This window comes from Loxodonta africana, chromosome 15 (assembly GCF_030014295.1).
Source record: "Loxodonta africana isolate mLoxAfr1 chromosome 15, mLoxAfr1.hap2, whole genome shotgun sequence".
In the NCBI taxonomy this organism is placed as follows: Eukaryota; Metazoa; Chordata; class Mammalia; order Proboscidea; family Elephantidae; genus Loxodonta; species Loxodonta africana.
Window position 1 is genome coordinate 25364110 of NC_087356.1, and position 61556 is coordinate 25425665.

At 39.7% G+C, this 61556-nt stretch overlaps 1 long non-coding RNA gene across 1 annotated transcript; it reads left to right on the forward strand.

The window, feature by feature from the left end:
• Positions 1-33907: 33907 nt before the first annotated feature.
• On the forward strand, positions 33908-46035 carry LOC135227777 (uncharacterized). Its single transcript, XR_010317948.1, has 3 exons — positions 33908-34474; positions 36899-36955; positions 38671-46035. It is a non-coding gene; the product is annotated as an uncharacterized LOC135227777 (long non-coding RNA).
• The last annotated feature ends 15521 nt before the right edge of the window (positions 46036-61556 follow it).

Here is a 61556-nt window from a genome sequence, read left to right on the forward strand (position 1 = left end):
AGAAGCCGATCATACTGAAGGAAGAGGTCCAAGCTGCCCTGAGGGCATGGCAAAAAACAAGGCTCCAGGAATTGAAGGAATACCAATTATTTCAACAAATGGATGCAGTGCTGGAAATGCTCACTAATCTATGCCAATAAATTTGGAACACAGCTACCTGGCCAACTAACTGGAAGAGATTCATATTTGTGCCCATTCCAAAGAAAGATCGGTCAACAGAATGCAGAAATTATTGAATAGTATTATTACTATCACACGCAAGTAGAATTTTGCTGAAGATCATTCAAAATTGGCTGCAGCAGTTCATTGACAGGGAACTACCAGAAATTCAAGCCAGATTCAGAAGAGGATATGGAACCAAGGATATCATTGCTGATGTCAGATGGATCCTGGCTGAAAGCAGAGAATACCAGAAAGATGTTTACCTGTGTTTTACTGACTATGCAAAGGCATTCAGATGTGTGGATCCTACAAATTATGGATAACATTGTGAAGAATGGGAATTCCAGAGCACTTAATTATGCTCATGAGGAACCTGAACATAGATCAAGGGGCAGTCATTTGAACAGAACGAGGGGATATTGTGTGGTTTAAAGTCAGGAAAGGTGTGCGTCAGGGTTGTATCCTTTCACCGTATTTATTCAGCCAGTTTGTTGAGCAAGTAATCTGAGAAGCTGGACTATATGAAGAAGTACAGGGCATCAGGATTGGAGGAAGACTCACTGACAACCTGCATTGTATAGATGATGTAACCTTGCTTGCTGAAAGTGAAGAGGAATTGAAGCACTTTCTGATGATCAAAGCCTACAGCCTTCACTATGGATTACATCTCAACAAACAGAAAACAAAAATCCTCATGACTGGACCAATAAGCAGCATCACGATAAACGAAAAAATGATGGAAGTTGTCAAGGATTTCATTTTACTTGATTCACAATCGACACCCGTGGAAGCAGCCGTCAAGAAATCATATCATGCATTGCGTTGGGCAAATCTGCTGCAAAAGACCTCTTTAAAGGGCTAAAAAGCAAAGATGTCACTTTGAAGACTACAGTGCACCTGACCCAAGCTATGGTGTTTTAAATTGCCTCATATGCTTGCAAAAGCTGGACAATGAATAAGGGAGACTGAAGAAGAATTGACACCTTTGAATTATGGTGTTGGTGAAGAATGTTGAATATACTATGGACTGCCAAAAGATTGAACAAATCTGTTTTGGAAGAAGTATACCCAGAATGCTCCTTCGAGGCAAGGATGGGGAGATTTTGTCTTACACACCTTGGACATGTTATCAGGAGAGATCAGTCCCTGGAGAAGGATATCAGGCTTGGTAAAGGAGAGGATCAGTGAAAAGGAGGAAGACCCTTAGCTAGATGGATTGACATAATGGCTGCAACGACTGGCTCAAGCATACCGATTATGAAGATGGAGCAAGCCTGGGAAGAGTTTTGTTCCATTGTACATAGGGTCTCTGTGAGTTGCAACTGACTCGACAGCATGTAAGAACAACAATAACGTCGGGGTGAGATAGTATCTCATTGCAGTTTTGATTTGCATCTCTCTAATTGCTAATGGTTGTAAGCATTTCTTCACGTTTGTTAGCAGCCTGAATATCTTAGTTGGTGACGTGTCTGTTCATATCTTTGCCCAATTTTTAATTGGATTGTCTTTTTTTTGTTGAGGTGTTAAAGTTTTCTATAAACTTTAGAGATTAGACACTTGGCGGATATGTTACAGCCACAATTTTTTTCCCAATCTGTAGGTTCTCTTTTTACTCTTTTGGAGAAGCATTTTATTGAGCACAGCATTTAATTTTTAAGTTTTTTATCTAGTTCATCTTCTGTGTGTGCATTTTTAGTTATGCTTGGCAGTCTATTTGTGCCATATATTAGGGTCCCTAATTTTTCCTCCATGATCTTTATAGTTTTAGGATTTATATTTAGGTGTTTGATCCATTTGGAATTAGTTTTTATGTATGGTATGAGGTATGGATTCTGTTTCATTTTTCTACAGATAGATATCCAACTTTGCCAGCAACATTTGTTGAAGAGACTGTTTCTTCCTCATTCAATAACCTTTGGTCCTTTATTGAAAATCAGCTTTCCACAGGCCGATGGATTTACCTCTGGGTTCTTAATTTTGTTCCATTGGTCTATGTGTAGGTTGTTGTACAGTACCAGGCTGTTTAAACTACTGTGGCTGTATAGTAGGTACTGAGATCGGGTAACGTGAGGCCCCCTACTTTGTTCTTTTTTAATAAAGCTTTACTTATTTGAGGCCTCTTTCTCTTCCATGTAAAGTTAGCAACTAGTTTTTCCATCTCGGTGAAGAATGCTGTTGGGTTTTGGATCGGGATTGCATTATATCTATATACCGCTTTGAGTTGTAATGACATTTTTACAACCTTAAGTCTTCTTATCCAAGAGTATGTCATGTTCTTCCATTTATATAGCTCTCTTTCAGTTTCTTGCAGTAGTGTTTTGTAGTTTTCTTTGTATAACTCTTTTACTTCCCTGGTTAGATTTATTCCTAAGTATTTTATCTTTTGGGGGCTATTGTAAATGATATTGCTTCCCTGATTTCCTTTTCACAGTTCTCTGTGTTGATGTAGAGGAATCCAACTGATTTTTGTGGCTCTGTTTAGAAACTGTTATCACTTGAATTTTACTTCACGTACAGAGAAGGTTTTTCTTTGGCTTTTTTCACGATTTTTTACACTGTCTCTAGTTCCCAGAAGTTTAATTATGTCTTGGCATAAATTTCTTTGGTTTATCTTGTTTGGGGTTCACCCTATATCTCTTGTCAAATTTGGGGGGTTTTCAGCCTTTATTTCAAGCACTTTTTCAGTCCCACTTTTTTTCTCTTCTCCTTCCAGGACTCCTATGACAAAAATATCAGATTTTTGTTACAGTCACTCAGGTCTCTGAGGCTCTGTTCATTTTTTTTCCCCCAGCCTATTTTCTCTCTGTTGTTCATATTGGCTAATTTCTGTTGGTCTGTCTTTCAGTTCATTGATTCTTTCCTCTATCCCCCCATTCTGCTGTTAAGTACATCCACTGAGCTTTTTATTTGGGTTAGTATATTTTTAGTTGTAAAATTTCCATTTAGTTTATTTGTGTCTTCGATTTCTTTGCTGAGACTTCCTATTTTTTCAAATATCTTTCAAATGCATTCATAATTGTGTGTTGAGGCATTTTTATCATGTTAAAATATTTGCCAGGTAATCCTAAAATATTTGTCATATACTTGAGGTAGGAAGCTCCCTGTTACTGCTGGGCAGGAGTGGAAGTTTTGATTCCCCACATGGTCTCCAGTGTCATTGTGGTGGGGATGGCTAGGTGATGGTGAAAGTCTTGACTCTTCTGACAACACTCCAGTGGGGAAGGGAAAGAGTACTTTGTCGCTGCTGGGTTGGGGTGAAAGTCCAGGCTCACCACGAGGTTTCCACTGACACTGGGGTAAGGCTTATTACCAGCTTACCAGCTGGCAGGGATCCAAGTTCAGCTCCCTACTTGGCCTTCTCTGATACCACCTCAGCAGGCAAGGTGGGGTAACCTCATTGCAGTTTCATGAGGGTGAAAGCCTGGGCTCTCCACCTGACCGTTACTGGTGTGGTTGTTGGTGGAGCCACAATTTTTCTGTGGTGTTTGTCTGAGGTAGAGTGGTTATTGTCAAAAAGTTTTCTGTATTGCTACCCTTTTCCTTGTCCTTTGGCTAGAGCAAGAAGGCTTTTATTGTGGCTTATCTTTACCTGTACCTGTTGGAATTTCCAAGTTACCAGCTTCTTCAGATCCAAATCTAGGTTATATAAATCAAAAAGAAACTCAGGAAATTCACTACTATGTCATTCCTTGGGTCCAAGGTACCTAACCAGTCTACCCTCTTCTCTTAACTTTTCAGAGTCTTTTAATGTTTGCTTTATGTAAAATGTCCAGTTTTTAGCTGTACTTATTGGGAGGAATAAAGAAAAGTACATCTACTGCATTTTCCCAGCAGAAGTCAAGCAAGAATTTTAAATCTTTAAATTTAGTTTATTTGTCCGTATCACACATGGAAAGAAGCCCTGGTGGCACAGTGGTTAAACATTTGGCTGCCAACTGAAAGATGCGTGGTTTGAACCCACCTGATACTCCATGGAAGAAAGATGTGGCAGCCTGCTTCCATAAAGATTACAGCCTCGGAAACCCTATGGGGCAGTTTTACTCTGTGTTAAAGTGTTTCTATGAGTTGGAATCGACTCCATGGCAATGGGTGGGTCAAACATGGTAGTGAAACAGTTAGACTTATTATTTATATAAACTGTTCTAGGGGCTATGTGAGAGGTGAATTTGAGTATGACCCAAATGGAATCTTATAGAAAGCTATAGGCAGAGATGAAAAGAGTTAAGGGTAGAATGGATGAAGAGGACAGATGAATTCTAGGAATACTTAGGAGATAAAATTGACAGAACTTAGTGATTATTTGAATGTGGGGGATGAAGGAGAGGAAGGAGTTTGTGGTGGGTATGTTATAAGATTGGTAACACAGAAAGGGGAACAGATCTAGGAATGGGGAGAGGAAAGAAAGATGTGTTCAGTTTTAGACAGGCTGAGTTTGAGATACCTATCAATCACCTAAGTGGAGATGCCCATCAAACAGTTATATACATCAGTGTGAAGAAGAACAGGGGCGATATCAGGGCTGGTTGTTTGAAGTCCTCAGTACATTATGGTATAAAAGCCATGAGAGAGGGAGAGAACATGGGTAAGAATATAGAGAGATGAGCAGTGCATCAAGAAGGAGACTCTGAAAAAGAACAGTTAGAAGCAGGTGGAGAGGAAGGTTGTCTTGGAAACAATGGAAGAAGAAACTTTTAAGAAAGAAGTGATTAGCACATCAAATTCTGCAGAAAAGGTCACAGTGAGACAGGATTACAGAGCACCTTGATATAGCCTTCCAGAAGCCTGGTAATTTTTCCAGGTAAGTTGCAGGGTAGTGCCAAGGCAGTAGCTTGATTGTAGACAAGTAAGTGGGAGGAAAGTAGAGAGAGCAAGTGTAGACTTGCTTCGTGCAGCTTGGCTGTACAGGGAAGGAGAAAGCTAGAAAGAAGCTAGATCCTCTTTTTGGGAGGTGAGGAGGTGAGAGAGACTGCCACGTGCTTACAGGATGAAGGGAAAGAGCCAGTAGAAAGAGGGGGTTTGAAGATATAGGAGATAGAGGAACTGACTGGTGGGCTAAGGTCCCTGAGGGAAGGGGCAAACAACCAATCAGGAATGTAGGGGGAAGTGTTGGCTTTGAGCCCAAGTCCAGACCCCTGGCCCTCTGAGTCTGGAGAGATAGAGGTAAAGATAGGAGAGGATGTGACTAAGTCTGTAGGTGGGGAGCAGGAAAGGGAAGTAGTTTACAGGCGCCCACCCCAATTATCTTGATAAAGTGGGAGGTAAGTTCTCTGCTGAAATAATAGTTAAGGGGTTGGATTGGGAGCTTGGAGACAGTGCCAAGGACTTGAAATCATCTCTAAAGGGAAAGAGAGAAGGAGCTGACCACAGACAAGGTAAAATGTCTCCAGTTGGATCTGAGGTCTCATCTCAGGAGCGCCTGCACGTGGAATCTGTAGTGGCAGCCACACTGTTAAGAACTAAGGTGACTTTCCAACTGAACTCACAGGTCAGTCTTAGTCATATTTTAATTTGTGACATGTGGGCCAACACAGATATAAATCTTTGGTAAAAGAAAGAAATGAATGAAGCATCTCAGTGGTGGCCTTTCAATGCAGAGAAAAAAGATAGATGTGAAATTTAGTCTGTAAAACACTGATTTGGAAATACCACTGGTAACAGGCTTATATGGCTGGTGTTGTATAATTATTGTGAAAGAAAGGAATTCTATGAATTGCCTATTTTTCACTGTTTGGGCACAGGACCAACTGAGGTCAGGTACTAATAAGCAGCCCTACCGCCAGCCTTATTCATCTAATCATCTCTCATGCTTCCAAGACAATACTCCTCTTTATGCCACATGGAGGCCTGGCCTCTGTGATTGTAGGAACTCCCGCCAACTCAGCACTTGGCTCAGTGACCCGAGGGTTCACAGAGCACATCATCAGAGACAGCTAGTGACATGGACACATCCGCTGTCTTGCTCTCCACACGATGACTATTGAAAACCCTAGGCTGGGGGCTTACTGCAGAACCCCATTCCATCTGCACGGAGCCCCAGGGAGGGCAGGGCTGACGTCAGGGTGGTGAGGTGAAGGGCCCAGTCCTAGAGAAGGCAGGCTGTGTTCGAGGACATGACAGTTACTGTGGAGAGAAGATGTATGGCCCTCTTTCTGCCCAAGCATGGCTGAAGCTGAAAAAGCAATGAAGATAAGCCTTCTAAGGAGCTCATGCGTTATTCAGGAAGACACTGAGATGGCAGAGAAAGGAGGAAACAAACTGCATATGTTCAAGCTGCAGGGTCCGTTGTGCAACCAAATTTTATTTAGATGAAGGCTTGAGCCTGGTTAAATAAACCTAGGACTAAGAGGAGCCCAGGGTGGTTTGTCTATTCCCAGACAGCGTGAAGAGTCTGGTATTGGACATAAGCTTGTCTATATCGTTTCTTCTCTCCACTAAAGAAGGAATAGGACCAGGAAAGGTATTTATTTAACATCCACTGTGGACCATGTGTCCCTCGGTGGTGCACATGGTTAAGGGCTTGGCTACTTAGTAAACCAAAAGGTTGGCTATTCAAATCCATCCAGAGGTGCCTTGGAAGAAAGCCCTGGCAATCCACTTCCAAGAAATAAGCCATTGAAAACCCTATGGAGCGCAGTTCTACTCTGACACACATGGGGTTGCCATGAGTTGCAATTAACACATCAACAACTGATTTGGTTGTTTTGGATGGTGGACCACGCACCTGAATAATCCTTCCCTAATCTTCACAATAACCTTGTGAAACAAATATAAGCATTCCCATTTCACAGAATAGGAAAGTGGAGAGTTAAGGAAGTTAAAGAACCTACCTGTGACCACACAAATATAAGCTGGGGAGCTGGGATTCAGACCCAGTGTTTTGTGTCATGGAAGCCTATTAATTTTCTTCCATTATATATTTAAAAAAAAAAAAAAAAACATAAAATAATCTGCTTTGTTTTCTTTCTGTACAAGGTGCCCATTTAGACATAAGAATTTTCAGCCCGGGACTAAATGACCTCACAGGACAAGTGGGCCTGGGGTGAAGGGGGGAGGGACAGTCCTTACTTTTATAGGTTTTGGAAATGAGTACTTCTTAATGTCTTTGAACTTGGTGGTGCTCACCGCCTATAGCATCCATTTTTGCACTTGTTCCAGTCTTGACTCAGATGGTAAACACTTTGCAACTTATCTCCTTACTAAGACTTCAAATCCTGGGAGGCTGGGCCACAGTCACTCTATTGTTCATATAACAGGGAGTTGAGGTGTTTGTCTTTTCTGAATCGAAAGTCGGGACACATGGTCTGATCAAAGCCATTTTCTGATTTATAAATATCCATGTATAAAAGGAATGACAATTAAAACCCACTTATTTGCACATTGAGTAAGTGGTTTTTATGGCTGGGTTCGTACTTATGAGACATCCTGGCTAAGTCTACAGTGATAGTGAGAGTGAGAGGATTTGACACTGCCTTGCTAAATGAGACTGCTTTTAATTGAACCACACACCTGCCTGGCACACAGGAATGCCCTGGACAACTTTCCAGTGAACTTCCTGCCTCTGCTGCAGTGGGAAAATAGAAGTCTAAAAGCAGGTTCTATTAATAACCATGAGCGAATTACATGTTAGAATTTTTTATTCACTTCTCAGGAAGAGAGCCTCTTTGAAGCATTGAATCTCTTTCCTCAATCTCCAGGGCCTGATGCTGGTACCATTGGTGCATCGTCTCCAGGTACGTCTCTTTAAGACACCAGAGTGACCTCTCCCTTACAATCTGTTTCTAACCCTGAGCAAAGACTTCGTGCTGCTGACCAGGCCCAGCAACCACTTGCCTTGTCAGGCTTCTGCTACTTGGGTCTGTTCACAGCCTTGGTGCTCCCCTATCAGCTCCCTCTCTGCCATAGTCCAGTCCCCTCTGCCAGCTAAACTTTCACACCCGTCCTGCCCACACCACTCTGCAATTTCTTCCGATTCTTTCTCCCAGGGAGAATGCTCTTCTAGCCCTTTCCCGTAATGGGAATAACCCGTTACAATATTGACTCATTGTAACTCACTGCCCCACATCCTCATGCCCTCAGGCTATTCACAGCACATTCCTTCCACATCCTGCCTTGACTATCTCTTGGGAGAGCTGAGCCCTGGGAGCTGGAGGGGTGTAGCATGAGAGGTTGAAAACTTCATGGATAAGACTCGCTTTAAACATGGCACCTGGAAAGATCTGTATTAATGGCTGAATGAGGCATCTAGGAGTCCTGATGGCACAATAGTTAAGCACTCAGCTGCTGACCAAAAAGTTGGAGCTTTAAACCCACCTAGCAGCTCTGAGGGAGAAGGACCTGGTGAACTGCTCCCGTAAAGATTATAGCCTAGAAAACCATATCAGGCAGTTCTAGTCTGTAACACATGGGGTTGCTGTGAGTGAAAACTTGACTAGATGGCACCTAACAAGAACAGTAAGGCATCTAGGTGGGTGGACCCGAGGACAGTTTCACAGAGGCCTGTGATCTCCATATGGCGCGGGGAGGTAAGCAAAAGAGCCAGCTGACCCAAAGAGGCCCTGTACTTGGAACAAGGAGGATAAAGGTATCATGAACCTGACAATTGATGGCCTCACCTCAGTAGCAGATGCAGCTGGTAAGCAGATGGAGGGGTGAGACAATGCCAAGACCTTGCGAACAAGCTGCCCTTCAGCAGAAGCCAGTGACAATAAAAGATGGAGGAGGACGCTCTCAAGGTCATGTCATCTGCAAATAGAGATAGTTTTACGTCTTCCGTTTCAATCTGGATGCCTTTTCTTTCTTTCTGTTGCCTAATTGACGTTGGTAGGACATCCAGTACAACTTTGAATAGAAACGGTGAGTGTGAACATCCTTATATTTTTCCTAATCTTATCAGGAAAGTTTTCAGTCTTTCGCCTTACGTATGATGTTAGCTGTGAAATTTGTTTTGTTTTAACAGCTTTATTGAGATTCACACACCGTACAATTCACCCACTTAAAGTGTACAATTCAATGATTTTTACTATGTTCATAGTTGGGAACCATCACCACAATTACTTTTAAAACATTTCATCACTCCCAAAGGAAACCCCAAACCCATTTATAGTCACTCTCTGTTCTTCCCCAACCTCCCTCCGCTCCAGCCCTCAGCCCTGGTTGTTGTTAGGTGCTGTCAATTCAATTCCAACTCATAGCAACCCCATGTGGCAGAATAGAACTGTACCATAGGGTTTTCTTGGCTATAATCTTTATAGAAGCAGATCGCCAGGCCTTTCTCTCATGAAGCCACTAGGTGGGTTAGAAAATCAAACTTTTGGTTAGTATTTGAGTGTTGAAATGTTGTACCACCAGGGGCCTTCTACCCCAGCCTCCGTAAATGCTAATCTATTTTCTGTCTCTGTACCATACCAGTTGCCACACAGTTAATTCCAATTTATGAAATGCCAAGTTTCAAGCGACGCTGTTGGTTGGCAAATAATGGGTCCTAAATTCATGTGTAGGTATCACCTTGTTCATTTATGACAATCAGACTTGAAAAATACTCCCAACTCATGATTCCTTTTCTCCCAACCCACTTTGAAACATCATGCTCCTGAAAATTAATCCAGATAGTAACTAAGTTATGCTGGGCCAGGTTTCCAACATCTCTTTAACCCTAAATGGTTTCATTCTCATTCAACTTTTGCCCAGTAACTTGATAAACTCCCTCTCTCTAACTACTCATTTTCTCTCTCACACTCTTTGTGAATTTTTTATAGATGCTTTTTATCAGGTTAAGGAGTTTCTGTTCTAGTCCTAGTTTGTTGAATATTTTTATCATGAAAAGGTGTTGGATTTTATCAAATGCTTTTTTGTGTGTCTATTGAAGTGCTCATGTGATTTTTTCCTTTATTTTATTAATATGATGTACTACATTGATTTTTTTTTTTTGCATGTTAAGTCATTCCTAGCTTCAATTTCTAGGATAAATCCCACTTAGTCATGATGTATAACCCTTTCACATGCTGCTAAATTCGTTTTACTAGTATTCTGTTAAGGAATTTTACACCTATATTCACAAGGGATATTAGTCTATAGTTATCTTTTCTAGTGATGCCTTTGCCTGATTTTGGTATTGGAGTAAACCAGCCTGATAGAATGGGTTAGGAGTGTTAGCTCCTCTTCTATTTTTTTGGAAAATATTGTGAAGGAGCAGTGTTCTTTTTAAACATTTTGTAGAATTCACCGGTAAAACCATCTCGTCCTGGGCTTTTGTTTATGGGAAGAGTTTTGATGACTGGTTCAGTAGACCTACTTGTTATAGGTCTATACAGATTTCCTTTTTTTTTTAATTGAGTCAGTTTTGGTAGTTTGTGTCTTCCTAGAAATTTGTTCATCTCATCTAGGTTATCTACTTTGTTGGTGTACAGTTGCTCACAGTATTCTTTTATTAAAAAAAAAAAAATTTTTTTTTTTTATAATCCTTTTTATTTCTGTAAACCATGGTGATGCCCTCTCTTTCATTCCTGATTTTAGTAATTTTAGGCTTCTCTTTTTTTCTTGGCCAGTCTAGCTAAAGTTTTACGAATTTTGTTAATCTCAAAGAATCAACTTTTGGTTTCATTGATTTTTACTACTGTTTTTCTATGCTCTATTTCATTTATTTCCCTCTAATCATTATTATTTCCTTCTTGATTTGGGTTGAGTTTGGTCTTTTTTGTTTGTTTTTCCTATTATCTTTTTTTTTTAATTGTGCTTTAAGTGCAAGTTTACAGTTCAAGTTAGTTTCTCATACAAAAATTTATACACACACTATTAAGTGACCCTAATTGCTCTCCCTGTAATATGACCGCACACTCCTCCTTTCTACCCTGGATTTCCTGTGTCCATTCAACCAGCTCCTGTCCCTTCTTGCCTTCTCATCTCACCTCCGGATAGGAGCTGCCCATTTAGTCTCGTGTACCTACTGGAGCTAAGTAGCACTATCTTCACGAGTATCATTTTATGTCCAGTCCAATCTTGGTCTGAAGAGTCAGCTTCAGGAATGGTTTCAGTTCTGGGCTAACACAGAGTCCAGGGGCAGTGTCTTCCAGGGTCCCTCTAGTCTCAGTCAGGCCATTAAGTCTGGCCTTTTTACTAGAATTTGAGTTCTGCACCCCACTTTTCTCTGATCTATCAGGCACTGTCTGTCGTGTTCCCTGTCAGGGGGGTAATTGGTGGTAGTCAGGCACCATCTAGTTCTTCTGGTCTCAGGCTGATGGAGTGTCTGGTTTATGTGGCCCTTTCTGTCTCTTGGGCTAATATTTTCCTTGTGTCTTTGGTGTTCTTCATTCTCCTTTGCTCCAGGTGAGGTGGGATCAATTGATGTATCTTAGATGGCTGCTCCATAGCTTCTAAGACTCCAGACACCACACACCAAAATGGGATGTAGGACATTTTCTTAATAACCTTTGTTATACCAATTGACCTAGGTGTCCCTTGAAACCATGATCCCAAGACCCCCACCCCTGTTCCTCTGTCCCTCAAAGTGTTTGGTTGTATTCAGGAAACTTCTTAGATTTTGGGTTAGTCCAGTTGTGCTGACTTCCCCTGTATAGTGCGTTGTCCTTCCCTTCACCTAAGATAATTCTTATCTACTATCTAATTAGTGAATGCTCCTCTCCCTCCCTCCCCACCCTTGTAACCATCAAAGAATGTTTTCTTCTGTGTTTAAACCATTTCTTGTGTTCTTATAATAGTGGTCTCATATAATATTTGTCCTTTTGCAACTGACTAATTTGTTTTTCCTATTTTCTTAAAATGGAATGTTAGGTTATTGATTTGAGATTTTTCTTCCTTTTTATGTATGCGTTTAGTGCTATAACTTTCTGAGCACTGCTTTACTGCATCTCATAAGTTTTAGTATTTTGTATTTTTGTTTTCATTTATTTCAAAGTATTTTCTAATTTCCCTTGACTCATTGATTATTTAGGAATGTACTGCTTAATTTCTACATATTTGTAATTTTTCCAAATTTCCTTCCCTTATTGATTTTTAATTTAATTCTATTGTGATCAGATAACATACTTTGTATTATTTCAATCCTTTTAAATTTACTGAGACTTGTTTTATGGTCTAAAATATGTCCACTTTGGAGAATGGAACGTTTTGTGCTTGAAAAGAATGTGTATTCTGCTATTCTATGTGGAATGTTAAATAGCTGTTTGTTATATTTCCTTGATTATCTATGATCTACTTGTTCTATCCATTACTGAAAGTAGAGTATTGCAGTCTTCAACTTTATTACTGAATGAGCTATTTCTCCATTCAATTCTATTAGTTTTGATTCATGTATTTTTTTTCTCTTTTGTTAGGCTCCTATATGTTTATGTTCATATATGTTATGTGTTAAATGTTATGTATTCTTGATGGATTGACCTTTTTATCATTATAAAATGTCCTTTGTCAAGTAACAATTTTTGTCTTAAAGTATATTTTTTCAGCCACCATAGCTCTCTTTTGGTTACTGTTTGCATGGTATACCTTCTTCCTTCTTTTTACTTTCAACCTATTTATGTTCATTTAACCTAAGGTAAATCTCTTGTAGACAGCCTGAACCTGAATCATGTTTTTAATCCATTCTACCAATCTCTGCCATTTAATTGGAGTTTAATCTATTTACATTTAATTACTGATAAGGTAGGATTTATGTCTGTCAGTTTGCAATTTTTTTCTGTATATCTTAAGTCATTTTTCTTCTTCTATTCCTCCATTATTGTTCTGTACCTGTCTTCTTTTGTATTAGATAAATGTTTTCTAATATACTCTTTTAATTCTCTTGTTGTTTCTTTGACTATATTTTTTGAGCCCTTTTCTTATGTTTCCTGGGAATTACATTTAACATCTTAATTTATAACAATGTAGTTAAGATAAATAATAACTGAATTTCAATAGTATACAAAGTCTTTGCTCCTATATAGCTCTGTTTCCTCTTCTCTTTTGTGCTGTTATTATCACAAATTACATCTTTAGATCTTTTGTGTCTATCAACATAGATTTATAATTATTGCTTTATGCATTAATCTTTCAAAACAGATAGGGAAAGTAGAGTTAAAAACAAAAAATACATTATACTGTCTTTTATATGTACTTATTTAGTTATTTTTACTAGTGCTCTTTATTTTTTCATGTTGGTTTGAGTTGCTATATAGTGTCCTTTATTTCAGCCTGAAGAACTTCCTTTAGTATTTCTTGTAAAGCAGGTGTGCTAGTGACAAATTATCTCAGCTTTTGCTTATCTGGGAATGTTTTCATTTTTCTTCATTTTTGAAAGGTAGTTTTGCTAGATATGGAATTCTTTGTTGACAGATTTTTTTTTTTTTTTTAATTTCAGCTTTGAATATGTCAGCCCACTGCCTTCTGGCCTCAATGACTGCTGACAAGAAATCAGCTGTTAATCTTACTGAGGACTCCTTATATGTGATGAGTCAATTCTCTCTTGCTGCTTTCAAGATTCTCTCTTTTTCTCTTCACAGTTTGATTATAATGTTTCTAGGTGTGAATCTCTTTGAGTTTGTTTTACTTGGAATTCATGGAGCTTCTTGAATCCATAGATTAATGTTTTTCATCAAATTTGGCAAGTTTTCAGCCATTATTTCTTCAATATTCTGTTTGTCCTTTTCATGCTTTCCTCCCCTTCTGGGACTCCCATTATGCATATATTGGTATGCTTGATGGTGTCCCACAGGTCTCTGAGGCTCTATTTTTCTTCATTCTCTGTTTTTTCTGATCCTCAGACTATTACTTCACTGACCTACCTTCAAGTTCACTTCTTCTTTCTTCTGCCTGCTCAAGTCTACTGTTGAACATTTTTAGTGGATTTTTATTTTCAGTGATTGTACTTTTCAACTCCAGAATTTCTTTTTGGTTCCTTTTTCTGATTTCTATCCCTTTATTGGTATTCTCTATTTGGTTAGATATCATTCTCATGGTTTTCTTTAGTTTTCTGTACATTATTTCCTTTAGCTTTTTGAGTCTATTTAGAACAGTTGGTTTAAAGTTGTTGTCTAGTAACTCTGATGTCTGGGCTTCTTCATGGACAGTTTCTATGGATTGGTTTTGTTCCTGTTTATGGGCCATACTTTCTTATTTATTTGCATGTCTCATAATTATTTGTCAAAAACTGGAAATTTTAGGAGGTGGGGCCAAGATGGTGGAGTAGTCAGACACTTCCTGTGGTTTGTGTTACAACAAAGACCCAAAAAACAAGTGAATCGATTATATATTTATATTTTTTGGAGACCTAAACATCAAAGGCAAAGTTGAAGAATCAGACTGAATGGCAGGGGGAGGGAGAGATAGTCCAGAGGCATCGAGGAGTAGCCAGACCTGACCCAGTGGGAACCGCCTCCCTGCAGGCCAGACCCACTGGCACGAGAGTGGTGAGGCAAGCAGTGGCTTTCAGGATGCATTTTCCACATCAGGACAGGCTGAGTGGTGGAGAATCCACTCACGCCTCCAGAATTGGTGAAAAGTGGCATACAATCAGCAAAAGGTAAGTACTTGCATCTAATCTACCTGTGGAGCAAAAAACACTCCTTTGGGGAAAACTGTCTCCCATTTACCTCACTCCTCCCTGCTCTGCACCAGGTCCCGAGTCAGCTTCAGTGATAGTCACTTTCCCTGGGCTGGAAGTAGGACCTGTGCCATTCTACTGGCCTTGGAGAAGGAATAAGTTAACAAACGGAAAAAATAATCTGCCAGCTCCACTATGCTGGGAACTCAGGGCAGAAACATCTCCTTTGCCTAGGCACAGGCATAAAGGGTCCACAGATCTTGAATGCCTTTCTCCCCTGAATAGACCTGTGTAGGCCCATTTGAACAGCACAGGCACATGTTAGCACAGTACAGGAGGTTATATACCATAAGTTTAATTTCAACTGTTTCAGTAATATGGTGGAGAAGTAGGTTCCTGACATTTGACACTGCTCTGCCTATTAAGAATGGTACTCACCTACCCACATCAGGGGCCTGAGGGCTGTTGGCTCCGCCCATGACATATAGTTACCTGCAACAGGGGTTCAAGGATAAGTGGTGCCTCCCAGTTCTTACAACTAACAGCACTGGGTGCCCGTAGTCCAACCACAAAACCCACCCATCTATGTGCTACAGGGAACAGGGACACACTTTCCTCCCAGACACTCTCTGGAGCAGTTGTCAGCCCCTGCCTTGCTCAGCACATAATCCCCTATTGCAGCCAGGTACCTGTGCCTACACCAATCATCTCTGCTCATCTAAGATTGTAAGTGAGAGCCTGCACCACACACTTGGTGACCAACTACCTGGACACCTGAGCTAAATCCATACAAGAAAAGTAAACAGACTCCTGTGCTCATATACCTAGTGACAGATCTAACCACCTGGTGACAGGACATTAGAGCTTCAAAGGTGCCAATAATCAAAGCAGTTCACACAAGCAGCCTATTTGGGCATGTCAGAACAAAACAAAATAAAGCAAAAAGCTAGGACACAGTAAGCAAACATAAAATAAATGAATACAATATCTTATTGATGGCTCAGGGACAACAGTCAATATCAAATCACATAAATAGACAGAACACGATGGCTTCAGCAAGCTCCCAAATCAAAGAATCGAGAAATCTTCTGGATGAAGAGAATTTTCTGGAATTACCAGAGATAGAATACAAAAGATTAATATACAGAACTCTTCAAGAGATCAGGAAGGAGATCAGGCAAAACACAGAACAAGCCAAGCAACAAACAGACAAAGCATTAGAAGGAATTAAGAAGATTAGAGAAGAGCATAATGACAAATTTAATACATTGCAAGAACCCACAGAGAGACAGCAAACTGAAATCCAGAGGATTAACAATAAAATTTCAGAATCAGACAACTCAACAGAAAGTCACAGGAGCCAAATTAAGGACATGGAAGTGAGAATTAGTGAGATTGAAGATAAAGCACTTGGTACCAACATATTTGAGGAAAAATCAGATAAAATAATTTTTAAAAAATGAAGACACCCTAAGAATTATGTGAGACTCTATCAAGAGGAATAACCTACGAGTGATTGGAGTACCAAAACAGGGAAGGATAACAGAAAATACAGAGAGAATTGTTGAAGATTTGTTGGGAGAAAACTTCCCTGATAACATGAAAGATGAGAAGATATCTATCCAAGATACTCGTCATCAAACCCCACACAAGATAGACCCCAAAATAAAGTAATCAATGCATATTATAATCAAACCTGCAAAACCAAAGATAAAGAGAGAATTTTAAGAGATGCTAGGGATAAAGAAAAATTCACCTACAAAGGAGAGTCAATAAGACTAAGCTTGGAATACTCAGCAGAAACCATGACATACGGAAAGCCTTGAAGGAAAAAAATCGCCAACAAAGAATTATATATCCAGCAAAACTGTCTCTCAAATATGAAGGAGAAATTAGGACATTTCCAGATAAGCAGTAGTTTAGGGAATTTGCAAAAACCAAACCAAAATTACAAGAAGTACTAAACGGAGTCCTCTACTTAGAAAATCAGTAACAACCCAAGACTAGAACACGGGACAGAGCAACTGCATATTAACCCAGATAGGGAAAGCACAAAAATAAATCAAAGCTAAAACACTCAAAATTGGGAAACAGAGATGTCATTATGTAAAAGATGACAACATTAAATCAAAAAAAGAGGGACTAAAAAATGTAGTCATAGATCTTTCATATGAAGAGTAAGTCAAAGCAATATCAAGAAATAAAAGTTCGGTTTAAATTTAGAAAAATAGGGGTAAATATTAAAGTAATTACAAAGGAAACTAACAATCCTACACATCAAAATAAAAAACAAGAAAAACATAAAGACTCAGAAAATACAAAAGCAACAACAATGAAAAAGAGTAAAAAAAAAATATGTAAAGAAAAATGACTCAGGCAGAAAATTAAGTGGAACAAAGAAACTGTCAACAACACACACACACACACAAAAAGACATCAGTATGACACCACTAAACTCATACCTGTCAATAATTATGCTGACGGTAAATGGACAAAATGCACCAATAAAGAGGGAGAGTGGCAGAATAGAATAAAAAAAGATCCATCTATACGCTGCCTACAAGAGACATACCTTAGACTTAAAGACACAAACAAACTAAAACTCAAAGGATGGAAGAAAATATATCAAGCAAACAGCAATCAAAAAACAGCAGAAGTGGCAATATTAACCTCTGACAAAATAGACTTTAAAGTAAAATCTACCACAAAGGATAAGGAAGGAAACTATGTAATGATTAAAGGGTCAGCAGGACGACGTAACCTCAGTAAATATTTACCCACCCAACAGCAGGGCTCCGAAGTACATTAAAGAAAAAAAAAAAAAAAACTCCAACAGCAATGAAGAGGGATAGACAGCTTCACAATAACAGTAGGAGACTTCAACACAACACTTTCAGTGAAGGACAGAACATCCAGAAAGAAGCTCAACAAAGACATGGAAGATCTAAATGCCACAAGCAATCAATTTGACTTCATAGACATATACAGAACACTTCACCCAACAGCAGCCAAGTATGCTTTCTTTTCCAATACAGATGGAACATTCTCCCAAATAGACCAATATTAGGACAGACAGCAAGCCTTACCAGAATCCAAAACATTGAAATATTACAATGCATCTTTTTGGACCATAAAGCCATAAAAGTAGAAATCAGTAACAGAAAAAGCAAGGAAAAAAAATCAAACACGTGGAAGCCGAGCAACACCTTGCTCAAAAACTACTGAGTTATAGAAGAAATTAAGGACGGAATAAAGAAATTCATAGAATCAAATGAGAATGAAAACACATTCTACCAGAACCTTTGGGACACAGCAAAAGCAGTGCTCAGAAGTCAATTTATAGCAACAAATGCACACATCCAAAAAGAAGAAAGGGCCAAAATCAAAACATTATCCCTACAACTTGAACAAATAGAGAGCAGCAAGAGAAGCCCTCAGGCACCAGAAAAAGAAGAGAGCAAATAATAAAAATTAGAGCAGAATTTAAGGAAATAAAGAATAGAAAAACAATTTAGAAAGAGTTAACAAGATCAAAAGATGGATCTTTGAAAAGATCAACAAAATCAATAAACCACTGGCCAAACTGACACAAGAAAAACAAGAGAGGAAGCCAATAACCTGAATGAGAAATGAGATGGGTGATATCACAACAGACCCAACTGAAATTAAAAGAATCATAACAGAATATTATGAAAAATTGTACTGTAACAAATTTGAAAACCTAGAGGAAATGGACAAATTTCTAGAAACACACTACCTACCTAAACTAAAACAGAGATAGAACAACTAAATAAACCTATAAAAAAGAAGAAATTGAAAAGATCATTTAAAAAAAAACCAACAAACAAAAGCCCTAGCCCTGACAGCTTCACATGACAGTTCTACCAAACTTTCAGAGAAGAGTTAATACTGCTACTACTAAAGGTATTTCAGAGCATAGAAAAGGATGGAATGCTCCCCAAATCATTCTATAAACCCAGCACAACCCTGATATCAAAACCAGGTAAAGATACCACAACAAAAGAAAATTACAGCCCAGTATCCCTCATGAACTTTGACACAAAAATCCTCAAAAAAATTCTAGCCAATAGAATTCAACATCATATCAAAAAAATATAATTCATCATGGGATTCACACCAGGTATGCAGGGATGGTTCAACATTAGAAAAACAATCAGTGTAATCCATCACATAAATAAAAGACAAGAACCACATGATCTTATCAATTGATATAGAAAAGCCAGTTGACAAAGTCCAACACTCATTTGTGATAAAAACTCTCAGCAAAATAGGAATAGAAGGAGGGGCGGAGCCAAGATGGCGGACTAGGCAGACACTACCTCGGATCCCTCTTACAACAAAGACATGGAAAAACAAGTGAATCGATCACATACATAACAATCTACGAACCCTGAACAACAAACACAGATTTAGAGATGGAGAACGAACTAATACGGGGAAGCAGCGATTGTTTCCAGAGCCTGGAGCCAGCGTACCAGTCAGGTACGGCACAAGCACAGAGAGCTGCTCCACCCCCCTGAACTAACCCCGGGAGGGAGACCAGCCGGTTCCGCGGGCGGCGTGGGACGCAGCCGGTAGGAGAAGTCCCCGGGAGGCAGTGACTGGTCTTGGAGCAGGAAGAGCAGCGTCCCAGCTGGGGAACCGTCTCGCCGGGATTTGGACTGGACGCAGGTACGGCATAAACACGGAGAGCTGCTCCACCCCCCTGAACTAACCCCGGGAAGGGGCCCAGCCGGGTCACGCAGGCGGCGTGGGACGCAGCCGATAGGAGAAGTCCCTGGGAGGCAGCGACCGGTATTGGAGCAGGGAGAACAGCGTCCCAGCCGGGACACTCGGTCACGGCACAAGCACGGGGAGCTGCTCCACCCATCTGAACTAACCCCGGGAGGAGGCCCAACTGGTTCGCGGAGGCAGCACGGCCACGCGGCTGGAGGGACGAGAAGTCCCCGGGAGGCAGCGACTGATTTTGGAGTCGAGAGTGCACCGTCCCAATAGGGGAGCCTTGATGCTGGGCGTGGGGCTGGAAGCGGAGGATCTGACCGTGACTCCAGCGGGCCAGACCCCCCGGGGGCAATCTCCACACAGCCAGCACACATAGGCGACGCGCCCGTGGGAATCTCAGATATAATAGTCATTCCAAGCAAGACAAGCAACTCTGGCTATATTCTGAGGTGCTACTCTCCTATCTCTCTGTTCCCTCCCCCACCCTCCCCAGGCGGCTTCGTTAACATCAGAATAGCCTGAGCCAGAGGGAGAACTCTGATAGGGATCTGACTGCATTTTATTTTTTAGCGGATTTTCTGGAAAAACTAGTTTCCCAGTGATGGCTCGGAGACAACAATCCATATCAAACCACTTAAAGAAGCAGACTATGACAGCTTCTCCAACCCCCCAAACAAAAGAATCAAAATCTTTCCCAAATGAAGATACAATCCTGGAATTATCAGATACAGAATATAAAAAACTAATTTACAGAATGCTTAAAGATATCACAAATGAAATTAGGATAACTGCAGAAAAAGCCAAGGAACACACCGATAAAACTGTTGAAGAACTCAAAAAAATTATTCAAGAACATAGTGGAAAAATGAATAAGTTGCAAGAATCCATAGAGAGACAACATGTAGAAATCCAAAAGATTAACAATAAAATTACAGAGTTAGACAACACGATAGGAAGTCAGAGGAGCAGACTCGAGCAATTAGAATGCAGACTGGGACATCTGGAGGACCAGGGAATCGACACCAACATAGCTGAAAAAAAATCAGATAAAAGAATTTAAAAAAATGAAGAAACCCTAAGAATTATGTGGGACTCTATCAAGAAGGATAACCTGCGGGTGATGGGAGTCCCAGAACAGGGAGGGGAGACAGAAAACACAGAGAAAATAGTTGAAGAACTCCTGACAGAAAACTTCCCTGACATCATGAAAGACGAAAAGATATCTATCCAAGATGCTCATCGAACCCCATTTAAGATTGATCCAAAAAGAAAAACACCAAGACATATTATCATCAAACTCACCAAAACCAAAGATAAACAGAAAATTTTAAAAGCAGCCAGGGAGAAAAGAAAGGTTTCCTTCAAGGGATAATCAATAAGAATAAGTTCAGACTACTCAGCAGAAACCATGCAGGCAAGAAGGGAATGGGATGACATATACAGAACACTGAAGGAGAAAAACTGCCAGCCAAGGATCATATATCCAGCAAAACTCTCTCTGAAATATAAAGGTGAAATTAAGATATTTACAGACAAACACAAGTTTAGAGAATTTACAAAAACCAAACCAAAGCTACAAGAAATACTAAAGGGTATTGTGTGGTCAGAGAACCAATAATATCAGATATCAGCACAACACAAGGTCACAAAACAGAACGTCCTGATATCAACTCAAATAGGGAAATCACAAAAACAAACAAATTAAGATTAATTAAAAAAAAAATACACATAACAGGGAATCATGGAAGTCAATAGGTAAAAGATCACAATAGTCAAAAAGAGGGACTAAATACAGGAGGCATTGAACTGCCATATGGAGAGTGATACAAGGCGATATAGAACAATACAAGTTAGGTTCTTACTTAGAAAAATAGGGGTAAATAATAAGGTAACCACAAAAAGGTATAACAACTCTATAACTCAAGATAAAAGCCAAGAAAAACGTAACGACTCAACTAACATAAAGTCAAACACTATGAAAATGAGGATCTCACAATTTACTAAGAAAAACGCCTCAGCACAAAAAAGTATGTGGAAAAATGAAATTGTCAACAACACACATAAAAAGGCATCAAAATGACAGCACTAAAAACTTATTTATCTATAATTACCCTGAATGTAAATGGACTAAATGCACCAATAAAGAAACAGAGAGTCACAGACTGGATAAAGAAACACGATCCATCTATATGCTGCCTACAAGAGACACACCTTAGACTTAGAGACACAAACAAACTAAAACTCAAAGGATGGAAAAAAGTATATCAAGCAAACAATAAGCAAAAAAGAAGAGGAGTAGCAATATTAATTTCTGACAAAATAGACTTTAGACTTAAATCCACCACAAAGGATAAAGAAGGACACTATATAATGATAAAAGGGACAATTGATCAGGAAGACATAACCATATTAAATATATATGCACCCAATGACAGGGCTGCAAGATACATAAAACAAATTTTAACAGAATTGAAAAGTGAGATAGATACCTCCACAATTATAGTAGGAGACTTCAACACACCACTTTCGGAGAAGGACAGGACATCCAGTAAGAAGCTCAATAGAGACACGGAAGATCTAATTACAACAATCAACCAACTTGACCTCATTGACTTATACAGAACTCTCCACCCAACTGCTGCAAAATATACTTTCTTTTCTAGCGCACATGGAACATTCTCTAGAATAGACCACATATTAGGTCATAAAACAAACCTTTGCAGAGTCCAAAACATCGAAATATTGCAAAGCATCTTCTCAGACCACAAGGCAATAAAACTAGAGATCAATAACAGAAAAACTAGGGAAAAGAAATCAAATACTTGGAAACTGAACAAAACCCTCCTGAAAAAAGACTGGGTTATAGAAGACATCAAGGAGGGAATAAGGAAATTCATAGAAAGCAACGAGAATGAAAATACTTCCTATCAAAACCTCTGGGACACAGCAAAAGCAGTGCTCAGAGGCCAATTTATATCGATAAATGCACACATACAAAAAGAAGAAAGAGCCAAAATCAGAGAACTGTCCCTACAACTTGAACAAATAGAAACTGAGCAACAAAAGAATCCATCAGGCTCCAGAAGAAAACAAATAATAAAAATTAGAGCTGAACTAAATGAATTAGAGGACAGAAAAACAATTGAAAGAATTAACAAAGCCAAAAGCTGGTTCTTTGAAAAAATTAACAAAATTGATAAACCATTGGCTAGACTGACTAAAGAAATACAGGAAAGGAAACAAATAACCCGAATAAGAAACGAGAAGGACCACATCACAACAGAACCAAATGAAATTAAAAGAATCATTTCAGATTATTATGAAAAATTGTACTCTAACAAATTTGCAAACCTAGAAGAAATGGATGAATTCCTGGAAAAACACTACCTACCTAAACTAACACATTCAGAAGTAGAACAACTAAATAGACCCATAACAAAAAAAGAGATTGAAACGGTAATCAAAAAACTCCCAACAAAAAAAAGCCCTAGCCCGGACGGCTTCACTGCAGAGTTCTACCAAACTTTCAGAGAAGAGTTAACACCACTACTTCTGAAGGTATTCCAAAGCATAGAAAATGACGGAATACTACCCAACTCATTTTATGAAGCCACCATCTCCCTGATACCAAAACCAGGTAAAGACATTACAAAAAAAGAAAATTATAGACCTATATCCCTCATGAACATTGATGCAAAAATCCTCAACAAAATTCTAGCCAATAGAATCCAACAACACATCAAAAAAATAATTCACCCTGATCACGTGGGATTTATACCAGGTATGCAAGGCTGGTTTAATATCAGAAAAACCATTAATGTAATCCATCACATAAATAAAACAAAAGACAAAAACCACATGATCTTATCAATTGATGCAGAAAAGGCATTTGACAAAGTCCAACACCCATTTATGATAAAAACTCTTACCAAAATAGGAATTGAAGGAAAATTCCTCAACATAATAAAGGGCATCTATGCAAAGCCAACAGCCAATATCACTCTAAATGGAGAGAACCTGAAAGCATTTCCCTTGAGAACGGGAACCAGACAAGGATGCCCTTTATCACCGCTCTTATTCAACATCGTGCTGGAAGTCCTAGCCAGGGCAATTAGGCTAGACAAAGAAATAAAAGGTATCCAGATTGACAAGGAAGAAGTAATCACTATTTGCAGATGACATGATTATATACACAGAAAACCCTAAGGAATCCTCCAGAAAACTACTGAAACTAATAGAAGAGTTTGGCAGAGTCTCAGGTTATAAAATAAACATACAAAAATCACTTGGATTCCTCTACATCAACAAAAAGAACACCGAAGAGGAAATAACCAAATCAATACCATTCACAGTAGCCCCCAAGAAGATAAGATACTTAGGAATAAATCTTACCAAGGATGTAAAAGACCTATACAAAGAAAACTACAAAGCTCTACTACAAGACATTAAAAAGGACATACTTAAGTGGAAAAACATACCCTGCTCATGGATAGGAAGACTTAACATAGTAAAAATGTCTATTCTACCAAAAGCCATCTATACATTTAACGCACTTCCGATCCAAATTCCAATGTCATATTTTAAGGGGATAGAGAAACAAATCACCAATTTCATATGGAAGGGAAAGAAGCCCCGGATAAGGAAAGCACTACTGAAAAAGAAGAAGAAAGTGGGAGGCCTCACTTTACCTGACTTCAGAACCTATTATACAGCCACAGTAGTCAAAACAGCCTGGTACTGGTACAACAACAGGCACATAGACCAATGGAACAGAATTGAGAACCCAGACATAGATCCATCCACGTATGAGCAGCTGATATTTGACAAAGGACCAGTGTCAATTAATTGGGGAAAAGATAGCCTTTTTAACAAATGGTGCTGGCATAACTGGATATCCATTTGCAAAAACATGAAACAGGACCCATACCTCACACCATGCACAAAAACTAACTCCAAGTGGATCAAAGACCTAAACATAAAGACTAAAACGATAAAGATCATGGAAGAAAAAAATGGGACAACCCTAGGAGCCCTAATACAAGGTATAAACAGAATACAAAACATTACCAAAAATGATGAAGAGAAACCTGATAACTGGGAGCTCCTAAAAATCAAACACCTATGCTCATCTAAAGACTTTTCCAAAAGAGTAAAAAGACCACCTACAGACTGGGAAAGAATTTTCAGCTATGACATCTCCGACCAGCGCCTGATCTCTAAAATCTACATGATTCTGTCAAAACTCAACCACAAAAAGACAAACAACCCAATCAAGAAGTGGGCAAAGGATATGAACACACATTTCTCTAAAGAAGATATTCAGGCAGCCAACAGATACATGAGAAAATGCTCTCGATCATTAGCCATTAGAGAAATGCAAATTAAAACTACGATGAGATTCCATCTCACACCAGCAAGGCTGGCATTAATCCAAAAAACACAAAATAATAAATGTTGGAGAGGCTGCGGAGAGATTGGAACTCTCATACACTGCTGGTGGGAATGTAAAATGGTACAACCACTTTGGAAATCTATCTGGCGTTATCTTAAACAGTTAGAAATAGAACTACCATACAACCCAGAAATCCCACTCCTGGGAATATACCCTAGAGATACAAGAGCCTTCATACAAACAGATATATGCACACCCATGTTTATTGCAGCTCTGTTTACAACAGGAAAAAGTTGGAAGCGACCAAGGTGTCCATCAAAGGATGAATGGGTAAATAAATTGTGGTATATTCACACAATGGAATACTACGCATCGATAAAGAACAGTGACGAATCTCTGAAACATTTCATAACATGGAGGAACCTGGAAGGCATTATGCTGAGCGAAATGAGTCAGAGGCAAAAGGACAAATATTGTATAAGACCACTATTATAAAATCTTGAGAAATAGTAAACCTGAGAAGAACACATACTTTTGTGGTTACGAGGGGGGGAGGGAGCGGGGGTGGGAGAGAGTTTTTTATTGATTAATCAGTAGATAAGAACTGCTTTAGGTGAAAGGAAAGACAGCACTCAATACATGGAAGGTCAGCTCAATTGGACTGGACCAAAAGCAAAGAAGTGTCCGGGATAAAATGAATGCTTCAAAGGTCAGTGGAGCAAGCGCGGGGGTCTGGGGAACATGGTTTGCGGGGACTTCTAAGTCAATTGGCAAAATAATTCTATTATGAAATCATTCTGCATCCCACTTTGAAATGTGGCGTCTGGGGTCTTAAATGCTAACAAGCGGCCATCTAAGATGCATCAATTGGTCTCAACCCACCTGGAGCAAAGGATAAAGAAGTCCCCGCAAACCATGTTCCCCAGACCCCCGCGCTTGCTCCACATTACTAACAATGCACAAATAACAAGGACACACGACAACTAAGAGCCCAAGAGACAGAAAGGGCTACATGAACCAGAGACCTACATCATCCTGAGACCAGAAGAACTAGTTGGTGCCCGGCCACAATCGATGACTGCCCTGACAGGGAGCACAGCAGAGGACCCCTGAGGGAGCAGGAGATCAGTGGGATGTAGACCCCAAATTCTCATAAAAAGACCAAACTTAATGGTCTGACTGAGACTAGAGGAATCCCGGCGGCCATGCTCCCCAGACCTTCTGTTGGCACAGGACAGGAACCATCCCCGAAGACAACTCATCAGACATGAAAGGGACTGGTCAGCGGGTGGGAGAGAGATGCTGATGAAGAGTGAGCTAATTATATCAGGTGGACACTTGAGATTGTGTTGGCAACTCTTGTCTGGAGGGGGGATGGGAGGATATAGAGAGAGGGAAGCTGGCAAAATTGTCAAGAAAGGAGAGACTGAAAGGGCTGACTCGAGGGGGAGAGCAAGTGGGAGTAGGGAGTGAGATGTATGTAAACTTATATGTGACAGACTGATTGGATTTGTAAACGTTCGCTTGAAGCTTAATAAAAGTTATAAAAAAAAAATAGGAATGGAAGGAAAATTCCTCAACATAATAAAGGGCATTTATTCAAAGCCAACAGCCAACATCATCCTAAATGGAGAGAGACTGAAAGCATTCCCCTTGAGAATGGGAACCAGACAAGGATGCCCTTTATCACCACTCTTATTCAAGATTGTGCTGAAGATACTAGCCAGAGCAATTAGGCTAGAAAAAGAAATAAAGAACATCCAAATTGGTAAGGAAGAAGTAAAAGTGTCTCTGTTTGCAGATGATATGATCTTATACACAGAAAACTCTAAAGAATCCATGAGAAAAGTACTGGAACTAATAGAAGAGTTTAGCAGATTATCAGGATACAGAATAAACATACAAAAATCAGTTGGATTCCTCTACATCAACAAAGAGAATGTCGAAGAGGAAATCACCACATCAATACCATTTACAATAGCCCCCAAGAAGATAAAATACTTAGGAGTGAATCTAACCAGAGAAGTGAAAGACCTATACAAACTACAAGACATTACTGCAACAAATCAAAAGAGACCTAAAAAGTGGAAAAACATATCTTGCTCATGGATAGGAAGACTCAACATTGTCTCAACAATGTCTATTCTACCCAAAGCTATCTATAGATACGATGCAATCCCAATTCAAATTCCAATGGCATTTTTTAATGAGATGCAGAAACAAATCACCAGTTTCATATGGAAAGGGAAAAGGCCCCGGATAAGTAAAGCATTACTGAAAAAGAAGAACAAAGTGGGAGGACTCACACTACCTGATTTTAGAATCTATTATACCTCCACAAAAGTCAAAACAGCCTGGTACTGGCACAACAACATATATGTAGACCAGTGGAATAGGATTGAGAATCCAGATGTAAATTCATCCTCTTATGAGCAGCTGATATTCAACAAAGGCCCAAAGTCCATTAATTGGGCGAAAGACAGTCTCTTTAACAAACGGTGCTGGCATAACTGGATATCCATCTGCAAAAAAATGAAACAAGACCCACACCTCACGCCATGCACAAAAACTAACTCAAAATGGATCAAAGACCTAAATATAAAATCTAAAACAATAAAGATCATGGAAGAAAAAATAGGGACAATGCTAGGAGCACTCACACATGGCATAAACAGAATATACCACATTACTAACAATGCACAAATAACAGAAGAGAAACTAGATAACTAGGAGCTCCTAAAAATCAAACACTTACGTTCATCCAAAGACTTCACCAAAAGAGTAAAAAGACAACCTACAGACTTTGAAAAAATTTTTGGCTGCAAAAAAATCTGATTAGCATCTAATCTCTAAAATCGATAAGATACTGTAAAACCTCAACAAAAAGACAAATAACCCAATTTAAAAATGGGCAAAGGATATGTCTTAGTCACGTAGTGCTGCCATAAGAGAAATACAAGTGGATGGCTTTAACAAAGAGAAATTTATTTTCTCACAGTCTAGTAGGTTACAAGTCCAAATTCAGGGCGTCGGCTACAGGGGAAGGCTTTCACTCTCTGTCAGCTCTGGAAAAGTCAGAAAAAAATGAAGAAACCCTGAAAATTATGTGGGATACAATCAAAAGCAAAAATTTGCAAGTGATCAGAGTTCCAGAACAGGGAGAGAAAACAGAAAACACAAAGAGAATCATTGAAGAATTGCTGACAGAAAGCTTCCCCAATATCATGAATGATGAAAAGCTGACCACCCAAGAAGCTCAGAGAACCCCATATAGGATATACCCCAAAAGAAAAACACCAAGACATATCATAATCACACTTGCTAAAACCAAAGACAAAGAAAAAATCCTGCAAGCAGCTCGAGAAAAGCAAAAAGTCACAGAGGAGAAACTAATTATTCAGCAGAAACCATGCAGGCAAGAAGGCAATGGGATGACATATACTAAACCCTGAAAGAAAAAATTGCCAACCAAGAAAAATATATCCTGCAAAACTCTCCTTCAAATATGATGGTGAAATTAGGACATTTCCAGATAAACAGAAATTAAGGGAATGTGTAAAAACCAAACCAAACTTACAAGAATTATTAAAGGGAGTCCTTATATTTTATTATTTTTGGTCTGAGAACAAACAACATCAGACCACAGCCTGAATCTAGAACACAAGATTGTACCAGCCAGACACCAAACTAGGAAATGAACTCTAAAGGACTATCCAAAACCAAAACAATTGCCTCAGGGAACCAGAGAGGTTAATCTGCAGGTGACAACAACATCAGAACAATAAAAGAGGGAATAAACTGTATAGGTATAGAACTTTCTGATGGAGAGGAAGGCAAGGCGATACCAAGTAATAATAGACTGGTTCAATCCTAGGAAGATAAGGGTAAATTTCAAGGTAACCAGAAAGAAAGTTAACAAACCTACTCATCAAAATAAAGAAAAACATAAAGTCTCAATAAAAACAAAATCTACAAAAACAAAAGAAATGAAAAAGAAATTCACAAACAAAAGGAACTTAGCACAGGAGAGAAACAGGAACAAAGAAAATGTTATCACCACAAAAAAAAAAAAAGGCATTACGAAATGACAGCAACGCTAAAGAACAACGATGACTTTGCGAAGCATCTCATAACATGGATGCATCTGGAGGACATTATGCTGAGTGAAATAAGGCAATCACAAAAGAACACAAGTTGTGTGAGACCACTGCTGTAAAAAATTCATGAAAAGGTTTACATACAAAAAGAAACAATATTTGATGGTTACGAGGGAGGGGAGGGGTGGGGATGGAAAAACAGTTAATAGACAATAGATAAGCAGTAACTTTGGTGAAGGGTAAGACAGTGCACAATACTGGGGAAGCCAGCACAGCCTGTACAAGGCAAAGCCATGGTAGCTCCATAAACACACCCAAACTCCTTGAGGGACCGCATTGCTGGGCTGAGGGCTGTGGGGACCATGGTCTCAGGGAACGTCTAGCTCAATTGGCCTATGTCCTACGTTCTACTTTGGTGAGTAGTGTCTGGGATCTTAAAAGCCTGTGAGCAGCCATCTAGGATACTCCACTGGTCTCACCCCTTTGGGAGCAAGGAAGAATGAAGGAAACTAAAGCCACAAGGGAAAGATTAGTCCAAAGGACCAATGGACCACATCTACCACAGCCTCCACCAGACTGAGTCCAGTACAGCTAGATGGTGCCCAGCTACCACCACTGACTGCTCTGACAGGGATCACAATAGAGGGTTCCAGACAGAGCTGGAGAAAAATGTAGAACAAACTTCTAACCCAGAAAGAAAGACCAGACTTACTGGCCTGACAGAGACTGGAGAAACCCTGAGAATATGGTCCCTGGACAGCCTTTCAGCTCAGTAATGAGGCCACTCCTTAGGTTCACCCTTCAGCCAAAGATTGAAGAGGCCCATAGAACAAAACAAGACTAAAGGGGCTCACCAGCCCTGGGGCAGGGACCGGAAGGTAGAAGGGAACAGGAAAGCTGGTAATAGGGAACCCAGGGTTGAGAAAGGAGTGTTGACATGTTGTGAGATTGTTAACCGATGTCATACAACAATGTGTGTACTGTTCGATGAGAAAGTAGTTTGTTCTGTAAACTTTCATCTAAAGTTCAATTAAAAAAAAAAAACAACTGAAGAAATGAAAAAGAAGAATCTGGAGCAGAGCATGTCCTTTGGACCAAGGACCTGGGGTCCCTGAGCTGAAAACCTCCTAGACCCAGAAAAAAGAGCCTAAAATCTAAAGACGGAGTGAGACAGTGGCAGTGGTCTTGCCCGTCCCTGGACCAGGGCGACTGCAGCAGGCTGGCTGACCCATGGAGCAAGAACTGAGTACTATTGGGCAGGAGGCTTGCTGGTGAGAGAAAAAGAGCTGTAACCCTTGCCTGTGGAGGGCAAGGATTGCCTCGGAGGACTCTGTGCAGAGGTCTTCCTACAGCAGGGCGAAGCCGGACACAGGAGGCTTGCTAGGAGAGCTAAAAGAACTGTAACACTTGTGCAGGGCAAGAGGCCTTAATGTGCCCCATGCAGGTGTTGCATGTCTCCCCTCCCGGGCAGCGGGGGCCTGGGTAGCGTGGCGGGAGCCTGCAGCAGAGGCCAGCAAAGCCTAGTGGCAGAGCAGAAGCCTCAGTCGCTGCACAGGCCCTCCAGGAGGATGCTGGTAGCCAGAGGCAGTGGTGACATGAACACAGCATCTGACCTGAAACACAGGTGCCTGCCAGTGACATAAGAATGTTGTTGTTGTTGTTAGGTGCTACCCAGTCAGTTCTGACTCATAGCGAGCCTATGTACAACAGAACGAAATGCAGCCTGGTCCTGTGCCATCATCACAATCATTGCTATGTTTGTGCCCATTGTTGCAGTCACTCATCCCATTGAGGGTCTTCCTCTTTTTTGCTGACCCTCTGCTCTCCTAAACATGATGTCCTTCTCCAGAGGCTGGTCCCTCCCAGACAATGTTCTATTGTTATCCATAAGGTTTGCACTGGCTAATTTTTTTGGAAGTAGATCGACAGGTCCTTCTTCCTAGTCTGTCTTAGTCTGGAAGCTCCGCTGAAAGCTGTCCATCATGGGTGACCCTGCTGGTGTTTGAAATACCAATGGCATAGCATCCAGCATCACAGCAACACACAAGCCACCACAGTATGACAAACTGACAGACAAGTGGTGGGACATAAGACTGGACATTGATAATTTGGGGAAGGGTAAGCATTTCCCCTTTGGGAACCTGTTGTTATTGTTTACCATTTGCTGTCTTAGTTATCCAGTGCTCCTGTAACACAAACACCGCAGGTGGATGGCTTTACCAAAGAGAAATTTATTCTCTTACAGTAGAAGTCCACATTCAGGGTGCCAGCTCCAGAGGAAGGCTTTCTTTCTGTCAGGTATGGGGAAAGGTCCTTGTCATCAATCTTCCCCTGGTCTACGGGCTCCTCAGTGCAGGGACCCTGGGTCCAAAGGATGCAACATTCTCCTGGCTCCACTTTCTTGGAGGTATGAGGTCCCCATCTCTCTGCTCCTTTCTCTTTTTTATTTCTCAAAAGGATTGACTTAAGACACAAGCTAATCTTGTAGATTGAGTCCTGCCTCCTTAACATAACCTCCTTTAATCCTGCCTCATTACCATCATAGAAGTAGGATTTACAACATATAGGAAAATCATATCAGATGACAAAATGGTGGACAATCACACAACACTGGGAATTATGGCCAAGTTGACACACATTTTATGGGGACACAATTCAATCTGTAACACTTTCTGTAAATAATAACAATGGCTTTCATTCTGCTGACACTATGTAAGGTCTCATGTGTCTGGCTAGATACAGCTGAACGTAGTACCCATAGAATGGCTGGTGCCAGTGCGTGTATGTGTCTCATTCCATGCAGTCTTATGGCTGCCTGAAGATTTGAGGCACAGTCTGTCTACATGTGCAATGCAGATAGACAGATATGTATATATGTGGTGGTTTAAATAAAAATCGAAATACTGATTAAAATGCTTTAAAATCTAGATATAGAAAAGTACTTGCTTAATATGGTAAGAAAAAAATAGAAATGTAAAACCAACAGCCACTGCTATAATCAACAGAAAAATTTATGGGACATTCCTGTGAAAATCAGGACAAAATAATGTTTCTCTGTTAAGATTTTTAGAGGATTTAGCTGCTTTCCAAAAGAGATCAAATTCACCAAAAATCAATTTGCATTGTCATCAATTACCCACATTTGTAGAAGTTTTACATTTTGCCATGGCTTCTTCCAAGCCATTTGCTGGAGTGGGGGTGTGGGAGGGTGAAGCAGGGCATGTGTCTTGGTCATCTAGTGCTGCCATAACAGAAATACACAAGTGGATGGCTTTAACAAAGAGAAATTTATTTTCTCACAGTCCAGTAGGTTACAAGTCCAAGTTCAGGACGTAGGCTCCAGGGGAAGTCTTTCTCTCTCTGTCGGCTCTGGAGGAAGGTCCTCGTCATCAATCTTCCCCTGGTGGAGGAGCTTCTAAGGTGCACGGATCCCTTGTCCAAAGGACACGCTCCTCTTCTGGTGCTGCTTTCCTGGTGGTATGAGGTCCCCAACTCTCAGCTTGCTTCCCTTTCCTTTTATCTCTTGAGAGATAAAAGGTGGTGCAGGCCACACCCTAGGGAAACTCCCTTTACCTTGGATCAGGGAGGTGACCTGAGTAAGGGTGGTGTTACAAATCCACCCCAATCCTCTCAACATAAAATTACAGTCACAAAATGTAGGACAATCACACAATACTGGGAATCATGGCCTAACAAAGTTGACACATATTTTCTGGGGGGACACAAGTCAATCCATGACAGAATGAGAGGGCCACAGCACTGCTACTCTTTGCAGGCATCAGGGATATTATGACTCCTCAAAATCTTGTTTCTATTAAAGACTTACTGCATTTATAATGATTCATGCTGCATGGAATTGCCTAAATAGCCTTTAATTATGTCCTCCCCCCCACCCCAAGTTTTAGTTTTTCTCCTAACTGTCCACTTCCTATTTTCTTTGAGGTAGGGTAGGTGAGAAGGACTCTGTCTCAGAATGGACATCTCATAACTACCTCTGAACCCTGGAAGATGTTTCCAGAACAGCCCAGGCCACTCCAGGCACAAACTAGGCAATAGAGAGAGCAGGGCTTGTTATCAGCATGAAGGCTGCCCAGGCCCCTCTCCCCACACATGACCCTTCCCTCCACTGGCATATGGGTAGAGGGGTTGTACCATTCCCAGATGTTGCAAACCAACTGATAGATTGAGGTTATGGCCCTTTGATTGAATTCCTGTGACTTAATTTGGAGTCATCATCTTCTCCCCACAAACTAACGTTGAGGAAACCTGTTCATTCCTGCACTTATATGATAAGAGAGAGAGCAAGCGCAGAGAAAGAGCCCACTGCCAGGCACCACCCTAAGGCTGCCAGAACTGACTGTCATATGAGAGAAGACAGAGCAAGAGGACACAGAGATGCTCAGAAGTTCAGACCACTTTACCACAAGGTGCCATGGAAGAAGAAAGCTAAACAGAAGGGACAACTGCACCAAGAGGGGTCCCAGATGCAGCTCAAGTCCTGCCAGATGAGATGAAGGTGAAATCCTGCTGGATGAATCATTAACACTCAGTGTCCTGTTGCAGATGATCCAAATGCAGCTGACATCCCTACAGCCCATAATCCTGGACTCATCATGACAAGTTTCTCCCTGAGAAAATGACTGTCAACCCTGGGCTCTTACCCTCTGTCCTTCAGACCCACCTCTACCCAGAGCCATTCCTCTTGGGGACAAGGCAAATGGAGCTGCACAAATTGTTAGGGGATGGTTTAGGAACTGCGTTGAGTGATCCACTCTTTAGTATTTCCCACGATACCCATTTTGTCAACGCAGAATTATTTAAGACAGACTAACCCAGACTATACTGTCTAACAGCACTCCAGAACTGAGGCACTTGGCTTAAATAAGTGATTGACATAGGTCTGGACCGAAACTTCCTTTTGCCCCTCCCCCCTTTTTTCCTTCGGCTTTCAGAATATGTGCAAACCCTCCCCCTCTTCTCTTGGGTAAACAGCTATACGGTTATGTTTACTTAAGACTGTGATAAAAATGCTCTGTTCTCAGAAGGAATGCTTGTAGCTGATGTATAACAAGGTTGTGGTTTATAGTTAAGCAAGTGACAAGACTGTTCCAGGAAGGAAATGACAAGAATGTTTCCTGAAAAGGTGTTTGTGTAAGATTGTTCTCAGAAAATTGCTTGCATAGTTTTGTCCCCAGAAGGTCTGAGATGGAAAATAGATTAACCAAATCGTGAAAGGTTGACTTGTGATTCATGTGTACCCTCCAGCCCTCATGTATAAAAATCCTTCTCTCCTTTCAGACTTCGGAGCACTTGGAACCTCTTCCTTTGTGCTGCCCAAACTACAGTTTTTCTGTTCCTCAATAAAACACTTTCCTTTTCTACTCCACACAGAGTAAGAGAGCTATTTCTTTGACATATTTGGTGTCAGAATTGCGGGATTTTGAAGGTGCATTATCTTTCACGACCCCCAGGGCATGAGGACTCAGGCTCTGGTACCAGCAAGCCGTTTGGGTTCTTCACTTCCATGATTTTCTCAGATGTTGTCTTAAGGTAAATAACCTCTTGAATTCAAGCTTTCCTTTCTTGCATTGATAGCTCAGGTTTTCCTATGGATTTGTTTTGATTCTTTCAAGTAAAATTTGTTTGTTGTGACTGCCTCAGTATGGGATGCTAAATTCCAGAAAGCAGCTGATTTTCCTAGTGGAACTCTGGCTAGCTACATGGCCAAGAACTATTAGTGTAGGTCTTGTTTGTATTTGGATTTTCATTTGAGTTCCCTAATGACAGTTTGTTAGGTCAGTGGGCACTCTGGGGTTCTTTTGGTTAACTTTTCTGCAAAATAAGTTAGAGAACTGAGGCTCCCCAGTTTAACAGCCCCAAGGGGATGTCTATTTTGATCGGTTTCCTTGCTTTTTTGTTTGTGAGCAATTTAAAGCTTGTTAGAAATGCCCGCTATGAAAAATCTGCAAAAGACTTAATTCTAATGAACACGGCAGTAATTAACACTCAGAAGCCCTGGGAAGGGTGGTCAAAAGAAAATATTTTTAACTGTTTTCATGCAGACATTCTATCTGGTAGTGAGTTCTCTAAGAAACATCAGGACAGTAAAATTGCTTCCCTGTAGCACACTGTCTCTAAATTAACTGAGCATAATGAATTAAGTTCAAAAAGAATGAAACCAGGTTTCATATGGTTGTTATGAAGGAGTCCCAGAGTCTTTAAGAAGACATTCAGTGAATTTTATTTGACTTTGGGAGACCAAAGTTCCAACCTGTTCTTAACATCCTCGGTAAATGGTTTGAGGGTTATGTACAAAAAAACACTATAAGCTGAATATACTTGAAGTAATTTAGAATTTCAGTGATCATCTTGGGAAAATGAATATCCATCTGCTCTTTTTCCTTCCATTTTGGGAAAATGAATTCCCATTTGCATTGTCTTTTCTTTCCTTTGGGAAACTTTTGATGCTCAGTTTCAGTCAAAGAGTGTAAATAAAATCCCTGTATCTGAGACTCTGGAAAGTTAGTAAGCTTATCTAGGACTTAGATTGCTATATACGTTTTTAAGAAACTGAGTTGTTTGTGTTGTGTGGTATTATATAAGCCTGTTTTTGTTTCATTTTGTTTTTGAGCTAGCCTCACAGGATGATGAATTTATGTGGCCTTTCTGTTTCATTTTGTTTTGAGAATTTGCCTCTAGCCAGGAGTGCTGTGTCTGAGTTTTCATATCAAGTTGAAGGCCATGGCTGGTGTTTTTCATGGAGCTGTCTAAAATATCAGTTCTTATCTTTTCCAAGAAAAACTGCTACTTGTATCTGGGCTTTTAAAAGTCACTCTGAGAAACTTTTATATGAATCAGCCTATTTTAAAAGTGTGCTGAAAAAAAGGATCATTTTTAAAATTATGATTGGTATAACAAGGCCTTAAAAAGGACAAATTATTCTAAATTGCTTCTCTAAAGGTTGCTATAAAGCATGCAAAAGACAAGGTTATGAAAATATAATAATTTCCCACCTCTAAATGGTATTATTAAATTATATTATAATATTTCTTCAAAGAACTTACTCTAATTGGATTAATGATAAATAAACACTTACATAAATTGAGTAGTACTAATATCCCCAGGAATTAATGAAAGTGAATTTGTTTGGATAAAAGTTTTTATGTTTTGTAGTATGTCAACTTAAAACTTGTTTTCAAGATCTTTTTAAGTAATTTAGGCTAGATCAGATATATGAAATGTGTTTTGTTAAGGGAAGAGATAGTAATTTTGTCCTAAAGTGAAAAAGACTTGTTGTTTCAAAATGAGAAGGAAAAAAGTATAGAAGAAGAATTTGGATGGATATGGAAGTTGTAGAAGATTAGAAAAAAGTAGAAAGTTAAAAAGTGAGGATTAAACTATTTACCAAGAGAATAATACAAATTAAAAGTAAAGAATTTGGTTATCTCTTGTCTTTCAAAATACCTGGCCCAACTTAAACATATGTAAGTGAATTAACTTTTTCTTCTTGATAATGAACATTTGAAACCCACACTTCTCCAGAGAAAGTTTTAAAAAGACCCCTCCCAACAAAATGAAAACTTTTTTTAAGACAAAAGAAAGTTAAGATAAATGATGTGGACATTAATGAGATCTAAAAGAGAAATGCTATCTTAATATAGTTATCAGAAATTGGGTGCATCACCAACATAAAGAAACCTATGGACAGATCTAAAGTTGGATTGAGAAGATGTACGAAATGGTAAAAATTTGAATAGAAATATAGACTATTTAGACAAACGTGACTTCAACAGTAATTACGTTTTGTAGTAAATAGGCTTAAATAATTTCCAAAAATTTTAAGTGGCTTACTAATATTGAATTAATGAATAATTAAAGTTTATAGGCTCTTCTTATGCCACAGAGAAAGGATATATATGTATGTGTATTTGGATCTAGTAATGAATTTTTTTTTTTTTTTTTGGCTGCTTGAAGAGTTGTGCTGTGGGAGATGTGTAACAAAGACAAGCAATTTGGAAGATTTATTATAAGGTAATTTGATGTGGTCGAAATTCTTGTTTGCTACAGCTAAAGGTTTGACGGGTTAATTGATGGGAATTTTTAAGAGCTTTAATGCCAAATAGCATACAAATAAACAATTCGGTTTCTTGCTGTTACGGTAACAAATTTTTCCTTGATTACTAGGTCGAATAGATAATTTTATTCTTTGTGCAACCTGCCTTGAAGGTAAGGGTTTGAGAGAATAAATTTCTGAGTCAAAAACCAAGCTGTATGGCTTTAGAAAAAGCTAAGATTTTTACTTTAAGGAATTTTGATTGAAAAATTCAAGTGTTGCTTCTCAGTGACATATGATAAACTCCTAACAACTCTAAAACCTTATTGAAAATCACAGAATATTTGTTTCTGTTTCATAAAGAGAAAAGTGCTTTAAAAAATGCTTATTTACTGTGTTATGAATTATATGAAACATGCTGTTAAATCAAGAGACGTGCCCAGTTTTCTTTGGGTTACAGTTTATATGCCAGTACTGGGGAAGTCAGCACAACTTGACCAGAGAAACTTCACAGAAGCTTCACAGACAAATTCAAGTACACTGAGAAACCAAGCTACTGGGCTGAGGGCTAGGGACCATGGTCTTGGGGGACATCTAGCTCAACTGGCATAACATAGTCTATAAAGAAGTCATTCTACATCCAATTGTGGTGAGTAGCAGCTGGGGTCTTAAAAGACTGCGAATGGCCATCTAACATACATCTAGTGGTCCCATCCCAGATGGAACAAAGGAGAAACCAAAGACACAGGGAAAGATTAGTCCAGTGGACTAATGGACCACAGCTACCATAACCTCCACCAGACTGAGTCCAGAACAACTAGATGGTGCCTGGTTACCACCACCAACTGCTCTGTTAGGGATCACAGTAGAGGGCTCCGGACAGAGGAGGGGAAAAATGTAGAACAAAATCCAAATTCCCCCTGCCCCTCAAATAAAGAACAGGCTTGCTGCTCTGGCAGACTGGAAAAACCCTGAGAGTATAGCCCCTGGACACCCTTTTAACTCTGTACTGAAGTCACTCTTGAGGTTCACCCTTCAGCCAAGGATTAGACAGGTATATAGGGCCAACAATAACACATGTGAGGAATGTACTTCGTAGTTCAATTCATGCATAGGAGACTAATGGGCATGCCAGCCCAAAAGCAAAGACTAGAAGGCAGGAAGGGACAGGAAAACTGGACGAATGGAAACAGAGAACTGAGGGTGGAGAAGGGGGGACTGTTGACACATTGTGAGGTTGGCAACCAATGTCACAAAACAATTTGTGTATTGACCGTTTAATTTTATTATTTCAATTACTAACTTAGTTGTAACTTGGTTTCCTTGAAATCTAGCATCATCAAAGCCAACAGTTTTAACTAAGGAATTCACATAGTTTACCCATGGAGTTTTTATTACTATTCAGATGTTTAGAGACTAGATAATCTTGGTATATTCTTGTTATATCCTGACTATTTAGTATTATGTCTCAAGATCTTTATGTGCTGTATTTGAAGCTCTTAGAAGCTCTTAGAAAATAAGGTTAATCGTTATATTTACAGATATTTTCATCTAAAGTTTTTTTTTAATTTATTTTATTTTACTTTGCATTAGTTTTATAATTAATTATTATCAGGTCTTTCACTTTTAAGAATTATTAGTGTAAGTTAACCATGAATATTTTTAAGTCTGTCATCTTCTTTGTTATCTTCAGATAAGTTTTCACTGAAAATGCTTTACCAAAATATTTCAACAAAAATGGACTGGGCCTGGGGAGGCAGGCACAAGATGGTGGAGTAGTCACATGCTTCCTGTGGTCCCTCTTACAACAAAGACCTGAAAAAAGTGAATTTATTATGTATGACAATCTAGGACCACTAAACATCAAAGGCGAAGTTGATTAATCAGACTGAGTGGCAGGGGGAGGGAGAGATGGTTCAGAAGCAGCGAGAAATTACCAGAACTGAGCTGGCGGGAACTGGCACCCTGCAGATTCGATCAGCTGTGATAAGTGAGGCAAGCGGCGGTGCTTGGGATAAGTTTCCTACATCAGAGGAGACTGATTGGTGGAGAGTCTGCTCAACCCTCCAGAACTAGTGAAAAGCGGCGCTCAATTAGCAAAAGATAAATACATGCGTCTAACCTACTGCACAGATCAAAACAACTCTTTGAGAAAACCCTTCCATTTGTCTGCTCCCTCCCTGCTCTGCACCGGGTCCTGGCCACTTCAGAGATTGCCGTGTCCCCCGGGCTGGAAGTAGGACCTGTCATGTACCCTGAGCCATTCTCCCAGCCTTGGAGAGGGAACAAATTAACAAACAGGGAAAAATAATCTGTCAGCTCCCCTCAGCCGAGAACTCAGGGCAGCCAGAGCTTCTTTGGTTGACACAGGCATAAGGGGTCCATGACTTTGAAAGCCTTTCACCTCTGCGTAGACCTGTGTGGGCCCATTTCAACAGCACAGACCCTCATTAGCACAGTACAACAGGGTATATACCTGAAGCCTAACTTCAACTATATCAGCTGTATGGTGGAGTGGCAGATCCATGACATCTGACGCCACTCTGCAGAGTCCTCACCAGCCACATCAGGGGCCTGAGGACTAGTGGCTCCACCCACACCACCTAACTATCCATGACAGGGGTTCAAGAATAAGTGGTACCTCCCAGTCCTTACAGCCAACAGCATTGGGTCCCAATAGTCTGGCTGCAAAGCCCACTCACCTATGTGTTATAGGGAACAGGGATATGCTTTCCTTCCAGACACTCAGGCGCAGCTGTCAGCTCTCTGCTCAGCATGTGATGCCTTACTGCAGCCAAATACCTGTGCCTACACCAATCACCCCTGCAGGTGAGGGCCTGCACCACACACTTGGTTACCAACTATCTGGACACCTGAGCTGAATTGATACGAGAAATGTAAATGGACTCCTGGGCTGACATACCTAGTAACAGATCTAACCACTTGTTGACAGGATGTGAGAGCTTCAGAGGCACCAATAATCAAACTAGCTCACAAAAGCAGCCTATTTGGGCATTTCAAAAAACAAAACAAAACAAGAAGCCAGGACATAGTAACCAAACATAAAATAAATAAATATAACTTATTGATGGCTCGGAGACAAGAATCAATATCAAATCACGTAAAGAGGCAGACCATGATGGCTTGAGTAAGCTCCCAAAACAAAGAATCAAGAAATCTTCTGACGAAGAGAATTACTGGAGGTAGAATACAAAAGATTAATACAGAGACCTCTCCAAGAGATCAGGCAAAACGCAGAACCATTCAAGGAACACACACACAAAGCAATAGAGGAACTTAAGAAGATTATAGAACAGCATAATGATGAATTTAATAGGCTGCAAGAATCCATAGAGAGACAGCAAACAGAAATCCAGAAGATTAACAATAAAATTTCAGAATTTGACAACTCAATAGAAAGCCATAGGAGCAGAATTGAGGCAATAGAAGTGAGAGTTAAGTTAGTGAGATTAAAGATAAAGCACTTGACATCAACATATTTGAGGAAAAATCAGATAAAAGAATTTAAAAAAATGAAGAAACCCTAAGAATTACGTGGGATTCTATCAAGAGGAATAACATACACATGATTGGAGTACAGGGACGGGGGTGATAAGAGAAAATACAGAGATAATTGTTGAAGATGTGTTGGCAGAAAACTTCCCTGATATTGTGAAAGATGAGAAGATATTTATCTAAGATGCTCATCGAATCCCACACAAGGCAGACCCCAAAAGAAATTCACCAAGATGTTTTATAATCAAAGTTGCCAAAAGCAGACATAAAGAGAGAATTTTAAGAGTGGCTCGGGATAAACAAAAAATCACCTACAAAGGAGAGTCCATAAGAACAAGCTCAGATTACTCAGCAGCAACCATGCAGGCAAGAAGGCAATGGGATGACATTTATAAAGCCTTGAAGGAAAACAATTGCCAAACAAGAATTATATATCCAGCAACACTGTCTTTCAAACATGATGGTGAAATTAGGGCATTTTCAGATAAACAGAAGTTTAGGGATTTGCAAAAAAAAAAAAAAAAGTTACAAGAAATACCAAAGGGAGTCCTCTGGTTAGAAAATCAATAACATCTGATAACAACCCAAGAATAGAACACAGGACAGAGCAACCAGATTTCAACCCAGATAGGAAGTCACAAAAATAAATCAAAGATAAAACACTGAAAATAGGGAAACAGAGATGTCAATATGTAAAAGATGTAAAAGACAACACTTGCCTTAGTCATCTGCTATAACAGAAATACCACAAGTGGATGCATTAACAAAGAGAAATTTATTTTCTCACAGTCTAGTAAGTCCAAATTCAGGGTGTCAGCTCCAGGGGAAGGCTTTCTGTCTCTGTCAGCTCTGGAGGAAGGTCATTCTTGTCAATCTTTCCCTGGACTAGGAGCTTCTCTGCACAGGGACTCTGGATCCAAAGGACACACTATGCTCCCGGTGCTTCCTTCTTGGTGGTATGAGGTCCCCAACTCTCTGCTTACTTCCCTTTCCTTTTTATCTCTCTCAAGAGAAAAGGTGGTGCAGACCACACCCCAGGGAAACTCCTTTTCATTGGATCAGGAATGTGACCTGGGTAAGGGTGTTACAATTTCACCCTAATCCTCTTTAACATAAAACTACATTCATGAAATGGAGGACAACTACACAATACTGGAAATCATGACCCAGCCAAACTGATACACACATATTTGGGGGAACATAATTCAATCCACGACAACACTAAAACAAAAAAGACTGCCTAAAAAAATTAGTCAGAGATGTTTCATATGGAAAGGAAGTCAAGGTGATATCAAGAAATAAAAGATTGGTTTAAACTTAGAAAAATCGGGGTAAATATTGAGATAACCACAAAGGAAACTAACAATCCTATACATCAAAATAAAAAGCAAGAAAAATATAAAGTCTCAGCAAACACAAAATCAACAGCAATGAAGAAGATGAAAAGAACATACATAAAGGAAAATTACTCAAAACAGAAAATTAAGTGAAACAAAGAAGCTGTCAACAACACATGAAAAGAATACATCAAAATGACAGCACTAAACTCATACCTATCAATAATTACACTGAATGTAAATGGACTAAATGCACCAATAAAGAGACAGTGGCAGAATGGTTAAAAAAAAAAATCATCCATCCATGTGCTGCCTCAAAGAGACACACATTAGACTTAAAGACACAAACAATCTAAAACTCAAAGGATGGAAAAATATATCAAACAAACAACAATCAGAAAAGAGCAAGAGTGGCAATATTAATCTCTGGCAAAATAGACTTTAATGTAAAATCCACCACAAAGGATAAGGAAGGACACTATATAATGATTAAAGGGTCAATACACCAGGAAGACATAACCATAATAAATACTTACACACCCAATGACAGGGCTTCAAGATACATAAAACAAACTCTAACAGTATTGAAAAGAGAGCTAGACAGCTCCACAATAATAGTAGGAGACTTCACCACATCTCCTTCGGTAAAGGTCAGAACATCTAGAAAGAAGCTCAAGGAAGACACAGAAAATCTAAATGCCACAATCAACCAACTTGACATCATAGACATACATAGAACACTCCACTCAACAGCAGCCAAGCATACTTTCTTTTCCAATGCACATGGAACATTCTCCAGAATAGACCACATATTAGGCCATAAAGCAAGCCTTAACAGAGTCCAAAACATCGAAATATTACAAAGCATCTTTTCTGACCATAAAGCCATCAATAAGAGAAAAAGCAAGGAAAAAAATCAACCACACGGAAACTGAATGACATCTTGCTCAAAAACTACTAGGTTATAGAAAAAATTAAGGATGGAATAAAGAAATTCACAGAATCAAATAAGAATGAAAACACATCCTACTAGAACCTTCAGGACACAGTAAAAGTGGTGCTCAGAGGTCAATTTATAGCAATAAATGCACACATCCAAAAAGAAGAAAGGGCTAAAATCAAAGGATTATCCTTACAACTCGAACAAACAGAAAGGGAGCAGCAAAAGAAGTGCTCAGGCACCAGAAGAAAGAAAACAATAAAAATTAGAGTAGAATTAAAATAGAGAACAGAAAAACAACTGAAAGAGTTAACAAGACCAAAAGCTGGTTCTTTGAAAAGATTAACAAAATTGATAAACCACTGGCCAAACTGACAAAAGAAAAACAGGAGAGGAAGCAAATAACTGGAATAAGAAATGAAATAGGCAATATTACAACAGACCCAACTGAAATTAAAAGAATCATAACAGAACACTATGAAAAACTGTACTCTAACAAATTTGAAAATCTAGAGGAAATGGACAAATTTCTAGAAACTTACTACCTACTTAAACTAACACAAACAGATGTAGAACAACTAAATAAACCCATAACAAAAGAAGAAATTGAAAAGGTAATTAAAAATCTCCTAACAACAACAACAAATCCCTGGCCCTGACTGGTTCACTGGAGAGTTCTACCGAACTTTCAGAGAAGAGTTAACACCACTACTACTAAAGGTATTTCAGAGCATAGAAAAGGATGGAATACTCCCAAACTCATTCTATGAAGCCAACGTAACCCTGATACCGAAACCAAATAAAGACGCCACAAAAAAAGAAAGTTACAGACCAATATCCCTCAAGAGCTTAGACGTAAAAATCATCAACAAAATTCTAGCCAATAGAATTCAACAACATATCAAAAAAATGATTCACCATGACCAAGTGGGATTCATACCAGGTATGCAGGGATGGTTCAACATTAGAAAAACAGTCAATGTAATCCATCACATTAAGTAAAACAAAGGCAAGAACCACATGATCTTATCAATTGATTTAGAAAAGGAGTTTGGCAAAGTTCAACTCACATTCAACTCACATTAACAAAATAGGAGAAGAGAAAATTCCTCAATATAACAAAGGACATTTATTCAAAGCCAACAGCCAACAGTCATCCTAAATGGAGAGAGACTGAAAGCATTCTTCTTGAGAATGGGAACCAGACAAGGATGCGCTTTATCACCACTCTTATTCATCTTTATTTATCACCACTCTTGCTTTAGATCCTAGCCAGAGCAATTAGGCTAGAAAAAGAAATAAAGGACACCCAAATTGGTAAAGAAGAAGTAAAAGTAACTCTATTTGGAGATGCTATGGGTATAATGTTATACGGAAACCCTGGTGGCGTAGTGGTTGTGCTATGACTATTAACCAAAAGGATGCCAGTTCTAATCCACCAGGTGCTCCTTGGAAACTCTATGGGCCGGTTTTATTCTGTTGTATAGGGTTGCCATGAGTTGGAATCAACTCGACGGTAATGGGTTTAGTTTTGGGTTTTATGATGTTATACACAGAAAATCCCAAAGAATCCACAAGAAAAGTACTGGAACTAATAGAAGAGTTCAGCAAAGGATCAGGAAACAAGAAAAATATACAAAAATCAGTTAGATTCCTCTACACCAACAAAGAACTTTGAAGAGGAAATCACCAATCAATACCATCTACAATAGCCCCCAAGAAGATACTTAGGAATAAATCTAACCAGAGATATAAAAGACATATACAAAGAAAACTACAAGACACTACTGCAAGAAACTAAAAGAGACCTACAAAGTGGAAAAACATACCTTGCACATGGATAGGAAGACTCAACATTATCTCAAACATGTCTATTCTACCCAAAGCAATCTATAGATGCAATGTAATCCCAATCCAAGTTCCAATGGCATTTTTTAATGAGGTGGAGAAACCAATTACCAACTTCATATGGAAATGGGAGAGGCCCTGGGTAAAGTAAAGCATTACAAAAGAAGAACAAAGTGGGAGGCCTCACACTACCTGATCTTAGAATCTATTATACTGCCACGTAGTCAGAACAGCCTGAAATTGGTACAACAGATACACAGATCAATGGAACAGAATTGAGAATCCAGACATAAATTCACCCACCTATGAACAGCTGATATTTGACAAATTCCCAAAATCTGTTAAAAGGAGAAAAGACAGTCTGTTTAACAAATGGCGCTGGCATAACTGGATATCCACCTCAAAAAATGAAACAAAACCCACACCTTATACCATGCACAAAACTGACTCAAAATGGATCAAAGATCTAAATATAAAATCTAAAATGATTTAGATCATGGAAGAAAAAATAGGGACAACACTAGGAGCCCTAATACATGGCCCCATAAACAGTATACAAAATATTACTAACAATGCAGAAGAGAAACTAGGTAACTGGGAGCTCCTAAAAATCAAACACCTATGTTCATCCAAAGACTTCACTAAAAGAGTAAAAAGATTACCTACAGACTGGGAAAAAGCTATGACGTTTCTGACCAGTGCCTGATCTCTAAAATCTACATGATACTGCAAAAACTCAATTCTAAAAAGACAACCCAATCAAAAAATGGGCAAAAGATATGATGAGGCACATCACTAAAGAATACATTCAGGTAGCTAACAGATACATGAGGAAATTCTTATGATGATGAGCCATTAGAGAAATGCAAATCAAGACTACAATGAGATTTCATCTCACCCCAACGAGGCTGGCATTAATCCAAAAAACACAAAATAATAAATGTGGGAGAGGTTGTGGAGAGACTGGAACACTTATACACTGCTGGTAGTACAATCACTTTGGAAATCGATTTGGCACTTCCTTAAAGAGCCAGAAATAGAACTACCATACGATCCAGCAATCCCATCCCTTGGAACATATCCTAGAGAAATAAGAGCCCTCACATGAATAGATATATGCACACCCATGTTCACTGCAGCACTGTTTACAATAACAAAAAGATGGAAGCAACCAAGGTGCCCATCAATGGATGAATGGATAAATAAATTACTGTATATTCACACAATGGAATACCATGCATCGATAAAGAACGGTGATGAATCTGTGAAACGTTTCATAGCATGGAGGAATCTGGAAGGCATTATGCTGAGTGAAATTAGTCAGTTGCAAAAGTTTGTTGCAAAATATTGTATAAGACCAATATTATAAGAACTCGAGAAACAGTTTAAACAGAAAAGAATATATTCTTTGATGGTACTAGATGGGGGAGGGAGGGAGGGAGGGAGGGAGGTATGCACTAATTAGATGGTAGATAAGAACTACTTTAGGTAAATGGAAAGACAACACACAATAATGAACCAAAAGCAAAGAAGTTTCCTGAATAAACTGAATGCTTCGAAGGCCAGCATAGCAGGGGTTGGGGGGTTGGGGACCATGGACTCAGGGGACATCTAAGTCAATTGGCATAATAAAATCTATTAAGAAAACATTCTGCATCCCACTTTGGGGTGTGGCATCTGGGGTCTTAAAAGCTAGCAAGCGGCCATCTAAGATGCATCAGTTGGTCTCAACCCACCTGGATCAAAGGTGAATGAAGAACACCAAACACACAAGGTAATTAGGAGCCCAAGAGACAGAAAGGGCCACATAAACCAGAGACTACATCAGCCTGAGACCAGAAGAGCTAGATGGTGCCCAGCTACAACCGATGACTGCCCTGACAGGAAACGCAACAGAGAACCCCTGAGGGAGCAGGAGAGCAGTGGGACGGAGACCCCAAATTCTCATAAAAAGACCAGACTTAATGGTCTGACTGAGCCTAGAAGGACCCTGGTGCTCATGGCCCCCAGACCTTCTGTTAGCCCAAGACGGGAACCATTCCCAAAGCCAACTCTTCAGACAGGGATTGGACTGGACAATGGGATTGAAAATGATGCTGGTGAAGAATGAGCTTCTTGGATCAAGTAGACGCGTCAGACTATGTTGGCATCTCCTATCTGGTGGGGAGATGAGAGGGCAGAGGGGATTAGAAGCTGGCAGAATGGACATGAAGACAGAGAATGGAGGGAAGGAGTGTGCTGTCTCATTAGGGGGAGAGCAATTAGGAGGACATAGCAAGGTATATATACATTTTTGTATGAGAGACTGACTTATTTGTAAACTTTCACTTAAAGCACAATAAAAATTAAAAACAAAACAAAACAAAAAAAGTATGCTTGTAGCTGATGTCTAACAGTGTTGTGGGTTATGGTTAACAAGCGACAAGACTGTTCCAGAAAGGAAATGATGAGTATGTTCCCCCCAAAAAAATTTATGAAAAATTGTTCTTAGGAAATTGCTTACACAGTTTTGCCCCCGGAAAGTCTGTGATGGAAAATAGATGAACCGATATTTTGAAAGGCTTACCTGTGATTCACGTGTAATTCACAGCCCTCATATATAAAAATCCCTCTCCCCTTTCAGACTTCAGAGCCCTTGAAACCTCTTTCTTTGTGCTGCCTAAACTGCAGTTTGTTCTATTTCTCAATAAAACTCTCCTTTTCTACTCCACACAGAGTAAGAGAGTTATTTCTTTGACAATACCTATATAGATTATTATGTACTGATGCAATTTTCTTGTTAGTTATCATTGCACAAGGCCACATTCCTTTCGTATGCTATGCGATTTCCCCTAAAAGGAAGTGGAATTTCTCATTGTTAATCATCTTGTGAAGAGTTTTATTCTGGGGTAGGAAAGAGTCAGAGTGAGTGATACATAGGTTTTTGGAAGAGTTGGATTTGGACTCAAAGCCTTAGCTCAAGAGTAGACTGTTCGTGGAGATAAGGTGACTCCTGTCAGGCAGAGGCATGAGTCTGGGCCTGGGCCAGGGCCACATTTAGGGGCAGCTACTTTTACCCACTACTCTGTATGTTGTCTCCTTCCATCTGCCACCCCCTGTTACCTGCAGATCTTTAGTTATGACCTGGGTTAGCCATCACTCCAATGAATTGAGGGATGAGTGTATGTTCATACCTGGAAAGAGGTGATACAGGCAAGAGCAACAACGGTATTGGGTAACACATCAGTGCAGTGAGCAGTGGCCTGGTGGTGAAGGTTCATTGGTGGACCTGCTGACAGAAGTCAGACATAGGCCCTAGTAGCAAGCTTCACCTGGGAGAGATATGTGGAACATACAATCATCTCAGCTTGAGCCTCAGAAATCCTTGAGGGCAGGGGGGTAACCAGATAAAAGACTGGCATTCCTACAGTGAAGTATCATAGGGTCATTGGAACATTTTAATTTTGAACATAGTCTTCTGGAAATGCGAAGTTATTCTTCCAAATGTGGCCTTGCTCTATACATGTCCCAACCAGAGGATCACAGAAGCAGAGTGTCTGAGCTGTGGTATGAACATAAATAGAAATATGATCTTGCAGACTGGTAAAGACTGAGACATATAAGTTACAATTATAAAAGTGATAATCAGTTAGAAAATGAATTTTTAAAGTGGCACATTCAAACATAAACTAAACACGTTGCAGCCAAACCTATGAAAAAAAGTTCAAAAACCTTTAAAAAAACTACTATAATTTTTGGAAATGTGGAAGCCTATTATTTATCTTGAAAAAGCCTCATGGTACATTTCCAATAATGCTTAAAAATATTAGGTCCCTAAGAATAATCCCTACCAAAAATGTGTAAGATATCCGTGGAGAAGATAATCAAACTTTATAAAAAGACAAAACTAAAAAATACCTAAAAAAGTGGGGGCTCATGACTTGACAGGCAACTGGCTTGGTTCTTTTGGTCCACGACATATTTATGGATGAGAAAACTCAAAATCATAAAGATGTCATACACCTGCTACCTAGATTCAACTATTAACATTTTATCAAAATTCTTTATCACGTGTATATTCAGCTACAGGGAGCACTAGTGGTACAGTGGTTAAGCACTGTGTTGCTAATCAAAAGTTCAGCAGTTCAAACTCACCAGCTGCTCCGTGAGGGAAAGATGTGGCAGTTTGCTTCTGTAAAGATTTACAGCCTTGGAAACCCTATGGGCCATCTCTACTTTGTCCTATAGGGTAACCATGAGTTGGAATTGACTCGATGGCAATGGGTTATATCCATCTATACATCAATCCATCTTAATTTTTGGATGCATGCAAACTACATTACAGACATCAAAATATTATTAATTAGAGAGGCTTAAGAATCTTCGAAACACCTGGGCAGTTTGAATTCAGCCCCCAAACTTTAGGAAGGCTAGCTTTTATTTATAAATTCTTTTCCCCCCAGTACCTAAAGCCCTGGTGATGTAGTGGTCAAGAGATGGGGCTGCTAACCAAAATGTCACAGTTCGAATCCACCAGCCACTCCTTGGAAACTCCATGAGGCAGTTCTACTTCGTCCTATATGGCCACCATGAGTTGGAATTGACTCGATAGCAACAGGTTTGGCTTAGTTTTTTGGTACCTAGCAAAGGCTGACAGACATGTATTCTTGCTGCCTCCTTTCTTGTGGGATCAATATTTTCTCTGGTGCTTCTTGTAACTGATGGAGTAGACTTTGGAAGTCACCACCTTATTTGGGTCTCCAATGTGATGTTCCACATTGAGAGTGTTCTGCCCTGTGTGTGGCCTTACAAATGAAGTTCCAGGTCATGGGGAATTGTCGGAAGCCCCTAGAGCTAGCACTAACTTTATTTCTCACTTATCTCTCTGAATTCCTATTCCTGTTTGTTTGGGGCCTCTAGATACTTTCCTTACTTTCTTATCAGCATATATTTGAAAATGTTTTTTAATCCAGCATTTAGTGATGATTTGTACCATGGCCAAGCACTGTGGTATTCAGCAGGTACTCAATAAATTCTGATTGGCTATAAATTAATACACACAAATCATACAGCTGGGTATGTCCTAGGGTTCTGTCCCTAGATCTGCCATCTCCATCTGTTGCCATCCTCAGGTTGCTGTGTTATGAAGTGGAATGGAGGATATAAACATTCTGGTCTAACCAAATTCTAGGAGCCTCTTTTCCTCTCCTACTTCTGTTTCTCTTCCCTCCTTCCTCATTTTCAGTTGGCCCAACATATATTAGCAGAATAAATGGAACACATTCTATCCCTTGTATAACACTCGTAGGATGCCCAGAAGTAGCTATAGGGATGAGGAAGTGGCATGATGTCACCAAGGCTTGCTCATGATTTGTATAGGAGGAAGATGTCTGGCCTATGAGCTGGTGTCCAGTGGCCTCCATAACTGAATCTCATTCAATGCTCCATACTATAAACTCAAGCCCAGCCCCTATCCCTATAGATATGTGTAGTGTATGCCAATGGCCTCACATCTCTAGCAAGGCTAGTGCATCCAGAGCCTGGAAAGCCCCAGAGAGCCTCTTACCTATCCGAATGCTGTGCTGATGATTCAGGATACCCATACAGGGCATTGCCCAAGGCTCCAGAGACCAATAAAGGACATTTATAGACATGAACTGCTTCAGCTAAACTCACTAATCCTGTATTAGCCAAAGTCTGGTGACTCAGCTTGTGAAGGGTTAATTATTTACAGGGTTCTGCTCTACCCTGGGAAAGTGAGGAAAGCAATGAGAGCAGACGAAAGGAAGCTAATAATAGGCTCCTGGCTCTCTGTGTAAGGAAAAGTCTTTACTTCAGTTAGGTAGCCCTCCCAGAGCATCAGGCTGGAGATCAGGATTCCTCTCAATCTCCCCTTGCTCGATTAACAAAAGGTAGAGGGTTTTCTTGGGGGAGGAGTCAGTCATGAGCTACACATGTCTAGTCACACCCTGAGTCTATAGGATTCATCTGGTACGAAACCTCTTCTGGTAACCTTCTACCAACTCAGCAGAGTGGAGTAATTAACTCACTCTCAGTGCCTGTCACAGCTGGACAGGTCAGCCTGACATCACACCAGGAAGCCAGGTAGTGAAATCCAGGGCTGGTTGCAGGCCCCCCTAAAACCCCCATTTGTAACTTTAGGATGTGTCTGCAGTAGATAGAAAGGAACTACTATGTGTTTACTCTGCTGGGCACACTCCTGACAGCCTGGCCAGTCTGGGTGTGGGAGGTGGTTCACCCCCTTCTCCGTGAACCTGGCCCGGCTTATCTGTGAGCCACTGCTCCTGGGTAGAGTAGAGCAGAGCTGAACAGTTTGCCTGGGGCACACCATTATGGAATGTGTAGGGGGTGGGGAGCCTCCTTGCTTCTAGGCGCCCTTGTGCTATTTGTTCTACTTCTTGGAGCCAGAGAGAGAAACACTCCAAGAACGGAATAAACCTTTTGTTCTTCCCAGAGCCTGGAATTTTTCCACATTAGAGCCCCCCAAGCCCTCCAGAGTCCCACTATGGTAAAATGACAAGAAAAGGACATTGGCTGACTGTGGGAAATCTACTCACAGCTGAGTAGTTACTGAGAAATGTCCTCCCCAACTAGGCCGAGTCTGTGCATCAAATGTTGCGAACCACTCTCTCTTGGAGATCACATTTCTGAAGTAGGAGTTAGAAGACATGGGTGGACAGGTCATAGCATCGATAGGGACGAACAGGCAAGGCACGAAATCAGCACCATCCTGGAAAATTCAGACACTGTAGTTGCTGGCAAAGGATGAGGCATCCACTGTCTGGCTAAAACGAGATGACTCGCTAGAGAGGTTTGGGGAAATGGGTACAGCGAGTCTTAGGATCCGGACAGAACTCTAAACCCAGGCCCAGCTGGGTCCTCGCCTTAGTTAAGTCCTGAATTGGCTTAGGGCATCTGTTTTCCACCTTCTAGAAAAGGGCTTGATGGTTCCTACTACTTGGATGTGCACTGAAGTATTTAATTAGTGTTTGCAAAGCAGTTTGAGATCCAGTTGTAGGGCCCACAGCCAAAAACAAAAGCCAACTTGTTTAGGTTGGCAGTAAAAAAGTTAAGTGCTCTTTACTAATTAACACCCTATTAGTAGAACAGCAATATCCATGTAGACTTACTCAAGAACATGTTTATTTTCATCACTCAGCTTAGCTTGATTTCCAAGCTAAGGAAATCTGAATTTACCTCATGGTGTGAAGCGATAAATAACTGAAACTTTCCTGCAAGCCAAACTCATCCTACAAAGAAATACGGTAACGTGGGTGCATGCGAGGAAATGCCAGTCAGACAGATGCCTGTTATGGAAATATGATAACCGGAAACCTGGGCAAATGTTTCCCAAATCAAAGCACCACTGGACTCCAGAATGCAGCCCCCGGGAAGAGCCTGGGTTCAGTGGGGGCGCCATCTGCTGGCAACATGGAGCATTTTCAGCAATTTAAATGCCAATTTCGCAGGAGTCTGCAGGAATCGAATCTGAGAGAATTAAAACCAGTTGCTGACGAGTTGACTCCCTCCGATTGATGGCAACCCCATGTGTGTCAGAGTAGAACTGTGATCCATAGCGTTTTAACAGTGGCTGATTTTTCAAAGCAAATCTCCAAGCCTTACTTTCAAGGTGCCTCTGGGTGCATTTGAACGACCGATCTTTCAATTAACAGCTGAACGTGTTAATTGTTTGCACCATCTAGAATTAGAAGGGTCCAAAAGAGGCTTATTAGATCCTCTTCAATTTCCATCAGTGGCAATAAAGTCCAACACAACACAACCATTATGAGAAAGCAAAATACACAAATATATGAAAAAAAATTTTTTTTTTTTTAACTAACATAGGACACCTGGAAAAGTTTAGAAGGGAGCAGAAGTTGCTGTTTGGGGCTACAAATACAGTAGCAAAAATGAGAAATTAATAATTTGTACCTCAGTTGGCACTTTTGGTCTTATCTCATTCTATTTAGCAGATGCATGTTAATTAAAAGCTGTAGACCAATCAAAAATGTCCACCCTGGATTTGTAATGAACTATGCTTGCATTAATTTTCATTTAAATTTAATATGGTTTCTTAATTTTTTAACCAGGCATCAAGATTAGCTAATTTGCATACCACACACATACCTCAGAATCAATCCATCCTCATCTTGAGTCAAATGAAGGAAGTGAGGAGGTGAGCCATGCAGATATCTGAGGGAAAAGTGCTTAAGTCAGAGGGAATAGCAAGGCAAAGACCCTAAGGAGCACTCCTGGCATGTTGAAGAAGAGCAAGGAGGACAGTGTGAGAAACATGGAGCAGTCCCAAACCTAACCAGAAGCCTGGAATCCAGCCTACCTCAGCCATACCACAACCAATCCATAGACCTTTGAACATAGAAATACAGCATTAGGGTCATAAGTCACTGAAGTTGGAGATGGTTACTCAGCATTATTGTGGGGGTGGCAGGTTCCCAGACCCTCTTCTTGTGTAAAGCAAAAACCTTAGGCTGCTGGTGGAGGGGCAGCAAACCCTCACACCCACAGGGCTCAGAAGGGATGGTCATAGCCTGCAGGGGGAGAGAGACACAAAGGCCTACCTGCTCTCCCAGATGTTCTCTTCTACTAAGCATACACCTTAAGCTGCTAGAGGAGAGGCAACAAAGGCTGTCATACTTAGGGTGCAGATAAAGATTCACTGCGGCAAAAAGAAGGGACCCATTGCTGTTGCCATTGCTGTTGAGTTGATTCAGACTCATTTTAAAAGGAAGGGAAGGGTAGAAGAAAAAGCTGTACTGTTGGGCAGAGGCAGGAAACAATCTTGGGTCTAAGATCTTACACCAACACCCCTCAGAGGTCTCCTACAGCTGGAGGAGGGGCAGTAAACTCTTTTATACCCACCCACAGATATAACACAGAGTTTGGCTGCCACAAGGAAGAGAAGTAGAAACAGAGAAAACCCTATCTCTGAGGCCCGGGAACACAGGGTCCCCCTAAAAAAATTAAAAAAAAAAAAAAAAACCCTCCCTAAGCCTGAATAACGGAGAACTACTCCCTGTCCCTAACACAAGCCTAGCGCAGAGTAATAAAGAACAATACTCTACCACTGAGGGAGGAGCAAGCATATGGAAAGAGAGACTCCACCCCCAGTGGTACAGGCAAGCAGGAATGGCTGAAAGCTGAGAGTGAAGCATTTATATGAGAAAACCCCTCTTATATCCTAGCTCCCACCTAACACAAGGCAACAGTAGCCCACCACTAGAGGAACTGGAAGCCTGTGAGTGCACTGATAGTAACCATAGCAACAACAAAACCCAAACCAGTTTCAACTCCTGACCAGGCTTATCCTCCATAATAATATGTGCCCATTTCCAGGCATAAATGCTGTTTATCTTAGTCTTTATGTTTCTACATGTGTCTGGCATTTGATGAAAAAATTATGGAGAATACAAAACAAGGGGAAAAATCCATTGTCAAGAGAAAAAGCATTCAACAAAACCAAACTCAGAGATGGTCCAGATGTTGGAACTAGGAACTTTAAAAACAATTAGGATCACTAAGTTAAATGATATAGTGGAAAAGTGAACGATATGCACAAACCAACGGGAAACATCATCAGAGAGATAGGAACTATAAGTAAGGGTCTAATGGAAAGGCTAGAAATAAAACAAACAAACATGATATCAGAGACAAAGAATTCCTTAAACAGGCTTAAAAGTAGACTTGCCATAGCTGAGTAAAGAATGAGTGAACTTGAAGAGAAGTCAACCGAAATTACCAAAACTTAAACACAAAGAGAAAAAAGACCAAGACAAAGTGTTGTTGTTAGGTACTGTCAAGCCAGTTCCTTCTCATTGCGACCTTATGTACAATAGAATGAAACACTGCTCAGTCCTGCACCATTCTCAAAATCCTTGTTATGCTTGAGCCCACTACTGCAGCCACTGTGTCAATTCATCTCGTTGAAGGTCTTCTTTTCACTAACTCTCTACTTTACCAAGCACGATGTCCTTCTCCAGAGACCGATCCCTTCTGATAACATGTCCAAAGTATGTGAGACGTACAGAATGCTTCCAAGGAGCATTCTGGTTGTACTTCTTCCAAGACAAATTGGTTCGTTCTTTTGGGCATCCATGGTATATTTAATATTCTTCACCAACATCACAATGCAAAGGTATCAATTTTTCTTTGGTCTTCCTTATTTATCGTCCAGCTTTCGCATGCATATGAGGTGATTGCAAACACCATGGCTTGGGTCAGACGCACCTTAGTCTTTTTAACACTTTAAAGAGGTCTTTTATGGCAGATTTGTTTGATTTCTTGACTGCCGCTTCCATGGGTGTTGATTGTGGATCCAAGTAAAATGAAATCCTTGACAACTTCAACCTTTTCTCCACTTATCATGATGTTTCCTATTGGTTCAGTCATGAGGATTTTTGTTTTCTTTTTGTTGAATCTAGGAAAACTGGAACTCATCAAAAATGAAATGGAATGCCTAAACATCGATATCCTAGGCATTAGTGAGCTGAAATGAACGGGTATTGGCCATTTTGAATCAGACAGTCATATGGTCTACTATGCCAGGAATGAAAACTTGAAGAGGAATGGCACTGCATTCATCATCAAAAACAACATTTCAAGATCTATGCTGAAGTACAACATTGTTAGTGATAGGATAATACACATTCGCCTACAAGGAAGACCAGTTAAAATGACTATTATTCAAATTTATGCACCAACCACTAAAGCCAAAAATGAAGAAACTGAAGATTTTTACCAAATTCTGCAGTCTGAAATCGATCAAACATGCAATCAGGATGAATTGATAATTACTGGTGATTAGAATGTGAAAGCTGGAAACAAAAAAGAAGGATCGGTAGTTGGAAAATATGGCCTTGGTGATAGAAACGATGCTGGAAATCACATGACAGAATTTTGCAAGACCAACGAGACAAAATAGCAAACAAAAAAAAAAGTTCTTAACCACTGCACCACCAGGGCTCTGGTCCACCCACACGTAGTAAAAATCTGAGAAGAAGAAGAGCAAGAGAACAGGGAAGAAGAAATATTTTAAGAGGTAATGGTCAAAAATTCTCCAGACCTGACTCAAGAAACTCAGAATTCCAGGCAGGATACATACCAAAAAATGAACAAAAAAACACCTAGATACCTCAAAGTCTCACTGCTAAAAAACAAAGATAAAAAGAATCCTGAAGGTAGCTCGTTGGGGGGAGAAGAAGGAGGGAAAGAAAGGCACACTATATACAAAGGAACAAAGGTAAGAATTAGAGCAGAATCTCGTCAGAAACTATGTAAGTGGAAGCAAGTGAAGCAACATATTTAAAATACTGGGGGAAAAAATGTCGATCCAGAATTCCACACACTGTGAAAATATTTTTCAAAAATAAAGGAAAAATAAAGAATTTTTCAGAAAAGCAACAGATAAGAGAATTCAATGCCAACAGGCCTGTGCTACAATAAATGTTAGAGGAAGTTCTTTGGGTAGAAGGAATATGATACTAGACAGAAACTTTGATCTATAGAAAGAAATAGCTCCAGAAATGATTTTTTCTTTAAGAAAGGTAAATATAGAGGCGTGCTTTCATTATTATTATTTTAATTGCTCTTAAAGATAATTTTCTAAAGGAAAGGTCAGCAAACTTTTTCTTAAAAGGCCAGATAGTAAATATTTTAGGCTTGCAGGCCCTGTGGTCTCTGTTGTAACTACAGGCAGTCCTGGGATTACAAATGTCTGATTTACATGTAACCCGTAGTTACGAATCAACCCCAGTAAAGCCAATTATATTAAAAATTCAAGGTACATAAAATGATTCATAATAACAAATGGGCACTACTTAAATTAAAACATTACTATTATTATTACTGTATCATTATGTTAACAATATTTTAGTGTATCTGGAAGTGTTTTTTTAATGTTTATGAATAGAAAAGTACACTATATAGTATATACTAAGACAAACATTTGACTAACTGATGTTAGATACTAACCGTACCTAAGTGTTCTGACTTACATACACATTTGGCTTAAAGATAGATTTAGGAATGGAACTTGTTCGTAATCTGGGGAATTACGAACTCTGCTCTTATAGCATGAAAGTAGCCAAAGACAACATATAAACAAATGGGCATGGATATTTTGAAGTTCAAATTGGCAGACTGAACACAGAATTTTTTTTTTTTTTCCCTTTCACCTGAGGCTCCAATAAAGTGATTGTGAGGGAATAAATTTATAGAAAAAAGTAGAACAGGGACCATTGGTAGGTGAGCTGTTCCAACAAATTTTTTGCAGATGAAAAGAGAATATAAGCTACTTGATGAATAAACAGGGTGAAACAAAACATCTCAGAATATGCAAAAGGAAAGAGCAGCAGAGGAGAAAGCTAATGGCCCCAAGACAACCCTGAGAGGCTCCAGAACCAGGCTACACTTGCCAGGTATGAAGGAGAGCAGAGATACAAAGGAGAGTCCCAAAATGAAAGACTTAATTCAAAGTACCCCCCTCTCACTTACGCTTTTCATACCTTTTGTCAAAAGATAAATTGTAGTAAGCCCAGCATTTCCCTTTGGGCTAAAATCTAGGCGCCTCTTCTCTAAAGACCTTAAGCTTCCCGAGACCAACCAGAGCTCCCAGGGTGAGTCTCAGCACCTGGGGTGGGGGGAGGGAGAGAGTAAAGCCCTCCATTTCTGTATTTGGGGCCTAAAGACTGGCTGGCTCTCTACCTGCTAGTCAAAAAAAGCAGTGTGCCTGTGGCTGAGCCCTGCCTTATGCTATGTGCAAAGCTCCCAGTAAGCAAACACATTCCTGGGAGAGACTTGGAAAAAAATAAACACATCCCTACATAAGCAAAGGAAACAGAAAGGATCTCTGGAGAAAAATCAACACCACTCCCCATTATTATATAGAAATTGACAATCAGCAGATAAAAGATGAACAACTGAGTACAAAATGTCAAAGATATACAAACAGAACAAATCACTCCAAAAGAAACAGACAACTGAGTGAAAAGAGGAAAACAAAACAAACAGTCTTCTAATTAATGTCCTCAGAGTTTTTGAGGATGCCATATGAATATGGATAAAAATAAGAGAAAAGGAGGCTACTAAATAGAAACAATTATAAAATTAATTAGAAAACAATTACTAGAATAATTGGAATATAAAGTCGAAGAAGTTTCCCAGAATATCAGGCAAAAGAACAAAGAGAGGAATACCTGACAGAAAAAAATAAGAGGCATTAAAGATCAATCCAGAAACACAAATATCTGCCCAATAGACATTTCAGAGAGAGGAAACAGAGAAAGTACATCAAATAAATAATGTAAAAAAACTTTCCCAGGGTAGAAGAGAAACATAGTTTTCAGATTAAAAAAGTTCACATAGTGCTGATAGTCGCATACATCTTTATCAAATTTCTGCATACTGAAGACAGTATATGTAAAGGTGTGTGTGTGTGTATGAAAGAGAGGTAGATTCTTTAAAAATCAGAAGTCAGATAATGAGGTACCACTTTATACCCATTAAGATGGCTAAAAATTTAAAAAAAAATGTTGACAAGAATGTGGAAAAATTGGAACGCTCATACATTGCTGATAACCCACAAGCCCACTGCCATTGAGTCAATTTCAACTCATTGCTGATAGAGATGTAAAACAGTGCATCCACTGTGAAAAGTAGTTTGATGGTTCCTCAAAAGTTAACCATAGAATTACCATAAAACCCCGTGCTGTTGAGTCGATTCTGACTCATAGCGACCCTATAGGACAGAGTAGAACCTCCCCATAGAGTTTCCAAGGAGCACCTGGTGGATTTGAACTGCCGACCTTTAGGTTAGCAGCTATAGCACTTAACCACTACCCCACCAGGGTTTCCTTATGATCCAGCAATTCTACTTCTAGATATATACCCAAAAGAACTGTTTGATTCTCAAACAAGTACATTTACACACATATTCACAGCAGCACTGTTCACAATAGCCAAAAGGTAGAAACGGACCAAATGTGCATCAACAGAGAAAGGGGTAAACTGTGGAGTATCTACATAATGGAATATTATGTGGACCTAAAAAGGAATGAAGTACTAATACTTGCTACAACATGGATGAATCTCAAAAACATTATGCTAAATGAAAGAAGCCAGACACAAAAGGTCACATATTGCATGATTCCATTTATAGGAAATATCCAGAATAGGTAAATCCATAGAGATAGAGTGCAAGTTGAGCTGTTGTTTAATAGGTATGTAATTTTCTTTTGGTGTGACGAAAACACTTTGGAACTAGATTGAGGTAGTGGTTGTACAACATTGTGAATGTACTAATTGTCACTGAACTGTTCCCTTTAAAATGGTTAATTTTAGGTTACGTGAATTTCACCTCAGTAAAAAAAGAAAAAGAAAGAAATTGGAAGTCAGATTGGCATTAGCCTTCTCATCAGCAACTGGATTCTAGAAGACAATAGATCCAATTCCTTTGAATTTTTGAGAGAAAAATATTTGGAATCTAGAATTCTATACCCCTCTGAACTATCAAATATCAGGCTGAAACAAAAACATTTTCAGAAATGCAAAGCAAAGAAATTGTGGCTACCATGAGAATGCAGACCTCTGTCTATGGGGACTGTAATGGTCCCACTTCCATGCTTGAAATTCATCAACACATTTGTGCCAAGGCCATACCTCCTGCTCCCAGCCAATGACTAAGTATAGCAGAAATGTTAAGGAAGTTCCATTCCTGGGAAATGGGGGTTCCCCAGTGGCTTTGCTAGACCTTTCCTTTGACCAAACAGCAGACTAGGACACTTCTACCCAACTTCTCTTCCTCTCTGCACCACTCAGGGCCAAATTTGCATCATGGTCTGGTTGTTCTTCCAGTCTTCCCCAGGTACGTCTCTATTTTCCCTGATGCAAGTACATTTAACTATGTCTTGAAATCTGCTTCTCAGTAGCACCAGGCTAGCAAAAATTTTTTCCTATGCACACATCCTGAGGCAAAGACAAAGGCAAAAATAAATAAATAAAATAAACCCATAATAAACAAGACATGAGGTATAAATGGCAGATTTAACCAGAGTTCAGTAAATATGAAGTTGTGCAACAGGCCTAAAAAAGGAATTAGGGTGGATATCTAGTTTGAAGATCACTGCTCAAAGTTACCTTTTTCCCACTTCTCTTCCTTGAATTCATCCAAAAGCAATAAGGAGAATGGAAAAATGCAAACTCTATTTTCATAGAAACTTACAGGCAGATAAAACACCAGACCATATGACAGGTGAACGGACTGCCAAAAATGGGGAGATTGAGTGATGGTGTTTGTGTACAGAAAGGAGGCTGTCAAGAGAGGACATCATGGCCACAAATCTCAGAAAAGGACTGCAAAAGCACCCATTTTGAAGATTAGAGGCCCCATTAATGAGCAAAACCCAAATCTCTCTTCTTTTTTCCCCAACCATGGTTAAGGAGTACTCTAGCTGTACTCCTTGCAAAGAAGATGGCACAATTAGTCACATCAGTCTATCTCTTTAGCAGTGAAGGAAAAGAGAGATTTTGCAATACAAAAACAAAACAAACAAAAATATCACAAGTTGGCTGTCTCCATTAGCTGGGAAGCAATAAATGCTAATACAAACACACATGGACACACACATACACACTCGCAGGGTTCTGGACCCACCAGCACATGAATCTCACTCAAATGCTTAGTCTGGAAAAACTTACCTCCTTCACTGATGAGTAACTAAAACAAAGTAGCATACAAACTACACAAAAATACTAGGAGAAAAGATGAATAACTGAACAGAAAAAAAATGACAGAGAACTTAAAAATGTTGTCATGGAACAAATGAAAGTGTCGACCACAAATACCTCACCATGAATTTTAAAAACATTCAATAATGCAATCACCTCTATAAAGTAGGGAGACAAAGCAGAGATGCAAGAGTTTGGGAAAGAGATGGAAAAACAACAGGAGGAGATGAAAAGTGACCTGGCAGGGCTCAAGAGAGAAGCACAAGAAACAAATAAAGCCATAACTGAAGTGAAGGAGAAGAAATGCTGTGGAAAACAAATAAGAAAGACATAAAAGATTGAAATGAAAAAAGCAAGCAAAATATTAAATATTAAAAAGTTAAAAAGAATTAGAAAGAAAATTATAAACATGAGATGCAGACAAAAAAGATCCAACATACATATAATTGGAGTCCCTGAAGAAGGAAACCAAAATAATGAAACAAAAATATTTACTTTGCTAAATATTTTGGGCATTGGGAAAGGAAGTGGAGGCATATGCTTTGATCTCCCATTATTCACAGATACCTTCCAAAATACTGAGCATAACCTAGAGCCCTCACTGGCTTTGAAGCCAATGGATTTATATTTGAATCTTGGCTCTTCTAGTTACTACAAGAGGCTTCAGCGAGTTACTTAACATCTCTGTACCCCAGTTTTCTCATCTGTATAATATGCCCATTAAAACTATAATACACTAACATTGACAGAATCAAATGAGGCACAGTATCTGACACATTGGAGGCAGGGCAAACAAAGGTATCATATAACTAGAAGAATGTTGCTGAAGGTAATCCTAACCAGATTCCTCTTTGTCTTTTTTGGTAACCAGGTCTTAGAGTAGGAGAGAAGAATAGTAGTATTCCTTGGGTAAGACCGTATGCAGGCTATGGAGCCAAAGTCCTGAGCTTGAATCCCAGCTCTACTATGTATTAGTTGGGAGACCTTGGACAAGTTATGCAACCTCTCTGAGCCTCAGTTTTTCCATTTGATAGTAATAGTACTTATCTCCTAGGGTCGATACGAGGATTAAGTGAGTTAATATATGCAAAGTACTTAGATGACTGCTTGGAGCATAATAAATAATGATTAAATGTTGGCTATTTTTATCACTGGGTTTAGAAAGCTAACCTTAAGAACCTCTGGGTTAAGATGCCT